Source organism: Mchenga conophoros, linkage group LG3 (genome assembly GCF_057382185.1).
Source record: "Mchenga conophoros isolate Kocher_MC1m ecotype Shallow Benthic linkage group LG3, M_conophoros_male_GT1.1, whole genome shotgun sequence".
In the NCBI taxonomy this organism is placed as follows: Eukaryota; Metazoa; Chordata; class Actinopteri; order Cichliformes; family Cichlidae; genus Mchenga; species Mchenga conophoros.
In genome coordinates this window covers 18502640-18561655 of record NC_140528.1, presented here as the reverse complement: position 1 = coordinate 18561655, position 59016 = coordinate 18502640, and the positions used below count along the sequence as shown (strand labels likewise).

The window sequence follows — 59016 nt, the reverse complement described above, 5'->3', positions numbered from 1 at the left end:
CTCAGTGCTCCCACCAAACACCTTGGAGGACACATTACAGGGAGTGCAGAATTATTAGGCAAGTTGTATTTTTGAGGAATAATGTTATTATTGAACAACAACCATGTTCTCAATGAACCCAAAAAACTCATTAATGTCAAAGCTGAATGTTTTTGGAAGTAGTTTTTAGTTTGTTTTTAGTTTGAGCTATTTTAGGGGGATATCTGTGTGCAGGTGACTATTACTGTGCATAATTATTAGGCAACTTAACAAAAAACAAATATATACCCATTTCAATTATTTATTTTTACCAGTGAAACCAATATAACATCTCCACATTCACAAATATACATTTCTGACATTCAAAAACAAAACAAAAACAAATCAGCGACCAATATAGCCACCTTTCTTTGCAAGGACACTCAAAAGCCTGCCATCCATGGATTCTGTCAGTGTTTTGATCTGTTCACCATCAACATTGCGTGCAGCAGCAACCACAGCCTCCCAGACACTGTTCAGAGAGGTGTACTGTTTTCCCTCCTTGTAAATCTCACATTTGATGATGGACCACAGGTTCTCAATGGGGTTCAGATCAGGTGAACAAGGAGGCCATGTCATTAGTTTTTCTTCTTTTATACCCTTTCTTGCCAGCCACGCTGTGGAGTACTTGGACGCGTGTGATGGAGCATTGTCCTGCATGAAAATCATGTTTTTCTTGAAGGATGCAGACTTCTTCCTGTACCACTGCTTGAAGAAGGTGTCTTCCAGAAACTGGCAGTAGGACTGGGAGTTGAGCTTGACTCCATCCTCAACCCAAAAAGGCCCCACAAGCTCATCTTTGATGATACCAGCCCAAACCAGTACTCCACCTCCACCTTGCTGCCGTCTGAGTCGGACTGGAGCTCTCTGCCCTTTACCAATCCAGCCACGGGCCCATCCATCTGGCCCATCAAGACTCACTCTCATTTCATCAGTCCATAAAACCTTAGAAAAACCAGTCTTGAGATATTTCTTGGCCCAGTCTTGACGTTTCAGCTTGTGTGTCTTGTTCAGTGGTGGTCGTCTTTCAGCCTTTCTTACCTTGGCCATGTCTCTGAGTATTGCACACCTTGTGCTTTTGGGCACTCCAGTGATGTTGCAGCTCTGAAATATGGCCAAACTGGTGGCAAGTGGCATCTTGGCAGCTGCACGCTTGACTTTTCTCAGTTCATGGGCAGTTATTTTGCACCTTGGTTTTTCCACACGCTTCTTGCGACCCTGTTGACTATTTTGAATGAAACGCTTGATTGTTCGATGATCACACTTCAGAAGCTTTGCAATTTTGAGACTGCTGCATCCCTCTGCAAGATATCTCACTATTTTTGACTTTTCTGAGCCTGTCAAGTCCTTCTTTTGACCCATTTTGCCAAAGGAAAGGACGTTGCCTAATAATTATATATATAGGGTGTTGATGTCATTAGACCACACCCCTTCTCATTACAGAGATGCACATCGCCTAATATGCTTAATTGGTAGTAGGCTTTCGAGCCTATACAGCTTGGAATAAGACAACATGCATGAAGAGGATGATGTGGACAAAATACTCATTTGCCTAATAATTCTGCACTCCCTGTAGTGTGATTTAGATTTCATTGGTGTAAACACCAGTCACACAAGCTAACCCATGGAGGCAGCAGCAGGCTTTGTGTTTGGTCTGTTGGCTTAAACTAAGAGAGTTTAGTTTGTTAGCACAAAGAGCTGTCAGCTAAAGCCCCGAATGCACTTTGAATACAGACGAACTGAGAAAAAGACTTTAAATACAGCAAACAGTCAAACTGACCACATGTTTTTCTGCTGATCATCCACAGCAGTACGTTTAGCATTCATGCTAGCAGCAGGCTATGACTGTCCACTCAGCACCAACACAGGTAGGAGTGAGCAGTGATGAAGCAGGACTGTGGGCAAGTTTGAGCTACAATCCTATTGGCTTCTCAGTTTCTCCAAAGAAAAGGGGAAAAATTCTTGGTGTTGTGAAGATGTGAGTTGGTCTTGTTGTCGTGGGGCTGGAAGGATGCTGGCAGTGAGAGGCTTTTCATACAGTGTTCAGTAACAGAATGAGAAGAAAGCCACTGCACATGAAACAAGGTGCTCGTAGTGTTTGTTTACTGTGTTTGTGCCACAATGTCAGATCAGTTGTAGATTCACATGCAGACTTGTCCAGTGAAACCAGTGCAAGTACTGCAGTACAGAGCAAAGACTAAGCAAGCCAGGAGAGCTCTCCAACTTTCTGAAAGTATCAGGATATTTGAGTGATAAGAAAAAGTGGATCGTGCAACAATGTCCCTCAGCACACAAAACAATCAAAGCAGAATAAATATAATGTTTTAGATCAAACACTTACAGGGACCTGAAGACAGAGAACCAACAAAATGTCATGGCTAACAGAGGAACTCAAGCACAGACTGAGTTCTGACAAACAAAAAGGTGACAGGTTATTTACCAAAGGGGTGAACCACAGTGCTCTATATATGTACAGTGAGTTGGGGAGGGGGTCCAGGGCTCCAGGGAAAAGAGGGAAGGGAGTCCACACTCACTCCTCTTCAGTCACTCTTGTCCTGCTCTCCACTCACACAGCCACACACAGGAATCACAGGTAAGCGTCTGTAACCAGGTCCGGGGAAATATTTACTCAAAGTATACACAAAGTTAACCCAACTGGTGAATTAAAAGAGAGATTTCTTAGCAAGGAGCTGAGATCATGAACACAGGAGGGTCAATGTCCCAGCGACGAACTGCTCCATGCCGCAGCGTTAAATGGTTACCGGTAAGCCCAGGTGAATCAGCAACAGGTGGTGTAATCATCATAGCTGTGTGGACCAAGAGCGAGAGGCCATTACAAGCTCCACCCAGGCAGGCAAAACGCTAGCAGGAGAGAGCAAAACATAAAACCTGAAAAGCCATCATGAGCCAGAGACACAGAGTTTATACTAGAAGAGAAACCTGCTCATCTTCATCATGTTTGTTTAAATAGAGAAAATCAGAAGTCTCTGTGTGTCAGACCACGGCTCTACACGGACACTTCTAAGCTGCTTCAGAGTGAACTGACCCAGATAATCTGCACACAGCGGCTGTAAAACAGTGAAAGTCATAACTGTCTCTCTCTGATGGAAAGCTTTTATTGTGAAGTCAGGAAGTCTGCAGGAAGTGTTGAGTTTGTATTCATCACTCAGTGTTTAATGAGACAGGCAGACAGGAAGAGCAGCTCATTAGTGTTGATGAAATCAAAGGAACTGTGAGGAACTGCAGTTTGGTCACATCTGGATGTTTGTGTGTGTGTGTTGTTTTAAAGCCCAGAGCTGTGGGGCGTACCAGGCTCAGCTGGACATAACCCTGAAACTAATCCAGAGCCTGGACCTGAACCCAGCTGTGTTTCCTTAAAGAGCAACATGTCGAAGGGTGTTATTGTAAACTTTAACAAAAGACTGTTATGTGACAAAGAGTAAGTACATTATTTTTATGAGATTGTTCATCATGTCTTTAATTTAATATTTCCAGTTTTTCCTTCCTGTCTCATGAAGCTGTGACATTTATTGTTTTTCTTTTAGGATCAATAAGAGGCCAGAATCTCCTGGACCTGAACCCAGCTGTGTTTCCTTAAAGAGCAACGACTCGAAGGGTGTTGGTGTTTACTTTAAAGGATGTTCTTCTGCTGCTGAGAGGTAATGTGTGTCTAGATGTTGTTCCTGACTCTGTATTTTTGAATAAATCCTCATGTTTAATATCAGCTCAGCTCTTTTTCACACACATTTCTATGTTGGTGTGTGAAGCGGTGTGTGTTGGAGTGTTTCCACAAACACAGCAGTCAGAGTGGAAAGAGTGGATGTTGTAGGAGGTGTTTGTGTAGTGAAGAGGCTGAGTGTCTGTAGGACTCCAGCTGCTCCAGCAGGTGTCTCCTTTGTGCTTTGCTTCAAACACAGTGTAGGGAGGAGCTTCCACTCAGGTGTTTCAGGTGTTGCTGGATGGAGGAGGACAAATAGTTTGTCCCTTCAGTGACACTTCAGCAGCTCAATGTTCTGGGAGATGTTTGTCTTTATGAAGGTTTATGGATTCTTGTTCTTACTTTGGTTAAACTGAGCAATACATTTTCCATCTAACATTTAAAGTAAATTTCCAGGTGAATAAAAGATCTGCAGCTGCAGCCTCTGTGATGTTTCACAGTCTGAAAGTAACAAATTCAACCAGAGTTCAAACAAAGGCTTAATATACGTGTGTGTTTGATATAATGTCAACAAGTACAAACAGGTGTTCTTACAGGTCTTAATCACAGAGCTCTGATAAGTTTGGTGACTTTCACACTCAGCAATTTTGCTGCCTTTTATTTTATATTGGCCTTTTTAAAGCCCTTCAAAGTCTCCCACATTCATACAGAGCTTTTAACACCAAACTCCTTTACAGTCCTTCTCCTCTCACACACGATCACACGACTGATTTGTCTGCAGCAGCTGTGTTACTGCTAGTATTTTATTATGTGTGTAATCTCCTCATATTGTTCCTGTGGTTTAGTTTGACTTCCTTCTGCAAACTCAGCTGCTCTGTTGCTGATACACGTCTCCATGAATATGATTGATCAGATGCTGCCAACACCATGTGTTTCATGTGAGCGCTCAGCTGAAACCCTGGGTTGACTTATCGAGTTAATAACAAGCTTCACGTGACTGTGAATGCTAAAGTGAATCCAGATAAAGGAAAGAGACCCTGCTAATGTTGGACTCACTTCTTAGTGTAGATCCCAGGAGGAAGTTCAACATAGCCATTCTTTGTGCTAGCTCGACCAAACCTGAGAGCACAGTGCAGGATAATGATCATCATCTGTCTCTGTCAAGGACATTTAAAATCCACAAATAACAAACATAATTATATTTGATCATTAAAAATGATGATTAAACAAAGTGTCAAACATACTTAAGTAGAAGGACTGATGTTTGTGTTAAAATACCCTCTTAAAGCTGAAATACTGATTCAGCTTCTTTACTCAAGTAAAGGTAAAAGAGTCCAGGCTCTGAAATGTACTCACAGTATTAAAGTAAAAACTCCATCTTTGAAGGAAATTTCTGCCAGTTTTTGTGCAAAGTTCCCTGAATTTCTACCTCCAACATTAATATGAGAAAATTATCTGAACTTTTATTCTAATGAATTTAATCAGCTTGAACATTTTGTAGCACAAAAGTAGAAAAAACCCAAAGGGAATCAAAAATAGCTCTGTTTGCTGTTGCCTGCATTGTAGATGGGCGGCTTTGCCTCAACACCTAAACAGGAAAATGAGTTTAGTCAAGTATTAAAGTGGGATTGAAGAGGTGAGGAAACCAGAGATCAGGTGTTGTGGTGCAGCATTAAGATAAGATGGGGCCTGATTATTTAAGACCTTGTATGCAGTGTTGGGTAAGTTACTTTAAAATAGTAACTTAATTACATTACTAGTTACTTCTCTCAAAAGTAACTCAGCTACTTCAAGTTACTCGTTATTTTCAAAGTAACTAGTTACTAGGGAAAGTAACTTTGGTTTTACTCAGAATTCTCTTGTTAATGTGTTGCTTCCATAACTTTGCCAGTGTTCTAGCTTGCTTACTTGCCACAGTGCACTGTGCCACCTACCAATAGAAAGGAAAAGATAATGTGCATATTTCCACGAGAGAAATCCCACGCCTGGACCGTCATTGACTGCTGCCATGATTCTAGCCTACGTCACAGCGTCATGTGCGCCTTTTACATCCAACACAAAAACTGCAGTCGTGGTGCTTTGATTGTACTCAGAACTTGGAAATTCTGCCTTCTGAATAGGAAGATGTAGGTAACACCAGACTGCAGATGAGCTGCTTACAGGGCTGGACTGGGACAAAAAATTGGCCCGGGTATTTTAACTAGAGACCGGCCCACCATTATAGGAAAAACATAAAGCCTTTGAATGAAAACAAACGCTGTTGTGACAGTGATGTACACTGTTTTGATGGTATATATGCATCAATCTATCAATCGTTTGTTGTAAGATTCAGATAATTATTTTTAAAAGCTAGACATTTTAAATGAGAATAAGAAAGAAAAGTATTTCCTTGTGCCCACCTCTCCCTGTTAATGCCCTACATGCCCCCCTGGCAACACTTTGCTAGATCCGCACCTGCACAGTTACCAGCTGTCAGCTACCTAAAAAAGGATCCTGGTGTTATTTGTCTCTCAGAAACAGTTCATAACTTCCCTTCAACTCATTCATGTCACCTAAAAGGTAAACCTGTTTCTCCATCACCTGTTCAGCTCTGATGATCCAGTAAGGACGTCTCCTGGTTTCATCTTCATGTTTCCCTCTCACCAGATAACCAAACCATATCATGACCAGCAGCTTTACAGCTGTGGCTCCATCAAACATCAGCTGATACTAGAAATTAATATTAAATAAATTCTAACAACAGCTGATCAAGCTTAAAAGTGCTGCTGTTGTTTACCGCGACATCCGCTGGTTTCCTCTTTCTGGCGCAAAGTGAGCGATAAACAAACAAGAGAGCCGATCAGCTGATCATTGATCAGTTTTCATGATTGAAGTAGAAACGGGAGAGGGAGGGGGGAGAATGAGAGAAGAAGAGGCAGCTGTGCAGCAAAGACACAGAATAACTCCAGCTTTGTGCCTTTTTCATTGTAGCTGAATTACGGGACAAACTGATCCTTTTCACCTCAATAAGAAACGCGTAATATTTTCTCTGAATACCAGACGGGACGGTTGGCAACTCTAATAACTTATGAACAAAATAAAGTTCAACATCATTAACTTCATAGCACCACCCAGCTGTATAGAAACTCCGTCATGCTAGCTAGCACGCAGTACGGAAAAAGTCAGAATAACGAAAATAAACTCCACCTAAACTTGGTTCATATCTGACCCAGAGAGACTGCAGGTCATAACTTCTTACCTGAAGTTCAGTTCACACTTGGACCGGCGGCAGCCGCCTCGGGTCTCTTTTCCTTCTGCGTCCCCTTTCCTTCATCCACCTGCTGGCCTCCACCACTTGCTAATGTTACTGAATCTGTGGAAGCTCCGCGATAGCCACCACACGAAGTAACGAGTAACGACCCTATCTAAATCTCAGTAACGACTAACGCGTTCCTGATTTTGGCATAATAACTAGTTACCGTGCTCGTTACCACAATAATAACGTAGTTACTGTAACGCGTTACTTAACTCATTCACTGCCAGCCATTGGCAGTGAATGAGTTAAACCCATTGACTCATGCACTGCAATTGACGGCTATAGATGTCAATGGCAGTGAATGAGTTAATAACGCGTTAGTCCCAACACTGCTTGTATGTGAGGAGCAGGATTTTGAATTCTGGATTTAACAGGAAGTCAATGAAGGGAAGCCAAAACAGGAGAAATCTGCTCTCTCTTTCTAGTCCCTGTCAGGACTCTTGCTGCAGCATTTTGGATCAGCTGAAGGCTTTTCAGGGAGTTTTTAGGACATCCTGATAATAATGAATTACAGTCGTCCAGCCTGGAAGTAATAAATGCATGAACTAGTTTTTCAGCGTCACTCTTTTTAGCATTTTTTAACAACAAGCTTCTATCTATTAGGGCTCTTGTCTCGCCGACTGCTGCCTCAGATCAGAGTCTTTCTCCTGTGTGCTCAGCTGTCTTAGAGCAGTTTGATCCCGTCTCCCTTAATGACTTGACTGCAGTAGTTTGTAACCTAAGATCATCACACTGCCCCTCTGATTGTCTCCCCCCAACTACTCTTTCAAGGATTGTCAGGTTGGAGATTGGCCTATAATTAGCTAAGACAGCTGGGTCTAGGGATGCTTTTTAAGTAAAGGTTTAACTACAGCCAGCTAGCGATGGGTACCGTTTAGATTTGAAAACCTGCTAAATCAGAATCAGTTGCTGATGACGGCTTTTTTCTTTTACATTAATCACGTATAATCTTAACTCAAAGTGAACATAGACTTGATTGAAGTAACTCAGATCAGCCAATTCAAAATGCTAATTCAATCAACTCTGAGTTCATGGCTAGACTCAGTTTGTTGGCCCTGCACCTTAAAACTATTCCCTGTTTGTCTCTCGTGTTTTTTGGATATTGTTTTCACATCTTATGTCACAGCTAGCGGGGCGAGCCATGTTGAATTTAATAAAGGACCCAAGATGCCGACACTGCTGTGAAGTGAGTGAGCTTTATTGAAACGGTGAAGTGCAGTGGAGATGGCCTGTGCAGAAGCTAAGATAACCTCTACTGAAAAACTAAAAAACTAACCTGAAACCTTAAACGGAGACACGGGGAGACAACACAGACGAACCAGCAACAAGCAGGAGAAAACAAAGGGCTCATATACACAAAAGAGAAATCAGGGAATGAGAAAAGGGAGACACAGCAGGATTCATTGGACATAACCAGACAAGGGGAAGCAAAAGTAGACACACTAACATAGGACATGGCACTGTCAAAATAAAACAGGAAGTGAACACAGAGACACAATACTAACACAGTACAGAGGGAACACAGAAACCAAAACCTCAGAACTAGAAAATCTTAATCAGAATGAAATTGTAACAAAAGACAATAACAATCAAAACAAAACTACTGAGTCCACAGACTCGGGACATACATCGGCTCAAACTGTGGTCATAAATATTTTGTACTTGTAAATCAGACTGTGTAGTTGTGAACTGAGTTTTGTAACATTGTGAAACAAAATATCTGGAAAGTTCATGTTTTTGCGTTCATTGATTTGTGTGTGTAAAAATGTAAAAATGTAATAAATGTAAGAAACATTAGAACTACTTTTGCTGACACAAAGTTTGGCGAGCACTGCAAGTTGTCACTTTAAACCAGTCACTGATATAAAGAGAGCACCTTGTTCCAGGGCATCTGAGCATGGAGGGAAAGCTTTATGCAGGAGATGGTAAGAGCTGTTGGGACTAAAGAAACTGAGCAGAAAACTACAGACATCTGGAAACTGTGTTGTTAATTCTCAGTGGGATCACCAGGACTAGCAAAGCTCCACCATGACAGTCATCTGATTGACTGAACCCATCCAAACATCACTTCATGGACCTTTAGCTTGTGTCTGTGTGTGGACAGACATAACATGAGCTAATTATACATTACTCCTCCACAGAGTGGACCAGCAGAGAGCAGAGGTTTCCACTGGTCAGTCTGCACAGCAACATCAAACACACCTGGACTCTGTGGTTATGGTTTGTAGTACTACGTTTACATTTGTTCTTTTCAGTCACCTCTATGCTGCACTTTGTGGACCAGAGGATTGTCAGTGTGTCCAACATAAGTCAGAGTTTGGGCTCCATGATTTCAGTCAGATTGGGGTGACTGTAGCTCAGCAGGGGAGCAGGTCAGCTACTAGTCAGAAGGTTTGTGAATCAAACCCTGGCTGGCAAATGTACTGGGTAACGTACTAAACCCAAGCTGCCCTCTGATGCATCCATCAGAGTGTGAAAGAAAGTATTTAAGCATAGAACAATGTGCTTGGTTGAATGAGGCATGTTGTATAAAAAGCTTTGTGTGCACAGAGTATCAAAGAGAGCTATATAAGAACCAGTCCATTTACCACTGGGTAATTCATATAGTCTTCTTTTCCAGCGGCTGGAGGACAACATCACCATGTTTGTGAAGAACGAGCTGAAGAAGATCCAGAAGCTTCTGAGTCCAGATCACCCAGAAACTTTAAAGAGCCAGATGGAGGATGAGGAGATGTTTGAAGGTGAGGATGAAGATGAAAGAAAGAGCTGCAGAGAAGCATTTCTGAAGATCACACTCCACTTCTTGAGGAGACTTAAGCAGCATGAGATGGCTGACCATCTGCAGAGCAGTAAGAGAATTTCTCTAAAGACTGAATATTGATCTTTCCTAATAGCTCAAGAAATGGACCAATAGACATTCATCCTTTCAGGGTACTGAAAGGCTATGATATTTATTATATAATATTTGTTTCTGAATTTCTTACCTTCAGAAATATTTGCTCCACTCTGTAAACGAGAACTTAAAGCCCAACTGAAGAAGAAGTTCCAGTGTGTGTTTGAGGGCATCGCTAAAGCAGGAAGCCCAACCCTCCTGAATCAGATCTACACAGAGCTCTACATCACAGAGGGAGGGACTGCAGAGGTCAATGATGAACATGAGGTCAGACAGATTGAAACAGCATCCAGGAAACCAGACAGACCAGAAACAACAATCAGACAAGAAGACATCTTTAAAGCCTCACCAGGAAGAGACGAACCAATCAGAACAGTGCTGACAAAGGGAGTGGCTGGCATTGGGAAAACAGTCTTAACACAGAAATACAGCCTGGACTGGGCTGAAGACAAAGCCAACCAGGACATCCAGTTCATATTTCCATTCACTTTCAGAGAGCTGAATGTGCTGAAAGAGGAAAAGTTCAGCTTGGTGGAACTTGTTCATCACTTCTTTACTGAAACCAAAGGATCAGGAATCTGCAGGCTTGAAGACTTCCAGGTTGTGTTCATACTTGATGGTCTGGATGAGTGTCGACTTAATTTGGACTTCATCAAAACTAAAATCCTGACAGAAACCAGAAAGTCCACCTCATTGGATGAGCTGCTGACAAACCTCATCAGAGGGAACCTGCTCCCTTCTGCTCGCCTTTTGATAACAACACGACCTGCAGCAGCCAATCAGATCCCTCCTTGGTGTGTCGACATGGTGACAGAGGTCAGAGGGTTCACTGACCCACAGAAGGAGGAGTACTTCAGGAAGAGATTCAGAGATGAGGAGCAGGCCAGCAGGATCATCTCCCACATCAAGAAAGCTCGAAGCCTCCACATCATGTGTCACATCCCAGTCTTCTGCTGGATCACTGCTACAGTTCTGGAGGATGTGCTGGAAACCAGAGAGGGAGGAGAGCTGCCCAACACCCTGACTGAGATGTACATCCACTTCCTGGTGGTTCAGGCCAAAGTGAAGAGGATCAAATATGATGGAGGAGCTGAGACAGATCCACACTGGAGTCCAGAGAGCAGGAAGATGATTGAGTCACTGGGAAAACTGGCTTTTGATCAGCTGCAGAAAGGAAACCTGATCTTCTATGAACCAGACCTGACAGAGTGTGGCATCGATATCAGAGCAGCCTCAGTGTACTCAGGAGTGTTCACACAGATCTTTAAAGAGGAGAAACAACTGTACCAGAACAAGGTGTTCTGCTTTGTTCATCTCAGTGTTCAGGAGTTTCTGGCTGCTCTTCATGTCCACCTGACCTTCATCAACTCTGGACTCAATCTGCTGGAAGAGCAAGAAACAACTTGGAAGGTGTTTCAAACAAGAAAATCTTCAAAGAAATACTTCTACCAGTGTGCTGTGGACAAGGCCTTACAGAGCCCCAATGGACACCTGGACTTGTTCCTTCGTTTTCTCTTGGGTCTGAAGACTAATCAAACTCGTTTGCAAGGCCTGATGACACAAACAGGAAGTAGCTCAAAGACCAATCAAGAAGCAGTTCAGTACATCAAGAAGAAGCTCAGTGAGAATCTGTCTGCAGAGAAAAACATCAATCTGTTTCACTGTCTGAATGAACTGAATGATCGTTCTCTAGTGGAGGAGATCCAACAGTCCCTGAGTTCAGGACGTCTCTCCACAGATAAACTGTCTCCTGCTCAGTGGTCAGCTCTGGTCTTCATCTTACTGTCATCAGAAAAAGATCTGGATGTGTTTGACCTGAAGAAATACTCTGCTTCAGAGGAGGCTCTTCTGAGGCTGCTGCCAGTGGTCAAAGCCTCTAAAAAAGCTCTGTAAGTTATAAAGTTTTTATTATTTAATTTGGTTGGTATGTTATGGAAAACACACTGCCATGAACCTCTGTTTTGTTTTTGTCAAAATCACTGTAATATAATCACTGTACCTTTATATACATGTGACTTGTATTAATGCTGCTGCCCTCTTGTGGCTAAAGTGTAATTATGTTCTTGTTATTAGGGAGGATTTGAGAGTAAGGCTACGTTCACACTGCAGGCGAAAGCGCATCAAATCCGATTTTTCTGACCTTTATAAATCTGACTTTTTTGACCCTATGCGACCCATATCCGATCATGCTATGACAGTGTGAACGTCGCGAATCCGATATTTTCAAATCCGACCTGGGTCACTTTCGTATGTGGTACTGAATCCGATACATATCCGATGTTTTAGAAAGCCACTGCTGTTTGAACGGTCATGTCGCATTAAATCCGTCTTTTACGTCACCAACACAAGACAGACGCCAATTATCAGCGCCCGATAAGACATCGCGAACGCTTCCTGGCCATCCCGTGTAGATGTCAGTGAAACTGTTGGGAAGACAGCGTTGGAGAAACGTGAACATTTTATTTGTACTGTATAATCTACAGATTCTGACAGAAATCTGCAGCTATCCTTTGAAGCACCGCTCCTCTAAAACAGCAATAAGGATCATTATTAGGTTATCTACATTATTATGTAAATAACAAAATAACTTAAAGCAAAAATTGGGAAACGTAAAGTCCGAAGTCTTCATATTAAGGGTCATCTGTCAAACAATATTCTTTGCTCTGGGTCTAAACAGAGCGCGTTGTGTGTGAAGTCTTCTTTTGCGCATGCAAATGCACAAATGCGTCCTTCATTTCCCCGAATTTGAAGGATTCGTCGGGTGTGTCCTTCGTGGCCCACCATATCCCAGAATTCATAGCACGGCCCAGCCAAATTTCAGCTGCCAACAATGGCGGCTGCTACTAAGTTTTCAAATTACTCTTATTAATCTTTCTGGGTCACAAAATAAACTTTTAACATATTTTCAGGCGAGAAAGTAGCTGTGTAAACTTCAAATATCTGCTTGGTTTATCAAGACATCGCATATTTGCAAAAGTGTGCCGACGTTTTCGGAGACGTCTGTTCCCCACCCGCTCGCTAGCAAGCCGGGGGGTTCAATGGTCACTCCAGCCGGCGAGAGCAGCGGACGCCCGGCTTCATCGTTTTCAGACCCCGCTCTTTCGCTACTCAGGTGAAACATGATATATAAGTCACCCGGATAACTTAAAAATGTAATTGTTTGCCTTTTTTCTGTGTTTTATTTGTTCCGGAGTAAATCGGTTTGGCTGAGATCAAAGTTCCTCCGGGATTTTCACACTGCTGAATAAACGTTAAACAGGAAACTGATTAAACAGAAGTGTGAGACGGTCGAGAATTTACGCCAGTGTCCTGTTATATTTTAGATAGCAAGGAGCAGACGGCCGAGTTTATTAAACTCCACCGACACAGCGGTGACGCAAATCTGAAGGCTAGACCGTCCCATTTCACAGCCTCGCACTTCCAGCCTTTTCGATCTTTGAAGGACCCGGCCCACGTAGACCGCGAATACCGGGTCCTCCGAAGGATGCAGCCGACGTTTTGGGACACAGCTAGTGTGTGATGTTCTTTCAGTGTTGCACTTTGTAGACGCTCCCTGAGCACTGGTCTCACAGCCAGCTGCACATAGAGACCAGTGTTGTTAGTCCAGGTCAGAAGATGACTTGTTGGAATGAAAATGAGCTTGTAGTTTGTCTGCTTTAATAATGTGACTGGAAAAAGGTGTTGGACTTCAAATATGTCCATTTCTTTCACACTTCACCTTTAAAAGTGAAGCCTTGTGGTTCCTGGAACGGAAAAACACGACTTTTTCAAGTCTTTGTCCTGTTTTTATGATAAATGTACGACTTTAATGTGAAACATTCAGAGTTTTTTCTCTTGTTGTGTTTGTTTGAAGCTGCTTCCTGTTGGCTTCAGCTGTTTGGAGTTTCCATTTTCTAAACTTCTACATTCTGAACCTTCTTCAGCTCTGAACAGATGATGAAACACTGAATGATTTCAAGCTCACACTTTGTCTAATAAACTTACATCTTTCATTCTTTATACAGATTGAGGGACTGTGGTTTGTCAGAGATCAGCTGTGATCATCTGGCAGCAGCACTGAAGTCCAACCCCTCCCATCTGAGAGAGCTGGACCTGTACGACAACAACTTGCAGGATTCAGGAGTGAAGCATCTGTGTGGTTTCCTGGAGAGTCCAGGATGTGGACTTGAAACTCTGAGGTCAGTCAGCATGTTTTAGTTGTGCTGAGATGAATATGATGTGAAAGTTGTGCTGACACTAAACTGCAGACATCAGGCTGATATTATACTGATCCACACTGAGGATCTTCATGGTAAAGTCTGTTTTCTTCTTCTCTGGTTTAGTCCATTGACTGCAGCAGAACAATGTTCACATTTCAAACCTTCAAAGAAGAAGAAAAATCCTCCACTGGATAATTCACTGTGAAACTCTCCAACTCTTCATTCCACCTTAAAGTCTGTCTGACACTGAAATCCAAAGCAAAATGTGCGTTTGCTTTACAGACAGCAGTCCAACACAAACATACACACATCATCCAAAACACAGTCCAACATCCAAATCTCCTCCACTGCCAGCATGAATGATGGGAAAGAGAAGGAGGAACACTCTGACATTCAGGGTTAGAATGAGTTTCATGAAGCAGACTGTGAAGATCAAAGCTGCATTAGAAAGCTTACATGAATGAATGAGTGGACAGAAGTGGACAGAGATCATCTGAAGCACTTCAAAGGCTTTAAATCAGCACATTTCTCTTTATTCTTTATCAACTCTGTTAGTTTCTCTCAGTTTTCTGTGGAATGAAGCTAACAGCAGGCTAATAAGATGCTGACCAATAGGTTTCTATTAAAGGTTGTAATTTGTATATGAAAAAGTGCTTTGGCTCAGCAGGGATCAGCTTACAGGTAGAATACAGCTGCTGGATGGGATTAGCATGTCATAGCTATCTAGCAAACTGCTAACTGGGGGATTTCAGGCCATCTATGGATCATTTTTGCTAACTGTTTATTCAGCTTAGGCTCACAGGGCTGCAGCCTGTGCCCTAGCTGTCATAGGGCAAGAGGCGTGGTCCACCTGCACAGGTGAGCAGTCCATCACAGGGCCAACAGAGAGAGACAGAGAAGCACTCTCTCACATCCACACCTACAGCCAATTTAGAAGCACCAATGAACCTAAGCAGCATTTCATTGGACTGTGGGAGAACATCCAACCTCCACAGAAAGGCCAACAAGCTTCAACCTACAACCTTCTTGCTTTAAGGCACTAGTGCCAACCACTTTTCCCCATTTCAGCCCAAATCCTGCATCTTCCTGTTTCTGACTCCAGGCCAGCTCCACTAACACTTTCTCATCAGACACTGCCACCTAGTGGAGGAAGTCTTAGTTCCATTTGAAGCTTCAGATTACAGTTAGTTCCTTTACAAAGAGGTGGAGGTGGTGGGGCCACAGCACCATCATCACTGAGTGCCATAGGACACTTAACCTTTGTTTCCATATGCTGGGAACTTCCTGTTGTTCCAAGGAGGACTGGAAAATGTGTGAAAACCTCCCAGTCAGTTCCTCACAGCACACTTCAATCATTTCCCTCCCACAGCATCAGGACCAGGGCTTTTTCTCTCTTTGGTCCCACTAAGAGATTTCCACACAAACACTTCATCAGTGGGACTCTCGGAGCTACCAGCCCTTTGCTACAATCACAAAGCTCTTCATTGAAATCAATGATATCAAAGCTGGAATCAAATGAGTCCAAGTCTTCTGCTGATTCAGCATCACATTCATCTTTGCTCCTTGTCCTGCATCCCCACCATGGACTTCATTCCTTTCCAAGCCAGCCTTGAGTGTCCTTTATTCAGCTCATCCTCTGCTTTACTTTTACACCTGATTTTAGCTGCTTTATCTCTCTTTCAACAAGTTTCTGTGCCTCAATCTTTTTCTTCTCTCCCTCATAACAAGACAGCTTCTTCTGCCTGAGAACATGTTGGAGTGATTTACTAATCCAGGGCTGCTTATTGGGGAAAATGCTTCCTGTTTCCAAAGTAATCCCCATTTTTCCCAGAAAGAAATGCAAGTAGAAATCGATGATCTAAGTGAGAACATGAGCCTTTAACAATAGCAGCAAAATATCTCTCCAATCTCAATACTCCCTCTCTCGACCTCTGGAACACCAGAGGTCACAATACATTGTGTTGGGTCACTCCTCGGCCCACTCAGCTGCTTCCATGTCCATCCATGGCATCATGGACATCGGGGTCACCACTCCCGCTCTGACCCTCTCTAGCCGTCCTCTGGCTCAGCAAATCAGACAACCTCATGTCATCTAAGTGACCCAGTAATAAACACCAGCTCCCCCTCGAGAACACTCCATGCGTAAGATTAGGTTTTTTCTGCGTCCCTCTCTTGTGGTCCATCATGCCTCGGGCCTCCAGGATCCTCACCCCCCTGTGGTCGCCGAGATCTTGTGTAAAGCAAACCAAACACCTTTTCCTGCACCTCCCTAACTTATCATCTTTGGGACTCTTTAATCAAAAGCCTGATCCTAATTATCTTCTTGACTTATTGACTTGTATTTATATATATTCTTCAACGTTACTCATCATTTTAAAACTCTTAAAACGCTGCTTTCACGTCCCTGCATGCGTTTCCTGTCGCTTGCCTTATCTAATCATCAACATCCTGTACACAGAAGTCTCGCTGCTGCAAGGCCTCCACTCTGACCTAGAATCTCCTTTCACAAGAAAATCATTATAAGCGCCTATTCTACTAAAAGATCCAAAAAAAAAACAACCACTTTAATCAATTAAGTTTAAACATATAAGCAATTACTCCTGCATACATTTTATCACAGCTAAACGCTGCCTTGAAACAACTCCTGTGTGTTAACACTAACTTCATTTTAAAACTCACATTTCCTATGTTATAGCCTGTTTTTGGTACAGCCTTTTTATTTCATCTTGCTCCTTTGATGTAACAATACCTTCTCATTCTAGTTTATCAGACTTAACCAAAATATATGCTTTCCTTCCTTTGGTCCTTCTCTAAAGCAAGAAACTCCTATTCAGTTCCTCTTTTCTGTCACTTGTTACAGGGCCAGCTCAAGTTCAGTTAAACGCTAAATTAATTTGAGGCCTTTTGCCTGGAATCAATACTGTCATGTGTGTTTATGGACTCTATATGTCTGTAAGCGTGTGCAATCCTTCAATAACTCATATCATCCTCACAGTAGATTGGCTAATCATAGCGCTAGCCAAAGGCTCGTGACCCACAAGAGACGAATTGAGCCACAACTCCCTTAAAGGCACAAAATGCAATATGTATAAAAAGTCATTTCTACGTATAAGCTCTCCCCTTTATCCTAAAAATAAATCTATGTAATATCTGTATGTGTGTCTTCTATTCATTAATGTAATTGTCAGTTATTTTCTCTCTTTATTTTACCTTCTTTTTGTTTACCTCTTTGTTTGTGACATGGACATCCCTAAACCATCCTGAGTTCCGGCTTCAATTTCAACCCAATTGTACCCTCTATTCTCGCAGTCGAACTCGTCTGGGCTTCACCTTCCCACTGGCCCCTGTGCCCTTCTCTTAGTGTCCTTTGTTGTCTTGTGATCCCCAGCAAACACAGTCTGTTTCTTCTCTGTTTCTTCTCCGTTGCTCTTTTCAGTATTTTCCTTTTAGATTAAATCCCAGCCTGGCAAAATATCCCATTCAGTGTCTTTAAACAGTTATGTCACACTGTTCTTACCAGCCTGCAGTTCACCGTGCATTTTCCATCACGTGCTTTTCTTCCATGCTGCTGCTGGTATCGTCAGTGTAGTTTCAGTTGCACTGTCTTTTGCCTGCTGTTAATTCTTGAAGTCCACGATGTTCTGTCGGTCTTCATCAGGAGATTAACTGTCCTATGAGCTTCTTCTCAGGATCGGGACAAGTGGGAGGTCAAGCTGTAAAATTTTAAGCCAAAATCTGGCCTGTTTTCCTCCCAATTCTGTTAATCAATGGTTTTGTACTCAAGATTCTAGGTTGAAAGAAGTCCACCTGTATTGACACACTAAAGCATACAATTAATATCCTTTTCATTTCTTTTCTTAAAACCTCCATTTGCTTCATCTGCCTGGAGTTTAACTCGTATGTTTCTCTCTCTGTGTGCTCACTTGTCACAGTCAGTTCCTTTTATGGGCATGCAAAGTTCCTGTCACACACACCATTTCCTGTCAACCTTGCAGCTGCTCAGAACCATATTTTCTGTTTCTATCTCTCCTGTTTTGTTTTTTTTACAGGCTAATAAAACTCTTGTTTTACTAAGTCTTGATCTAAAACAATTCACCCTTATTTCACGCACACACTTCTAAATATACTAAATTCTTTGCGTTTGTCAGATCGTCTCACACACACACCGCCTTTTCTCTCACACTTCCACTTCTGCACTCACTCTACTATCAACTTTCATAGTGTTATTATTATTTATTATTTTGTACAAATCACACCCAATCACTCAAAACCTGCTACTCACAGCATTCACACACTTAAACTGTGACAAGAGTTGAGGAATATACTCACAACACGCTTTCCTAAGAGTATTTCAGACATGCCTTTCATAATCAGAAAGAGCAAGTCAAAGAAAACAATTGAAACCTCTATTAATTCTCACAGCACACACATAGAATAGAAAAAATAAAACACACCAGCATTTATTGCTGATGAGAGGTTACTCCTAAAAGTAATATGTTAGTCTTAAATATATACAGTGCACTCACTATATTTATATATCAAAACTCAGTCAATTACTATACATCCACTACGGCAACTCAAAACTTTATTTATAGCCCTCTAATGAACATAAATGGCGTCTTAAACACACACTCCACAATGTTTGCAGCAGTATTTGTAAAACCAACTGTGGTTTAAACAGTTCACTGCTGACTAATTTGCATTTTCACACTCACACACACACAGTCTAAAAATAGCTCCAGCACTGCCTCAGACTCCTTTCACACAGAGATCTCTTATTTTATATTACAAAGACGTCTTATATTTACAACCACTGTCACATCTGTCAGCTTTAGCGCCTAAACAATTTCGACAAATTTAAGTTAACGGTCCAACCGATAAAGTCCAACTTTTTTGTGATCAATTAACCAGTATCTGTCCAACAGTTTCTGGCCTCATCTCTAAAATCCCTAACTCAATTTAAAAGCGTCAACCAACCCAAACTTTGCCTGAAGCTCTATTTTTGGCATTTCACAGCCAAGGCTTACCCCGAAGTTTTAAGTTAAAGTTACACGCCCGAAGTCCAACTTCTGCTGGCCAAAAAAGCGCAGACTACCGTTCCAAACGGTAAGGAGACTCTAACTCCTAGTTATTCTGGAGTGCCCCAAGCTCCACAGTGACCAACTGACTATCCCTCTTCGAGGACAATGCCTAAGCGTCCTTGGCATTGGCAAGCGTTACCTCTGAGCACTGCGCTTCCTATCAGTCCAACTGACGTTCTTGAATAATTTATAATACTTTGGAACAACAGTAAAACAGCCAAAAAAGTGTAAGACTGAAGCAGGTCCAACCTTATAACCAATACGGGCTCCACCCCAAACAATAACCAAATTCCCTAATATACTAAAATCACTCAGCAGTCCAACTGCTTTCCACGGTCCAACCGTATTAAATCCTTTAGCGGTCCAACCGCATTCAATCATTTTTAGCAGTCCAACTGCATTAAATCCTCAGTACTGTCATGAGATTCTCATCAAAATCAAAGCAGACATTCCCCAGTAATTTCAGTGAGTAGACTTTAATTTGTAATGTCCAATTTGGCACACTTTGGAAATAATTCAACAGGTAGTGCCTTACCTTTGGATAAGCGGCTTAGAACAACAATGAGAAAAAGAGAGCTGATTATTAGCTCATCAAAACACAAAACAAAATCACAATGAATTATCGGTTAATTTCATTTAAAATAATTCATTAAGTATTTATGTACAATTCAAATTAGTTAATTACATATTTTGTTGGTTTGTTTTCTATTTTAATTATTTTACTGACACATTTAATGAATTATTTAATGATGTATTTATTTAATTCACGTTGCTACTCCTGGCCCTGCATCGCTGTTCATAAATACATTTTATTTGTCAGCTTCACCCAGCAAAGTCAGGGGGCGGGGTTAATGCTGATCAAGTCAACACCATTGCTTTGGACTGGTGGGCGTTCTTTTAGTGGGCTTTTCTCAATACTAAGTAGGCCTACACACCAGGGTTTGGACATGTGTGGACCCAAACTATACTTTTACCCTTTTTTGTGTGTCACCAAATACACTTTAATATTTTCTAGACAAGAATGTAGTGGCATAATCTTTAACCTCTTTTGGCTCCAAACAGAAGTGACAGACTTGAGCAGGGTTCATTTAAAGGCTGACAGAAGTGGAGTGGTGACGGGGAGATGTTTGACAGGACAGTGTTTCAGCCTCCACAGGTTCATGTTGTGCTCCATCAGTCAGTGAAGATGAAGTCAGTGCTGATGAGGCTGTAGAGTGTGTGAGGGATGTGAATGAGGATGATGAAGATCTGATGATAGCAGATAAAAACAGGCTGCAGAGACTTTGAGCCATACAGGGCACACAGTGTGTGTACAGAACAGCTGAAATCATTATGGAGGCCTCACTGGAATATGGAAGCATCACAGTACAGCTTCAGTGAAGCTTTAAAGTCTCTGATATGAGATGAGAAATGAAGCAGCCAGAGCTTTTTCATGAGTGGAAACCCACTGTGACTGTGAGCTGCTGCTACAGCCTCCAGATTAGCCAGCAGCTCATCCTGCTCAACATGGACCTGTGGTCAGAGTGTGTGCTGGATAATCCGGCCCAGGATGAGGCCAAACTGACATGGGATGAAATGTCTGTCACATAATTGAGCTTAGTGTAGTTTCATTTCTGCACAATTTAAAAACAACCAAAACTTTGTTCTGTCTTTTCTATGTTATACTGTAGACTTTCTTTGATACTGTGCAGCTTTTACTTTGAAGGGGAGCCGTCTCTGTTTCCTCTTCAGGTTGGATGATGGAAGCAAATTAGTAGCTGTGTCCCAAAACGTCGGCTGCATCCTCCAGAGGCTGCATTTGAAGGCCGATTACGTCACAGCCAGGCGAAGAAGGCTGTCCGTATTTGTCGACTCCTTCAAATGTGCCCGACAAATGCGTCCTTCATTTCCCCGAATTTGAAGGATTCGTCGGGTGTGTCCTTCGTGGCCCACCATATCCCAGAATTCATAGTGCGGCCCAGCCAAATTTCAGCTGCCAACAATGGCGGCTGCTACTAAGTTTTCAAATTACTCTTATTAATCTTTCTGGGTCACAAAATAAACTTTTAACATATTTTCAGGTGAGAAAGTAGCTGTGTAAACTTCAAATATCTGCTTGGTTTATCAAGACATCGCATATTTGCAAAAGTGCGCAGACGTTTTCGGAGACGTCTGTTACCCACCCGCTCGCTAGCAAGCCGGGGGGTTCAATGGTCACTCCAGCCGGCGAGAGCAGCGGACGCCCGGCTTCATCGTTTTCAGACCCCGCTCTTTCGCTACTCAGGTGAAACACGATATATAAGTCACTCGGATAACTTAAAAATGTAATTGTTTGCCTTTTTTCTGTGTTTTATTTGTTCCGGAGTAAATCGGTTTGGCTGAGATCAAAGTTCCTCCGGGATTTTCACACAGCTGAATAAACGTTAAACAGGAAACTGATTAAACAGAAGTGTGAGACGGTTGAGAATTTACGCCAGTGTCCTGTTATATTTTAGATAGCAAGGAGCAGACGGCCGAGTTTATTAAACTCCACCAACACAGCGGTGACGCAAATCTGAAGGCTAGACCGTCCCATTTCACAGCCTCGCACTTCCAGCCTTTTCGATCTTTGAAGGACCCGGCCCATGTAGACCGCGAATACCGGGTCCTCCGAAGGATGCAGCCGACGTTTTGGGACACAGCTAGTGTGTGATGTTCTTTCAGTGTTGCACTTTGTAGACGCTCCCTGAGCACTGGTCTCACAGCCAGCTGCACATAGAGACCAGTGTTGTTAGTCCAGGTCAGAAGATGACTTGTTGGAATGAAAATGAGCTTGTAGTTTGTCTGCTTTAATAATGTGACTGGAAAAAGGTGTTGGACTTCAAATATGTCCATTTCTTTCACACTTCACCTTTAAAAGTGAAGCCTTGTGGTTCCTGGAAGGAAAAACACGACTTTTTCAAGTCTTTGTCCTGTTTTTATGATAAATGTACGACTTTAATGTGAAACATTCAGAGTTTTTTCTCTTGTTGTGTTTGTTTGAAGCTGCTTCCTGTTGGCTTCAGCTGTTTGGAGTTTCCATTTTCTAAACTTCTACATTCTGAACCTTCTTCAGCTCTGAACAGATGATGAAACACTGAATGATTTCAAGCTCACACTTTGTCTAATAAACTTACATCTTTCATTCTTTATACAGATTGAGTTACTGTGGTTTGTCAGAGATCAGCTGTGATTATCTGGCAGCAGCACTGAAGTCCAACCCCTCCCATCTGAGACAGCTGGACTTGAGCTGGAACAACAAGCTGCAGGATTCAGGAGTGAAGCATCTGTGTGGTTTCCTGGAGAGTCCAGGATGTGGACTTGAAACTCTGAGGTCAGTCAGCATGTTTTAGTTGTGCTGAGATGAATATGATGTGAAAGTTGTGCTGACACTAAACTGCAGACATCAGGCTGATATTATACTGATCCACACTGAGGATCTTCATGGTAAAGTCTGTTTTCTTCTTCTCTGGTTTAGTCCATTGACTGCAGCAGAACAATGTTCACATTTCAAACAGTGAGACTCAACGTATGGCCCGCGGCCCACACGCGGCCTGCCCACCTTTCCTGATTCAGAGAGAGGGGACCCTGATTAACTGTGTAGTGTTCTTCCTCACAGTTCTAAGTATCAGACACAACAATGAATAATCCACAGCTGACTGTCTTTAGCAGGTCAAAGGTCACGGCACACAGCAGACAGTGGGAAATATTATAACTCTGATCATTTATCAGCACATATCCATATGTATAAAAACAAAGCTGACACTGTGAGACTTGATCAGAGGTGTGATCATCACAGCAGAGGCCTTTGTGTCAAAGTCACTGAGGATCAAACAGAAACACATGAAGCAGATTTTCCTGTTCTGGCTTTTTATAGCAGATAACCTTCAAAATATTCTGCAGTCCATCAAAAACTGAAGCAAACCATGAATCAACATGTGAACATGAGCTGATGCTGCTGAAGTGAAGCAAAGTTACAGAGGTTTGATTACAGACACAGCTGAGAGTTTGTAATCTGTCATCATTTTAAAAGGTTTACATTTCTTCAGTATATCCACATTTGCAGCTGGTACCTCAACCTCCACTTGTCCAACACAACTGCTGTCCACTGCCTCCATGACATTGTGATTTTGCTGTTGGTCTTCTGTCAGATCTTCATCAATCACTTCTGCACGGGGCACACCTTCAGACTCTGCAGCTGCATAACGAAAGCCTGTAAGATAAAATTAGACATAAGGTAAATGTACACCAATATTCCATTGACAGGTGTGTGATTCATCTGGAAGTTATGTGCGGATTAGTGTACAGTGATAGCAATTTAGTATGTTTTTAGAGGGGGGGGGGTTGTTTACCTCCGATGGGTGCTCTTTTTCGCTTCCGTTGCGTACGCCTTGAGTGCCGGTCCGAGTCTGATACAGGTATGTCGTCATGCCCCATGTGCAGTGTTGGTTCCCAGTCTGGATTTGTTACATCCATTTCATATGCTGGTTTGCCTGCAATAATGCCAAATCATAAGCTACTCAGTCGACATGATGTGGTTCTGCAGCATCACACATTAGCATGTTTTATCTCATTATCTATGACCTCAGCACGTTGAAAATCACACTAAAAGCCTTTCAAGAGTGATATGAATTAATTTAGAACTCACCGGAAAGAAAATGCCGTGAGCAAACCAACAAAAAGCTGGGGATTGCAGAGAACTCGATATCCCCTCGTCTCACCGCTGCAATCCAAGCCTGACGTCTTTGTTTAGTAATATCGGATACATGGGATCCCTCACGTTGCCTCCAGGATGGAAAACGATGAAAAGCGAGCCCGTTATCCAGCTTCTTGCCTTCACGATCGTGTGATCTAACGTTGCAACCGACAACACAACACGTACGATCCATAGCTGAAATGGTATCCTTTGGCTGGCCTACTGTCATGGCGGAAGGGGGCATGGCCCATCTCCCGTGACATCACGCTCCAAAGCCCTATAGGTGGGAAAATGTACCATGTCGACCAATCAAAAATGATATGGAAACATGACATTTGGTTGTTTAGCAAAAGGGGGAAGTTTTAGGAGTGACCGGCAAGAGAGAGCGAGTGAGCGAAAGAGAGAGAGAGTTTTGATATGTGAGAGATTTGTGACGTTTACCGTGTTTGGTCTCAAGTTAGTTTGTTGTCTTGTGTATTTAGTGTGTAGCTGTTGTTTTGTTTTGTGTGTCAGTTCTACTAGTGATCGTCACAGTTGCTGCCTTAAAGCCAACAAAGGCAGATTGCAGTGTAAACGCTGAGTGACACACCTGCTGTCAGACCTGCAGGTTTATCCCTGTGCTGTTCTCATATGTGTTAGAGTGACACAAACTATTGTTTGACACCTGATTGTTCTGTAAATAGTTTGAAATGATTATATGAAAAACGTCTGAGCCTTGGCTGCATTTTTTGGTAAATAGTACCATATAACTTTGTTGTTTGCAAAACGTGTGCGTATTTTTAAAAGTGTACAATCTCTATTTGCATTTCAAGTTATGAAGATGATTCGTTAAACATGTGTGTGGTTTTTACAGTCAAAATATCACTTTCTACTTGTATTTTAAATTTTGTCTGAATTTAGATAAATTGTGCTGATACAGTTGGTCAAAATGAGAAAATAACAGATTGGCAAGATAAACTGTTTTTAAAGGTAAAATATAGAGGCCACATCAAAAGTAGTCAAGAAGGGTTAAAGGCTAAAAGCAAAGTTGTCACCAAGTACTGTTTATATTTGTGTGTATTGCTGCAGCTTTTTTGAGTATTAATTTGGTGCCTTTGTGTGAAATAATGGTATTGTGAGTGATCCATATAGTCACAAAGAATAGCCACTTGTTTCTGTGCTACCAAAGTTCCCCGGCTTTCATTCAAAATGTGTTTATCGTCAGCACCTGCACATTAAACTACTTAAACATTATAAATGTCTTCAAGCTCACACTGAGGCCTGTGGGGTACTATCAGCCACTGAGACAGTACACACATTTATATGTGTTTGTATATGAATATTTCATACTTTAAGACTGCCTGTTTATTTAAGGGAGATGAACAAAATACATTGGAATTGTACAAAATAATATCATGGATGATAAATTAAATAGATTTTAAGTAGATGCTTGTGCATTCTTAAAGTCTTATATGTTGAACTGAACTATGTGATCTGTTCAAAGCCTTAATCTTAATTTGAAGTGAAATGTGCATTTTGAGTTTATACACTATGTATATAAGGCGACCGTTTCCTTTTGCAGTATTTTTGTGTGGTGTACTTTTCTATGTCTTAACAAAAGGGGAACAAAGGTGTTTAAGTTCACCTAGGATGATGTGTTTTAATTTTCACATGGTCTTGCTTGAATTTGACCCTGACAAAGGCGTATGAACTCTGTCAGCTGTTTGGAGTTTCCATTTTCTAAACTTCTACATTCTGAACCTTCTTCAGCTCTGAACAGATGATGAAACACTGAATGATTTCAAGCTCACACTTTGTCTAATAAACTTACATCTTTCATTCTTTATACAGATTGAGTCTCTGTGGTTTGTCAGAGATCAGCTGTGATTATCTGGCAGCAGCACTGAAGTCCAACCCCTCCCATCTGAGACAGCTGGACCTGAGCTCCAACAACAAGCTGCAGGATTCAGGAGTGAAGCATCTGTGTGGTTTCCTGGAGAGTCCAGGATGTGGACTTGAAACTCTGAGGTCAGTCAGCATGTTTTAGTTGTGCTGAGATGAATATGATGTGAAAGTTGTGCTGACACTAAACTGCAGACATCAGGCTGATATTATACTGATCCACACTGAGGATCTTCATGGTAAAGTCTGTTTTCTTCTTCTCTGGTTTAGTCCATTGACTGCAGCAGAACAATGTTCACATTTCAAACCTTCAAAGAAGAAGAAAAATCCTCCACTGGATAATTCACTGTGAAACTCTCCAACTCTTCATTCCACCTTAAAGTCTGTCTGACACTGAAATCCAAAGCAAAATGTGCGTTTGCTTTACAGACAGCAGTCCAACACAAACATACACACATCATCCAAAACACAGTCCAACATCCAAATCTCCTCCACTGCCAGCATGAATGATGGGAAAGAGAAGGAGGAACACTCTGACATTCAGGGTTAGAATGAGTTTCATGAAGCAGACTGTGAAGATCAAAGCTGCATTAGAAAGCTTACATGAATGAATGAGTGGACAGAAGTGGACAGAGATCATCTGAAGCACTTCAAAGGCTTTAAATCAGCACATTTCTCTTTATTCTTTATCAACTTTGTTAGTTTCTCTCAGTTTTCTGTGGAATGAAGCTAACAGCAGGCTAATAAGATGCTGACCAATAGGTTTCTATTAAAGGTTGTAATTTGTATATGAAAAAGTGCTTTGGCTCAGCAGGGATCAGCTAACAGGTAGAATACAGCTGCTGGATGGGATTAGCATGTCATAGCTATCTACCAAACTGCTAACTGGGGGATTTCAGGCCATCTATGGATAATTTTTGCTAACTGTTTATTCAGCTTAGGCTCACAGGGCTGCAGCCTGTGCCCTAGCTGTCATAGGGCAAGAGGCGTGGTCCACCTGCACAGGTGAGCAGTCCATCACAGGGCCAACAGAGAGAGACAGAGAAGCACTCTCTCACATCCACACCTACAGCCAATTTAGAAGCACCAATGAACCTAAGCAGCATTTCATTGGACTGTGGGAGAACATCCAACCTCCACAGAAAGGCCAACAAGCTTCAACCTACAACCTTCTTGCTTTAAGGCACTAGTGCCAACCACTTTTCCCCATTTCAGCCCAAATCCTGCATCTTCCTGTTTCTGACTCCAGGCCAGCTCCACTAACACTTTCTCATCAGACACTGCCACCTAGTGGAGGAAGTCTTAGTTCCATTTGAAGCTTCAGATTACAGTTAGTTCCTTTACAAAGAGGTGGAGGTGGTGGGGCCACAGCACCATCATCACTGAGTGCCATAGGACACTTAACCTTTGTTTCCATATGCTGGGAACTTCCTGTTGTTCCAAGGAGGACTGGAAAATGTGTGAAAATCTCCCAGTCAGTTCCTCACAGCACACTTCAATCATTTCCCTCCCACAGCATCAGGACCAGGGCTTTTTCTCTCTTTGGTCCCACTAAGAGATTTCCACACAAACACCTCATCAGTGGGACTCTCAGAGCTACCAGCCCTTTGCTACAATCACAAAGCTCTTCATTGAAATCAATGATATCAAAGCTGGAATCCAATGAGTCCAAGTCTTCTGCTGATTCAGCATCACATTCATCTTTGCTCCTTGTTCTGCATCCCCACCATGGACTTCATTCCTTTCCAAGCCAGCCTTGAGTGTCCTTTATTCAGCTCATCCTCTGCTTTACTTTTACACCTGATTTTAGCTGCTTTATCTCTCTTTCAACGAGTTTCTGTGCCTCAATCTTTTTCTTCTCTCCCTCATAACAAGACAGCTTCTTCTGCCTGAGAACATGTTGGAGTGATTTACTAATCCAGGGCTGCTTATTGGGGAAAATACTTCCTGTTTCCAAAGTAATCCCCATTTTTCCCAGAAAGAAATGTAAGTAGAAATCGATGATCTAAGTGAGAACATGAGCCTTTAAAAAGTCCCAGTGGGTGCAGTCAAAGCAGTCCCTCAGTCCCAGTATAGAGTCTTTGGTCCAGACTGGAACAACTGTGTGCCCAGTTTGAGCTCTCTTCAGTGCTGTGACCTGACAGACCCAGAGGGGCCATCACATCACATTTAGAAGCTCCCCTAATGGAGCCACAACACATGTCCAACACTTAGTCTGTCTTGTTGGACCAACTGGAAGAAATGATTCAAGGACTTAGTCACAGAACAGAGATTCAAATCTCCAAAATCCAACTGGCTGCATCAGGACATATAGTCTGAAACTCTGCACAGTTTCCTGTTTGAAGCTGCTTCCTGTTGGCTTCAGCTGTTTGGAGTTTCCATTTTCTAAACTTCTACATTCTGAACCTTCTTCAGCTCTGAACAGATGATGAAACACTGAATGATTTCAAGCTCACACTTTGTCTAATAAACTTACATCTTTCATTCTTTATACAGATTGAGTTACTGTGGTTTGTCAGAGATCAGCTGTGATTATCTGGCAGCAGCACTGAAGTCCAACCCCTCCCATCTGAGACAGCTTGACCTGTGGGGAAACAACCTGAAGGATCCAGATGTGAAGCAGCTGTCTGATCTTCAGCAGAGTCCAGACTACAGACTGGAGACTCTGGAGTAAGTAGAGTGATGGAGTGAGTGGGTGGTGCTGTCAGCAGTATTGTACTAAACACAGTCAGTATGAAACAAAGATCCAGTGTTTCCTGTAAAGCTGCAGCTTCTCAGTGAAGCTGTGAGAGGAGAATGGTGACAGGCTTCAGGATTGGACACAAACACTTCCTGTTTCTGACCTTTATGGTCACCATAGTAACGGCTGACACGCTCAGATCAAACACTGTCAACAGCCAATCAGCTCTCTGAACAAAGCAGCACGCAGACCAATGACTGCATTCATTTCCAAGTTTAAAGCAGTGAAGAACACAGTCTGTAGGTGAGGAAGAATTTAGTGAGAGCAGATGTTTGGATGGAATTCCTCCAGTTAACAGCTGGAACCGTCCATCTGGATTGTTGGGCTTGTTGTTGGGGTTCCTACAGAGCTCAGAGTGGACACACCAAGGTTCTTCTAATGAATGAAAGTCCAAACTCAAACTAGGAGGGAAAAACATTTTCATCAACTTCAATAAAAATCCAAAGATTAGAAAAAGTGAAGCAACAATGAGTCCTAGTACAGTCCCAGCACTGAAGTCCCTGCTGCTCTTTATACTGGATGTGCTGCATCACTGACTGACAGCTGATGAAGAGTCTCTGGAAACACTCGTTTATCTCCTCTGCTCTTCCTTCTTCTCTCTGCAGGTGGAGGATATGATGGTAAACAGGACGGTGTGTGTGCTGAGAGAGGAGGAGCTGTGTCCTGATGATCCAGAGAGGTTGAAGCAGCAGCAGCTTGTGTGTAGAGACGCTCTGACTGGGCCATGTTACTGGGAGGTGGAGAGGAGAGCTTCATCCAGCACTGACTGACAGAGGAATGAGAAGAAGTGCAGATGACTGTCAGTGCTGCAGAGTGAACTGCTCTGAGAACAGCTTCACTGTCAGACACAATGTAGAGTCCAGCATCATCCCTGTGTGTCCCTCTGGATCTGACAGAGGATCATCAGTGTATCTGGACTGCTCTGCTGCTGCTCTGTCCTTCTACAGTCTCTGCACAGTCTCTGTCTGACTCTGGCTTCAGACCCTCCTGGATCAAACTCACCTGGAAAGACTTTCAAACATCACTCAATAGATTTGAATACAGAATATATTTGATGTATATACTGTAGATGTACTGTAGAGTTGCAGTTTGTCACTTGTAAATACAGTCTGTGAGCAGCTGTGAGCTGAAAGATCTTTCTAGAAACACGAAATGTTTTCACTCTTCTGTTGCTTTTTCATATATTTCCACAACATTAATATTGATCCCACCTGTCTCACCTGTTTCATGCTTTTATACATAATAACAGGACACGTGTGATCTGAGTGCTGCTGTGGTTGCTGTGCTGCACGTCTTCATTTAGATAACAGAGACATCTAGTGGTTCAGAGGGAGAACTGCAGGAGGTGGAGCTGTGTTTTAGCATGGAAAACTTTTTATCTTTTAGGCGCAGATACAAATATGACAAGTATCAGTGTGAGATACAAAAGGTCACATCAGTCAGCAGAGGGAACAGTGATCACACAGCAATGTAAGAATAGAAACATAACAGTGAATCTGGACATGTATACAGAGGGAAGCAAACAAACAGGATGTAACACTACATTAAAGCCACAAATGTGAAGAAAACAAAGCCAAAGGAAAATATATTTGATCTCAGGAATCCAAATCAGATGCTTTAGAGCAGGGGTCGGCAACCCAGGGCACGCATGTCACAGCTGCCACGTGAAGGGTTAACTGATGGCACGACCATAGCTGGACTGGCCATCGGGCATACTGATGGTGCTTTTTCATTTTTATGGGCTGATGATGTTTTTTTATTTTTTTCTAACGGTATAAACGATGGAAGGTGGTGGATTGTCCGGATGCTGGTCGATATGTAAAAATAAGTCAGTTGTTTGGTGGTGGCTATGGTGGAGCTTCCACAGAGGCAGCAGGTGGATGAGGGAAAGGGGAGGCCGGAGGAGCAGAGACCTGAGGCGGCCGCCGGTCCGAGTGTCAGGTGAACTGAACTTCAGGTAAGAAGTTATGACCTGCAGTCTGTCTGGGTCAGATATAAACCAAGTTTAGGTGGAGTTTATTTTCCTTGTGCTGACTTTTTACAGTCAGTTACAATAACTCATACTGTGTACTAGCTAGCATGACGGAGTTTCTATACAGCTGGGTGGTGCTATGATGTTACTGATAGTGAACTTTACAGTGGCTTGCAAAAGTATTCGGCCCCCTTGAACTTTCCCACATTTTGTCACATTACAGCACAAACATGAATCAGTTTTATTGGAATTCCACGTGAAAGACCAACACAAAGTGGAACGAAAATCATACATGATTCCAAACATTTTTTACAATAAATAACTGCAAAGTGGGGTGTGCGTAATTATTCTGTCATGGAAAAACACACTGCCATCAACTGTTTTGTTTTTGTCAAAATCACTGTAATATAATCACTGTACCTTTATATACACGTGACTTATATTAATGCTGCTGCCCTCTTGTGGCTAAAGTGTAATTATGTTCTTGTTATTAGGGAAAACATTTGAGAGTAACATGACAAATGAGTCAGCACTTTGGCTTTAGCTTAAGAAATCCTCATTTTTATGTCATCAGTTATAGTTGCATGTATTCATTATCATAATTTAACCTTTAATATTGATGTTTTAAATAGATTTTGAGTAAATTAGCAATTTTATGGTATTTTATGGTTGTATTAAATTAATACATCACTAATGAATTAATTATTTCAGTAATTAATTTAAAAATGTACATAGTCAATTAAAGAAATATATTAATAATGAATTATCCATTAATTTCATTTAAAATGTTTCATTATTTGTTCATGTACAATTCAAATGAGTTAATTACATATTTAATCAATTATTGGTTTGTTTTCTATTTTGATTATTTTACTGACACATTTAATGAATTATTTAATGATGTATTTATTTAATTCACGTTGCTACTCCTGGCCCTGCATCGCTGTTCATAAATACATTTTATTTGTCAGCTTCACCCATCAAAGTCAGGGGGCGGGGTTAATGCTGATCAAGTCAAAACCATTGCTTTGGTCTGGTGGGCGTTCTTTTAGTGGGCTTTTCTGTCACGGCCTGCGTGGCAGACTATGATGAGGGGAAGGACGACCCAAATGCTGGACTCTTTGATGAGGTCAGTGCGTTTATTTACAGTGATGCTAAATAATCCAAACAACAATAAATCCCCAGTGCGTTCCCGACTCTGACATGTCCTCTTGCCAGTGTTAGTGTTCTTTGTCTCCGCTCCTCAGTGTCTGAGCACCCCGTGCTCGCTGCCCTCTCGTCTCCACACTCCTCCTGGGGAATAACAAAGAGGCAGCCGTCAGCAACACCACAATGCGGCAGACTAACCTTAACTAACTCGCCAAGAGACTAACGTGAAGTTACGCAATGATCCAGCATCGGAGACAGCTCCACCACACTCCTAAGTAGCTCCTCTGACGAGGCTTGATCAGCTGCAGGTGTGAGTAATTCTCCTCCGCAGGTGTGGCCAGGCTCCTGGCTGACACACCCACACACACACCTAGATACACAAACATGGAAACAGGAGACAGCAGCACCAAAAACACACATGTCCATAACTTCTTACAGGCCCTGGGTCACCCAGACCCCGGTCCCATGACAATTCCTCAAAACTAAGTAGGCCTACACACCAGGGTTTGGACATGTGTGGACCCAAACTATACTTTAACTTTACCCTTTTGTGTGTCACCAAATACACTTTAATATCTTCTAGACAAGAATGTAGTGGCATAATCTTTAACCTCCTAAGACCCAAACTCCTCCGTGGCATTCATTTTTAGTTTCTCTTTGATATTTGGGCTGATTGGGACCTGATGAATGTAAAAACAAAGAATTACCACATTTTTTGTTTCTGAGAAAAATGAGAGCCACATATGAGGATATTTGTCTAAAATTTCGATAGCACAGTGGCAGTGTAACATCCTCGTAAGTGGATATCAGGCCCTTGTAGAGCAAAATGTAGTATTTTGGTCTAAACAACCCAAAATGTGATGTCCACATATGTGGACGCCAGGTCCTAGGAGGTTAAATATCTGCTCACTTTGTCAAAATGAACCTAATCATCTCTGATGAATTCAGTGATGTCTGCCAGCTCACCTTGCAAGTGGTCGAGCTTATACCGCCGACAACGAGGCCACAAATTGTAAACCCCCTGCTGACTATCAGCTCTGGAGTTATTTATTTATGTTAGTTTCAACTGTTCCTGCAGAAAGTGAGCACGTGTTACTGATAAAAAGTCCAATAGAAGCAAAGTCTAAACTTTGAAAACAGAAACCTGTCTGATTAAGATCTGATCTTTGGGGGGTTTCAATAAGCAGTGTGACCCGTGTATATGCATCAGGGGTGGTTTTGATTATCGATTTATCGATTAAAATCGATTCTGGCTTGGATAACGTGATATCGATTCATTAAAATCCTGAATCGATTTTTAATATAAATTTATTTTGGCCAAAACGCCAGAATCTCAGGTTAAACCTCCCAAAATTTCAACAACCACCAAACAGCTAAAACAGTAAATGAGAGCAGGAACACGGATTCTGCACAAAGACGTAAACACAAAGCGCGGAGCCGCCGACGCATCAGAATCAGTGAGATGTGACTTTCTCACCTGACGGCACGGACACGAGCTGAAAGCCGACTGCTCGCTGATTCTGATGTTTCGGCGGCTCCACGCTTTGTGTTTACGCCCTTTTTGCGTTGATTCTGAAGCTGCAGGTTTGATCTCTCCAAACAATATTGAGTAAACCAGCATCAAAAGAAGCTCCAAACTACGCTTCACATAAACATCGTCATGAATTCCCTCTGATTGTTTTGCTGCCACCAGGATAAAATCACACTTCATGCACAGCTCTCTCTCTCTCTCTCTCTCTCTCTGTACTTCAAGAACAGTTTCCTGTTTTCTGCATTATTCGCTTGCTTGTTATGCACAAGTCTACCGTTCTTACAGCCTGTCGGCCGCTGTTTTTTTTTCTTTTACTTACTTCTGAAAACAAAGCCTCGTTTCTGCCGTTCAATACTGAACAAATTTAAACTTTTTAAAATGATGCAAAATTGCAAAACGCTCAGCTGTGTCTGTAATCAAACCTCTGTAACTTTGCTCTGCTTCACGTCAGCAGCATCAGGTCATGTTCATATGTTCATTAATGGTTTTCTTTTGTTTTTGATGTACTGCAGAATATTTGTATAAAATCCCAGGCCAGGAAAACCTTCATGTTTTTCTGTTTGATCCTCAGCTACTTTGACACAAAGGCATCTGCTGTGACGCTCACACCTTTGATAAAGTCTGGCAAGTGTCAGATTTCTTTTTATAGATATAAAAATATAGAAATGTACTGATGCATGTAGTAACTGTTAGCTTTAACTGTACAAGGCTTGTTAGACATAATGAAACACATCGTGCAGATTTCTGGATGTTAGACTATAATTTTTATAATGATTATTAATCTTGAGTCTAAAAAGTCAGTCGAGTATATCCAGGATGTCTTTCTGTTAACTGGATTCACTGACCCTAACACTGGGACCAGGATAAGCGGTCGCATGAAGCTGGTTATCAGCTGACAATCTTATGATTTAATTAATTTAATTAAGTTATTTAATTTTTCTAATTTTTCCTCTACATTTCCCCTGAAATGAAGGGATTGTGTTAAACATGCTTTAGTTCCTCACATTTTTCTGCATCTCTTTGTTCAACCCCCTGAATTAAAGCTGAAAGTCTGCACTTCAAACACATCTGAGTTGTTTCATTTAAAATTGATTTTAGTGTATGTACAGAACCAAAATCAGAAACTAAGTTCTCTCTGTCCAGATATTTATGGACCTAACTGTATAATCTATACAGCACGTAAAAAATGCTGTAAATAAAGAAGTCTGTGAAAATGTGGCGCTTAAGGTCAATTTAAACTGAAGTGATATAATCTTCTCCCCACAGTTTGAGTTTGTATTGTCTCAGCTGCAGACAGACTATGATATTAATATTATTAGTTATTAATATTATTAGTTATAAAGGACACCTTCCTGCCTTTAGTCTTATTCATGATGATTATTAGTCGTCTTCTAATGTCCACAAGTCTGAATGATGTGTTTCATAGTTTCTAACAAGCCTTTTAAACTTAAGTTACTGCATTGCTGAAACGCCAACATCTGCTTATTGAACAAAAAAACAACCAAAAGACCACACATCTGATTTCATTTTTATTTTAATAGACTTCCAAAGATTATACCAGATAACTGGCCTCAGAATATAATTGAATAAACATTTTTGAAAACGATAACCTAATCCTGTCTTGACAGGCTGAGCTCTTCAGTATCCACCAACAGCATCGTCATGCTGAGTCAGACGTTTCTGCTCCTGCTGGAAATACTCTTCCTCTTTCCACATTGTACCAAATGTTTTTAAATGTTAGTTTCAATTTAAAATTAAAGATTAAAAAAGTGTAACACATATAAACATCAGATAATTAAGACAAGCGAATGGTTCAGTTCCACATGTGCTCCGCTGACACATTAAACTTCAGTAAAATGATGCAGTTATGAAACAACTTTAATCTAAAACAAACTGATTTGCTCAGGAGCAAAAACAGTGAAGTCAGTGACTGTAAGTGAGTGAGCTGTGCTGGTGACTGGATATCAGATTTCCAGTCATTAGAGCAGATAAGTGGCAGAACTATATTACTGATTTAATTTAAATACAAATAGCCCAAATCCTGATTAAAGCATCAGGTTCACTTATAAAGTATTCTGTAGTTATCTTAGTGTCCATCGCCCTTCCCAACATGGGAATAAAGCAGCTGTGAGAGAATTAAACATGAATGAATCAATGGTACGGAAGTGGAGGAAGCAAGAAGAATGAGCTGAGTAAAGTTTGACTCATGCGACATTTTTGTTTCGCTTAATGCGCCTTATAATCCAGTGAGCCTCATGGTCTGTAAAATATGGTGCATTTGCAAATTATGTGCACAATATTGGAACTAAACTATTTTATATTGACAAACAGCGGCCCGCATTAAACTGTGACTGTCACCAGGTAATGTGGGCGTGTTTGCTGAATAAGCAGCAGGTGTTAAACAGCTGACAGGTGAACAGGATGCATGCAGGTAAACTCGAGGGCCCTTCGAGCTGATCGGTGGTGTCGTGAGGAGAATTTCAGCTCATTATTCATGTTACAGAAACACAGAGGTACGAGACCAGGCAGAAGACTTTCTGATTATTTGTTTTTAGTTAAAATAATTCCATTGTTGTCTAGTGATGGTGTGGTAAAGCTCTGTGAATGTGTCCAATTTTTCCGGCTTTGTTGCTTCACCCAAAGGCAGATCACACAAAGTTTAACTGCTTATTATGAAGAACTGACATCTGCTGGTCATTTAATGTTCAGCAGCACTGCTGTGAGAATACCTGTAGGACACATACCAGTGGATATGTGAGCACATGCACAGCTGCAGGGCTAGAAGGGCCCAAATGAATTAAATAAATAGATTCTTAAATAATTAATTAAATGTGTTATTAATTGATTAATTACATTTATTTAAGAATCATTAAATTTTTAATTAATTTATTGTAAATGTTGGAAATGAAATTATTTGGCATTAAATCAATGATGTATGTATTTAATAAGTATTTTGAACTTAGATTCCTGTCAACTCACAATCGACACAAACACAGTGAACACAAAGCTCCAGCTGTCTGACAACAACAGGAAGGTGACACATGTGGAGGAGCTTCAGTCACATCCTGATCATCCAGACAGATTTGATGTTTGTGAACAGCTGCTGTGTAGAGATGGTCTGACTGGTCGCTGTTACTGGGAGGTCGAGTGGACGAGGAGGGCTCGGATATCTGTGAGTTACAGAGGAATCAAAAGGAAAGGAAGGAGTGATGAGTGTGTGTTTGGTGGAAATGATCAGTCCTGGAGTCTTTGCTGCTCTGATCATTATTCCTCTGTGTGGCACAATAACAGACAAACACCCATCTCCTCCTCCTCCTCCTCCTCCTCCTCCTCCTCTGTCTCTAACAGAGTAGCAGTGTGTGTGGACTGTCCTGCTGGCACTCTGTCCTTCTACAGAGTCTCCTCTGACTCTCTGATCCACCTCCACACCTTCCACACCACATTCACTGAACCTCTTTATCCTGGATTTGGGTTCTGGGATCCATCGACTGGTTTCATGAAGGGTATTTCAGACTTTTTTGGCACACTTAGGTATGAATTGACTCTTTGTAGTTAGTCTTACCTGTTAGAGAAACAGTTCAGTCTGTTCATGTCTGTGTCTTTCACTCAGAAACACATGATGAGATTCATGGATTCAGTCAGTTGATGTTTTAAACTAAATGATTCACAAATTATTATTCAACACAAGTTTGGTGAGCAGCAGGGCTCATCCTGCTTTTTGTTTTTGTGCATTATAATGATGAAATAACTTTGTCATGTCTGTGGTGGCCTTTGGAGAATTAAACCATCCTGTAGAAACTAGATATAAATGTCATATTTTCCAACATTGATATTTTTCTGTGTTTCAGACGACAATGAAAAGATAAAGAACAGTCTGTAAATCACAAGTTATCAATTCAAATGATTATTAAAGCCACAAGAGAAGCTTCCTGTTATTTGTACCACTCACCTGGTCATGTGATCCAGCTGTGCAGCCAATCATAACTGCCATCACTTTCTACTTTGATATTTCCATGGTGAATGGACTGATTCTTGTTTAACACGTTCATACTCTGATGGATGCATCGGAGAGGGTTAGTGTCTTGCTCAAGGATACTTTGTGTGCCAGCTGGAGCAGTCAGGGATTGAACCACCAACCTTCTGATCATTAGATGCCTTGCTCTGTCTCCTGAGCTACAGCCATCATCAAAGCTCTTTCTTAAATCCTCTCTGAGAGGAGCTCAAACACGAGGAAGAGACGAAAGTGAGGGAAGAGAGTGGACTCATTAGTAAAATGAAAAACAGCCAGCGTTGATGTTTAAGACAAGTGAGGTAACAGAAACACTATATATAGCAGCGGTCACCATGGCAACATCAATGTCGGTTGCTACGTATTGTACTGATCCTGATCTGTGAGCCTCATATCAGGATATGCTGTTGTTTGTATTTGTTTGCATTGTTACCATTTTTGTGTCTTTTTTAACAAACTACTTTTATCTTGCCATCGTTTGTCAGAGAGTCAAACTACATTTGGTTCATCTTTCTACAATAAAAACATTTCTTCATCTTAATTATTGTATGTGCAGAGTTGTAGTTACTCACAGTGACCACTGGAGGCGTGTGATCCTGATAGTTTCCCTGGAACCGTCCAGTTCATCCACATGAATGAAGCTGTTGGTGATTAACGCTCATCTGTACAACTTTAACAACAATATCAAACATTTAATCGCTCTGCAAACAGCTTGTCTGATGTATAAACTGTGTCTTAAAGGATCAAAGTAAATGTCACATTGAAAGCAGATTTCACTGTAATGTCCTCTGTTTGAAATATTCCAAATATAATCTGGCTTGGTAATGATTTACTCATATATTGTCCACGCAGACTAAAGCAGTAGGAGATGAGATGAAAACAATTAGAAGAATCTTTACTCTTTAATGTCACAAATTCCTCTTTGTATGTAACATAACAACATACATGATACAGCTGCAGCAACTGAGGCGAGGAGAGAGGCAGCAACAAGAAAACTGGAAGAAGGAGACCAACAACACCACCTGTGGAAATCTTTCCCCAATCAAGCGTCATCATATCAGCATTTCATCAAAAGCACACATGCTCCGACCTGACAATGCAGAGCTGTGGCAAAATCATTGAATCATTTATGAAACAAATGAGTGCATCAAAAATAAGAGTGGAGCTGCAAAGAAAGAGAAGTGAACTTTCTTCAGTCAACACAAAGTTTTCCCTGACAGGTGACATTTAATTAAAGTGACTTTATCACCACACACACATTCAGAGGCAGTCTACAGGAGCAGAGCTGCAGCTATTCAGCAAATGTCTCCCTGCAATCCTCACTGCAACACCTACATGTGAAAATGAAACCACCTCTACTGTTCACACATGAAACGTCGTGTGAAGAACCAGTTTTCCTCAGATCTCTGTTTTAGTAACTCTGAAGTCTGAACTTTTGATTTTTGCATCCTGTTTGTACTGATAACTGTCAGTGGATGATTTTGATCCCAAAGAAATCTTTAACACACATGTAGTGATGGGACGTGTTACTGAAACAATGGTTAGGAAACAGAAATCGCCTGAGAATCTGCTCATGTTTAAGATTTCTTCTTTACAAACATTTTCTATGGCTGTTCCCAGTATGACCAGTGATACAAAGCATGGGAAATGGGGATTAGTTCATTCAGACAAATACACTTTTTAAAATGTAAAAATAAAGAAATGAATCAATAAAATAAAAAGTCAAAGAAATAAAAAATAAGGGTCTGAGGCGTCTGTCTCACTGTATCCATGGCAACAATTTACTTCCTGTTCCTTCATATCAGAACCACATCTTTGAAATCAAAACATTTAAGATTCAAATTCAACCACAGATGTGTTCAATTAGATATTAAATGAAGCAGTGCAATGTTTTTATCACTATCCAAGTTTGAACTCTAAGTAGAAGATTTAAAAAAGCAACACACACACACACACACACACACACACACACACACACACACACACACACACACACACAGTATGCAGACATGATTTAGCTGATGATAACATAACGACTGCACAGACCCGTGGGATGATTCATGTCCTTTTTCTTACTCTATGCAATGATGAACTTCTTGCTTCAGGACCTTCTTGATGAATTTGTTTTCTAATCCACAGTTTTCTACCTGATCTGTGTGTTTGAAGTAAAATGTGTTACTTCAAATGTAAAAGTTAAACAGACAGAAAGCATCAACGTGGACTTCAATCAGTGTTTTGTGTTCATACAGGTCAGCTGTTGCACACAGAGGTCCTGGATTTACACTGTGCCCTGGTTCCTGTGTTTCTGTATGTAGTTTAGTCTAAAGTGGATCCTCCTCATGCACAGACTGAATTATCTGTTCAACAATCAGCATTTCTGATTCATGGATTTCATTTGTTTTTGCTAGTTTTGACTGAGATTTCAACATATCTGTGGTGGCATCTGTTCAGTGTTGTGGAAGTTTTACAGCACTAATCTCACTTCACTCTGTAACATAACAGTGAACAATATTACTATTAGAAAGATTATTAGAGAAGCCACAATCAGATGATCCCCTATGAGGTGTCCTTGGTTATAGTGTGAAGTCATCTGAGGGGAGAGAGAAGAAAGAAACACTTCAGTGTTAATGAAAAAGTCATCAGTCTTCTTATGGGAAGAGACCTCCACCAGACCAAGACAGGTAACCATCCAACACGTTCTCATCCCAAAACCTAACAGACCGATGCCATGTGACAAACCGATGCCATGTGACAAATCGATGCCATGTGACAAACCGATGCCATGTGACAAATCGATGCCATGTGACAAATCGATGCCATGTGACAAACCGATGCCATGTGACAAATCGATGCCATGTGACAAACCGATGCCATGTGACAAATCGATGCCATGTGACAAACCGATGCCATGTGACAAACCGATGCCATGTGACAAATCGATACCTTTCGGTCTCCCTCTCTCTCTTGTGCTCCTGCTCCTGCCAAAAGCAAAGCATCCACCCTTTTCTTACCGGCGTTGTGAATTGCTTGTCAACATCTACTCATCCTAACGTTGGTCCAGTCTTTGTCTCAGTGTCAAGTCAGTCAACACTTTAGTCCACATGGTCAGTCCAGTCACAGTCCAGTCACACACATCATGCACACACATTCACACTAGATCTTGCTGATAGTGGAGCCTCACGCACAAAGCATCAGAGTCTCCACCCTCATCAATATGAGCTCATTTATTTGTTCTTTCTTTTGTTTTTAGAAAAAGAGTTCTTTATGATCTTGGACTGGATTGACTCGCTGCAATCCTTTAGACAGGAACTGGCAGGTTCCCACAGGTGACCTTTTCCTCAGCCCATTGTAATCTGGAAAAGCTCACCTTATATTTGCTCTCACAACAATGTTTTACAGCGCTGTTAATTCAATCTTGCAGGCCTGCTTAGAACAAAGAAGGAGGAAAAGAGAGCTGATTATTAGCTCATCAGAGCACAAAACATCATCACCAAAGGGGGCGACACCTGACAGTTTTCTCTAAGTGCACTGTTACAGAAATAATGAGCCGCTCCTCGACATGTCCATGTTTAGTAAAACTCCCTCTATTGAAATAAGAAAACAAGCCAAAGCTAACTGACAGAATGAACCCATCACTAAAAAAACAACCCCAAAAATCTTCATCACAGAAAAGTTTTGCTTACTAATCCAACAATATGTTGTGGGAATTAGAACTTTCCGGGCCATAAAGCTTTTGCCCGACTCTTGGCTTAACTAATACTGACATAGTCTGAAATCAGACTTAAAGTCACTCCCTCTGTTCATTTAGGATAAATGTATCTATATCTGATTTAGGCTAAGTGCCTTTTGTTTAGATGAACTGCTGGACTTCCAGACCAGCAGGTTTAGGGAAGTCTTTATGGGGTCACACTCTGACCCCCCCCCCACCACACACACACACACACACACACACACACACACACACACGCACACACGCACGCACGCACGCACAGGCAACGTACTCTTTGTTTGTATGTAGACGTCATATGTTAATGAACGTCATATGTATATTCATGTAACCTCAATAAAAGAGCAGTGTTACGGGGGAGCGGACGAGAGCAACTGGGGTGAAGCGAAGGAACGGCGTTTGTCCGGTTCTCTCCCGTGCACGGGAAACATGAAGAACTTTGCCTACTCGTGTCTTGCTTTGCTTTGCTACGACACTGTTAGCTGAAAGATGATCGGCTCATCCTCTGTCCTGTATTTAAGGCTGAGAGTCTTTGTCCAGTCTCTTTTCCACAGCTACTGTCCACAGCACTGATCCACCTGCAGCACAGCCCCACTCAGTTGTTTTATGATTTACATTGTGCACGTTTCCCTTCCACTGAGCTTACAAAACCTCTGACAGGAGAAGTCAGGCATGTGTTTCCCCCACCTCCCCTTTTAGGCAGTAATAAAATAGAAAACAAACAATCAAACAGGCTAAAGCTAGAGCACAAGCAAAGACAGCACCGGTGACTAAGTTCTCCCATACTGGACGTACGCTACCACGTGGGCTCAAACAGCAGCACATCAGCTCAGTTTACATACTGTTGACATCTTCATCAGAGGGTCAGCAGGGAGCGCTGCTGAGCTGCAGTGGTCTCCACCAGAGTGACGGAGCAGGAATCACAAACAGCACAAACCCACCGTGTTGTTTCCACCCTGTTCAGGAGATCTGAGCCCCCATCCCTTTTTTTCATGTTGCAGCTCTGCACTGCAGGCCCTGAACGCCTCCCGGTTACCCTCAGTGTGCTTAGAGTTTAATTTACAACCGACGAGCTCACAGATCATCTGCAGGCAGGTGAACGAACCCTTAATGTGAGGATAATAGCAGAGCTGAGCTGAGGTCAGAAATAGTCAGGAACGGTGTCGACACAGTGAAGTCAGCTGTTTGGGAATTTGTCTGATTATCAGTTTGGGGGGGTCGGTGTTAAATAACAAAGGCGGTGTAGGATGGAGAGAGGAGGAGGGAGGGAGCAGTGATGATATGAAGTCAGAATACACATGTGGCAGACATAAGCGGGTCAGACAGGAGCAGCATCAGTCTCTGCTCTGTTTTGTTAATAACGTAGAAAAATAATTTTGTACAATCAAGCTACATCGACGGACGCTTTACCTCACGTACCCTAAAATGAAAAAGTAGTGACAGTAAGATGGAGGCTGCACATGACACCATGACTGAGTTCACAGCTGTTGCTTTGATTCTAACGTTTAAGACTTTTGGCATCGACTCCGTTTTAATAAATGAGTGCTGGGAGGCGTCGTTTGACTTCAGGAGCTCCTGCAATGCTCCTGCGATGCTCCTGCGATGCTCCTGCGATGCTCTTACTCTGCGGGAGAAAACCAAAAACCAAAAGTAGCAAACATGGAGCGATATGACTCGTTTAGATTTTGGGAAACGTGCATCGACAGGTACAGTGTCCTTTTCCCCGCGTCTTTAAAAATAATTCATGCATAGATCCCCCACTGAGAAAACCCTTTTATATACTTTCTCCTTTGTACACATTTTATATAGAACTATATATAATATCATTTCTCTATATCTATATTTTCAGAAAAATTCTTTCCACACAATAAAAAACAACAATTTAACAAATGCTTCAAACAAAACAACAAAAAGAGAGAAGATGGAAGAAAGAAAATCACGACTGAGGCCAGTTTGGCACTTTGTCATGAGAACATGACAGAACTCTGTTAGTTGACGGTAAATAGCGAAACTCTATTTTTCTTTGGTTTTTCTTCTCCCTCGATGAGAAATGAAACACAGCAGTACTTACTTGGCACCTAAAAATGCTGGTCGAATGAAAGATATCAGTGTTTTCATAGTTATATGTTTAGTGTACGCCTCCCGCCTCCAGACTGCTCAGCAGATCAGGAATTTTTAGAGAAGAGCAGGAGGGAGGCGTGTCAAATGAGAGGAAGAGAGCAGTAATAAAACACGGATGTAGAAAAGAGAAGCATAATGTGCACATAACACACAGGAGATGGAAAAAGAGATGACGCCAACGTAAAAAAGAGAAAACAGCGAGGAGCGAGAGAGCATTCGTCCCTTTGACAAATGTTGGAGGTCTTGAGCCTGGAAACAGCAGACCGTCTTTGAAAACAGTATCTTTGAAAGATCTGAGTCACCCACCCCAAACTGCTCATCTGCTGCTGGACACTTCAGTTGCACCTCCACATGCCACCAGTGGAGGGAGCTGCCAAGTTTCACAGCACATGACGCAGCAGGTGTAGTTGCTTTTGGAGAAAGAAGAGAATAAGAGGACAGAACGAAGGCCCACATCTAGAGGCCTCCCTTCCAGAGCGGAAGCAGAGCCAGTGTTCCTGGTCCCTAGGTGGCGCTGTGTCGGGCCTGTCCCTACTATACCCTGGTGGTGGAGTGGGGGTGGGGCAGGGTGTTGTTGTGGCCGGTGGAGGGGAATGTGTTGAAGGCGTGAAGAGGCTGCATGCTGGTGATGGTGCTGGGGATCACGGTGATGGTGTTTGGCTTCATCAGCGGCACGTTGTCGGGGGCGCGGCGCAGCGCCAGGGTGTAGTCGGGAGGGCAGGCGGGCCGCAGGATGTCGTGGGGTCGCAGGGGCTCCATGTCGTGGTGAGCGTCGTGCTCCCAGTCCTTCATCTGCAGGGACATGATCTCCTCCTCCTGCCTGTGAGCCAGGTCGTTGGCGGGGCCGCCCCGCTGAGGGGACAGCCGGTGCCGGCGCATCTCGTGCCGCTTGTCACGCTTGTAGTAAAGGGCGGCGAAGGCCAGGATGTTGAGGAAGAAGAGCGACGCTCCAACTGCAACTGTCACGCTCAGTTCGGTGGAGTAGTCGCGGGTGTGTCTGGGAAAGAGGTCCTGGGGCGGGCGCTCTGAGCCCTCGGGCTCAGGATCTGATGGGAAGGTAGGGTAAGGATGACGAGTGGTTCGAGGAACGTTGTTTCTGGGCCTCATGGTGCCGGGGTCACGGCCTGCGGGGGAGCGCGTAGTGGTGGGAAAGAGCACGTCGTGCAGGCTGTGAAGATGAGGGACTAATTCCAGCCAAAAGGCCACTTTGTTAGCTCTGTAGTTGTCTCTGACACGAGGTTTCAAACCGATGTGAAGGTACTGCTTGTCCTTCCAGTTGAACTTGGTCCAGATGACCTCCTCGAAGCGATTGGGCTTGGTATGAATGAACTCGGTGTCCTGAGGGACGGGCAGGTTGGGGTCCCTGGTGGAGCATAAAGGTTAAACGTTTCAGTTCAAAGTTATATTCAGTCTCCATTATAAGTAACATGTGGAATCAATACACTGAATACAGACAGGAGGCCCATTCTCTGTGCAACCTTTAAACTATCTAAGACCAACCGGCTGCTCTGGGATCTGGATGCTTTTGGTGAACCAGTATGTTCAATTCTTCAAAGCCACACGGGAATTAAACTAGCAACCCAGATTCAAGTATTCAAGATGACTAGAAGGCTATCAGTGAACATACAGTAACGTGTACAGTTTACACTACTGTGACATGAGGCCTACCCAGTCTTTGCGAAGTTAGTCCAGTAAGTCATGACCACAGCGCTCAGCATCACATCGTTCTTGGAGAAGTTGCACGGGAACAGGTCCGTGGCACCGATCATCGGTACGCCGAACACGTAAGGTATCTCGTCTCCGTGCGCGGCGTCGGCCCACTCGGGCCGCGTCTCGGTTTGGCAGTGGTGGTAGAACGTGTAAAAGTAAACTGGGGACTGAAACTCAGCATGGAGTTTGGCAGTGGCCACAGCTGGTGCCACCCACTGGTGGTCCGTAAACAGGAAGCGAGTGAGAAATCTAGAGAGGAAAAAAAACCTCTTTCTGATAACAGAAGGAGTGACAGGCAGCAGAGAGGAAGCATGACTGCATTATCCAAACATGTCTGTACTGTGACTGTGGTCCGGCTGTGAGGGGTTCGCAGGCCGATCTGTCAGAAACACCGACACTGAGATTGGGAGCTGACTACCTGGGGGATGATAGCATTACTGCCCACAGAGCCTCAAAGGTTAAGGCGCAGACACGCCGTGATGTGGATGAGTGGCTCTCTTTAGCACGCTTGTCTTGTTTGATGCACTTCACTGGGCTCACATGTTACTGATTCCATTCTTTACTCGCATGTTTTAAACGCTTAAAGCACTTTCACAGCTTTTTATATTCTTTTGAAAATTCATGTGAACTCAAGCTGTCAGAATTGTAATGTAAGCTTTGATAATTGTCCACATTTGTCATTTTGACGATTATCCGTTTATTTTAATGAATACAGCAAACAGAAAAAAAGGAACAAATCAACAAACGCGGCTCCTAATGAGACAAAACCTGATGATGCTGCAAAATGCAGTTAAGTGAGAGGAGGCTGTAAAATGGAATAACTGAAAAAGTGGCAGTGTACAGAGGTGGCGTCCTCACCCTCTGGGTAGCCGTAGAGGTTGTCAACAAAGCTGGAGATGGTGTAGTCGAACGCCGCAGCTGAGATGCCGTCGTTGTCCTCACTGTCGTCCACAAACTTCAGCCCCTCTCCCTGGTTCACTCCTATCAAGATGTCATAGTTTAGGAGCTCCCCCTGGTGGAGCAAATAAGGAAGAACATGCTGAGTGCTGGAACAGAGCCTGTGTGCATCACAAGTCTACAACAGGAAGTGCAGCTGAAGCACAGCTTTGTGAATTGGCAGCATTTCATTTCCCAGTAAACAAAATAAAGATTAGCTGTTGCCATGAAATTCCTACTATAAACTGTAAATACTGCAATATATGCAGGGTTCATACACATTTTTAGGGTCAAATTCAAGCACTTTTTAAGCACATTCAAGGTCAATTTTCAAGCTTTTCCAGCACATTACCAAAAAAGAAGCATGTTTCACTTTGCATCACCTCAGTAAGACCTTGTAAAAATTTAAACAAATCATCTGAGGTCGATTTAAATGTCTTTTGTTCCCCTTTTGTTAAAAGAGCAGCACACAAAAATACAGAAAAAGGAAACGGTTGCCTTACATGCATATAGTGTACAAACTCAAAAAACACATTCCTCTTAAAAATTAAGATGTGCAAATGTGAACAAATCAACTTGTTAGAGATCTTCATCTCCACTGTAAATAAACAACAAGCCAGAGAACAAGAAAACTGCACCAAACACCACAAACACCAACAAATTAATGTCTTCTCATCAGACATTGAAGCTTCTTTCCTGTGTGACATAAAAAATAAGAGACAGATGTTTGTTTGTTTTTTTAACTAGTTAAGCACCCACGTTCAGTCATCCACCCATTCACGCACACATTCACACACTGGTGATGTAGCTACAGCCACCCTGGGGCGCCACCAGGCCCTCTGACCACCACCAGTAGGCAACGGGTGAAGTGTCTTGCCGGGTGAAGTGTCTTGCCCAAGGACACAACGACCGAGACTGTCCAAGCCGGGGCTCGATTACAAGGCGAACTCCTAACTCTTGAGCCACGATCGCCCAGTGGGGACATGGGGACATTTCAATTTCCAGCAGGAAGCTCCCCCTTTTTGTTAAACCCTTTAGATCAGGGGTCGGCAACCTGCGGCTCTTTAGTCCTTATAGTGCGGCTCCGCGTGGTTTGTGAAAATAAATTAGCTGAAGTGTATTTTATTTATGTTAGTTCTTTTTTTAACTTGTAGTTCTAAATTGGAAGATTATTGTGATTTTGCAATATACAAATAAAATTATATTTTGTTATTTTTTCATCGCTCAAAATAAGCGTCACACTCGCGGAAGCCGGTGTACCCGGCGAAACGCCGTGCATTTATCGAGCCTTTCAACCCCAGATAGGCCAATTATGGCTCTTTGGCTCTTTGGGTCTTAAAGGTTGCTGACCCCTGCTTTAGATGAACAGAGTTTTTTAATTAAATACATAATCTTTAATAAATGTTCTCTTTTATAAAAAGTAGGATAATTAAAAAAACTTTTATTATACCTCTATTGAGTAGAAAAAAAAACTCGTGTTTTCTGTCGTCTGTTATATAATATTAGGGATGTTTGTGACAATTAATTTCTTAATCGGCTGGACTAACCAATAGTCCACAACCAGGAAACACTGAAATTTTAAGTTAAGTTTGAAAACAGTTTAAAAAAAAATACCCCATTCCAAAATGTCTTGTGACAATCTCATTGGCTTAGGGAGTGATGATGTCATAGATCTTAAGAATCTTAAGTCCTTTGATGTTTTTCCTTAAGTAGGGGTGAGAAACAGCAAGTTTTAGTTCGTTTCAGCAGCATCTGTGTTTGCAGCCTACAAAACGTTCACCACAAGCTCTTCAAAGTCATCGTATAGAAACTCCAACATGTTTCCAAGAAAAAAACAACCAATTCAAAAAGATTACGCCGCCTCTCCTTCCTGGCGTGGCCGGCCAATTTCCCCAAATGGCTCCTCATCCTTCCAAAGGGCGTTAGAGGAGAGTAGGAAGGAAAACTACCTTCTCCAGAAAAAAATGCAACAAATTGAAGAAGAGAAACTTCAACTGGAGGACAAATGTAGACGAATGGAAGCCCAAAATAAAGAGCTGGAAGAAAGACAACAGCGCCAGCCGGACATAAAAATTATTAATGAGGGCTGGGGAATCAAGTTTGCTCAGAGCCGAGAGCAGATTGTGCACCTCATTAAAGAAAACAGGCAAAAGAGTGCAGAACTAAAAGAAATGACCAACCAGCTCCAAGACAAGAAAACGATGACTGATAAGATACAACGGGATCTCCAATACATGGACCGAAAAAATCGGCTCCTCCAAAGACAGCTCCATGAAGCTGTGGAAGAAAAGAAAGAATTCCTCCAACAGAAGGAAGAGCAGGACAAAAAGCAACGAGACATGCAGCACGAACTGAAGAGCATGCAGGAAAAATACCGCATGCTGAAAGAAAGCCTGGATGAAACACTGCGCCAAAATAAAGACCTTCTTCAACAGAAAGAGCAACAGCAAGAAAGACTGAAAGAAGGAAAACGTATCGTCCAGGACTTTGAGTCTAAAAATCTAAAACTGCAAGAGTTTTGTAATCAGCTGGAGGACAAAGCAACTAAAGTGGAAGAAGAAAAGGACAAACTGGAGAAACGCTGCTCACAGATGCAGAGAAGGATCGATCAGATAGCGAGAAACAACTCCGAGCTCGTTAAGGGGATTTTGGTGGAATTCAATAACTTGAAGCGTGAAAACACTCAAATGCAGGCGCAAAAACAACAAGAAGACAAAATACATGAAGACCTGCAGCTCACGCTCCAAGAAATCCAGAAAAGAAACGAGCAGTTAGAAGACAAGCACAAAGAGGTCCAACAGAGAAATGCAGACATGCACAAGGACAAGCTGATACAGGAGGCAACATCCAAACAACTCAAAGACAAGCTTGAAGAACAACAAGCAACATTGGAAGAGGTGGAACAAAGATGTGAGAAACTTGAAGAACAAAACGCAGAAACCATCGATGAGCTGAGAAATCTCATCCTGGAGAAAAAAGCGCTCGTGGAAAAGTGCATGAAAAAAAAGAAAAAATGGTTCCACTTGTTCCGGAGGAGAGACGCTACTGCTTCCTCACCTGATGTAGCCTCGTCTTGCTCCACCTCTGTTAACCCCCCCAACCAGTCCCGGCCGTTGACTGTCCCCTCCTGAGCCTGGTTCTGCCGGAGGTTCCTGCCCGTTTAAAGGCAGTTTTTCCTCCCCACTGTCGCCAACTGCTTGCTCAGAGGGGATTGTTGGGCTTTTCTCTCCTCTGCCTTGTTTCTTCATTTACTTGTTTAACTTTTTTCATTATTACTTCATTTTACCTTGTTTCTTCATTTACTTGCTTGTTTAACTTTTTTCAACTTATCTAAATAATAAACCAATTAAATTTATCCTTTGAGTATTTTTCATCTCATCTTTACAGAATCTTTCCAAAACATTTTCAAACATTCAGATCTGTCTTTTATTTTCTTCTTGAAGCCTCATAAATGGTGAACTAAAAACCCGGAACATGGTTTGAAACATAGTTTCAGCTGAAACTGGCATAACATGCTGTGTTATTTTAAAACAGTGTCATTTCATACACATTTTCAATTCACTTCAATCGCACAAATGCAGAAATAATTATTTGCAGTATCTTATTTATTATGAGAATGTCATGCCTGATCATTTGTACCTACACCACCAAAAATGGGGGCAAAAGGGAGGAGATCATGTTTAATCGGTTATAAGAAAAGGTCAGAAATATAAGTGCCGACATGAGCAGTGTCCACAGAAACCTCTGACTCTCAGCTCAAAGCTCATATAAACCATTTCTACAACCAGCAAACAAACAAAGACACCGAACAGTTAAAAGAGCAGTGACGTCACCACGAATCTGTGGTCAGGTAATATCCATGTTTTGATTGATGATTTTCTGGAGTTAAATGTGAACCGAAGCATATTTTGGGTGTTATACGCTATTAAATACTTTTTAATTTATTTAAAAGTATTTAATAGCATATAACACCCAAAACATGCTGGGTGTGGAAAGAAAAAAATCAGAATTTCCTCTGTTTGAGTCACAGTAACTTTGACATAGTAACATTTGCAGTAAGTCCTAAATGTTCACCTTTAAAATCCCTCCCTCTGTTCATTTTGCCCACATCATGTTTCAGTGGTTGGCCTCAGGTTCTTCAGCTTCCTGACAGTCTGAAGTCAGCTGACAGAGTTTCACCTGCTAAATACACAGAAAATCTTGTTAAAGCCGCACAGTTTGCCCAACAGTAATATTCCCATTAAGCCCTTTCTAAACACTTTATAACAATGTGTCATCACTAAATTATAAACTTCTTCTCCAAATCTGCACGACTGCACTTAGTCACAGACTTTATTTAATTGTCCTGCGGCTGCTATCATATATTTGACCAAACAGTTCTTCTCACACAGTCACAGATATATTTCTCTCAATGCAAACTTCACTCATGTCTCAGACAGGAAACTTGAGTTTTTCTTTTTTTTCTGTCCCCACTCATTCAACTAATTTGCATATTGAGTCACATCTCGAGAAGTTGCCCTGACAACAGAAATGCATATTCAAAACATTGCTGCATAATTCAATTATTATTCTTTTATTTTTATTTCTACAGTTGTCACTTCTTTTGCTCAATCAGCTGGAAACCACTTCTAATTCACTATTTTAAACCTGCTTTAAGCTTCTAATCCCTGGTTGGTCCTCCCAGTCTCTTTTTCCTTGTCACAAAAGTCGCTCTATTGTCCTGCAACTTCCTGAGTTATTCCTCAGCTTCAGCCTTTAAGTGTGTTAAATCTACACCATTCAGCATTTATGTCATGTATTCACATTCATGAGTGTAAGCATGTCTTCATTGCGTGTATGTTGTGTGTTCATATTAATATTGAGTGTAAGCTGGTCTTCGTTGCCTCGATGTGTTTTTATAATCAGATTTAATTCCTGCATCTTTGCGCTGAACTGTGGATTCAAACTGTCTCACTTCTGATTCTCTCCAAAAACAATTTCACATGTGACAATTTCTACATGTGTGTTTTCTATTTTTCTATTCATTTATGTATTATTAGTTCATTTATTTCTTTATCTCTCTCTCTCTCTTACTTTTTTTATTTACCTTTCTGTTGCGATGCTCTGGATGTTTCTAAACCCCACAAATGCAGTCTCACTGTTCAACCCAATTTTCCTATGCTGGCATCCTGGCAGCTGCACGCTTGACTTTTCTCAGTTCATGGGCAGTTATTTTGCGCCTTGGTTTTTCCACACGCTTCTTGCGACCCTGTTGACTATTTTGAATGAAACGCTTGATTGTTCGATGATCACGCTTCAGAAGCTTTGCAATTTTGAGACTGCTGCATCCCTCTGCAAGATATCTCACTATTTTTGACTTTTCTGAGCCTGTCAAGTCCTTCTTTTGACCCATTTTGCCAAAGGAAAGGACGTTGCCTAATAATTATGCACACCTGATATAGGGTGTTGATGTCATTAGACCACACCCCTTCTCATTACAGAGATGCACATCACCTAATATGCTTAATTGGTAGTAGGCTTTCGAGCCTATACAGCTTGGAGTAAGACAACATGCATGAAGAGGATGATGTGGACAAAATACTCATTTGCCTAATAATTCTGCTCTCCCTGTAGACTTTTGTCTTATCGCCTTAACCTCCATGGTCTCAAATTCTTTAAGGATATAATTTCTTTTAACCGGATTAGGGCAAATTTCATTTATCAAAATATTCCTGATCACTTTGTTTGTAAACCTGCTGTCACCAAATTCAACTCCAGCTATGCAGAGCTGCCTCAGTCCAGGAGAAATTTTAGAGTGCACAATATCTTCTTTTATCATTGATCTCAAAGGGACTGGGATGGCTTTCACTGGGGATTTATATCTCTTAGCAGTACATCTTACATCAAATTTCTCACAAAACGTCTCATGTTTTAGTAAGACCCCATTATCATCCATAAAATGAGCTACAGCCCAAATCCCTTTAGATCTCCATTCATCCACGTACACAGATTTCCTACACAAACGGATATACCTGTTGTTCCATATAGGGGTGTTGTGAGGAGTAAAGCTATGTTTATAGATTAATTTCCAGTAGAGACGGACCTGCTGATGGAAAGCTGAGAGTTTAACAGGTAACGAACTGCAATCAGTCACAACGTAACAAAAAGTCTATTCCACCCATTTTGCCAAAAATCACATTGGGAATAATGTTCCAAAAGGAATTTTTGTTCCTAATGAAAGATCTTAACCATTTCAATTTTAGTACACCATTCATAACATCAAAGTCAGTGGCATTAGCCCCACCCTCTTCATAATTCTTAATCACATCATTTTTCTTTATATAATGACATTTGTTCCTCCATATGAACCTAAAATTAAGAGTATTTATAGATTTAATTAGTTTTGGAGGTATGGGCAGAGAAAAGGCTGGATAGATGAGTCTGGACAGACTGTCCATGTTGGTTAGCAAGCTTCTCCCAAACAGAGTTATGTCCCTTTGCAGCCACATGTTTAAAATTGACTTACACTTTTCTATATTGGTACAGATATTCTTATTTTCTGTTGATGTCTTATCCTTGCAAATTACAATGCCCAGATACTTCACCTCTTTTTTGATCTGCATATTATTTATTGCTTGCAGGGGACACTCATGCAGAGCTAGAATTTTGCATTTATTAATATTCAGCTGTAGGCCAGAAGCTTTGGAGAAATGGTTGATCGCCTGCAAGGCTAAAGGAATCTGGTCCTCATTTTTTAGAAACAGGGTGGTATCATCTGCCAGCTGACTGATTATTATCTGTTCACCCATCACAGTTAACCCCTTAATGTGACTGTTTTTAATCAAAATAATTCCTCTGACACAGAAGACCTACATTCCTGGTTTAATTCTTGCTGTCAAAAAATCATGGACTCTGTGGCTCCTTTAAAAACCAGGCAGCTTAAGGCTAAACCTGAGCCTTGGTTTAATGAGAGCAGTCGTGCTGTTAAGAGGGAATGTCGTCGAGCAGAACGGAGGTGGAAAAAGGATAAACTGCATGTATCATTTCAAATTCTCAAAGACTGCTGGCATCGCTACCAGAACACTGTTAAAGAGGCAAAAAGGGAATATTTTGCAAATATTATTTCTTCCAACTGTCATAACCCACGTGTGTTATTTAGGACCATTGACACTGTTCTTAATACTCCTTTGAATGTCTGTTTGGAAGTTTCTCCTGAGATTTGCAATGATTTTCTGAACTTTTTTATTGAAAAGGTTGTCACCATCAGGGCTCTTATCACAGCTCCTGACTCTGACCCCTCTGTCTCTGTCCCTTGCGCTGCTGTTTTCACTCAGTTTGAGCTTGTGACGCTCTCCTCTTTAGAGGATGTGGTTCGCCATATTAAGCCCACAGGTTCCCCACGGGATCCTGTCCCTCCACAATTCTTTAAAGAAATTTTTCCTAGTATACAACAGTATGTCCTTGACATTATTAACAGCAGTCTGTCTTCTGGTGTGGTTCCTGCAAATTTCAAACATGCAGTAGTACAGCCACTGCTTAAGAAACCTGGCCTTGATCACACAGTTTTAGCGAACTATAGGCCTATTTCCAAGCTGCCTTTAGTCTCCAAGGTTTTAGAGAAAATTGTTTTTAGTCAACTGAAAGATTTTCTAGATGAAAATGGAATCTTTGAGGTTTTTCAGTCAGGTTTTAAAACCCTTCACAGCACAGAATCTGCATTACTAAGGGTTTTTAATGACATCCTTCTGGCATGTGATTCTGGTAACCATGTTGTTCTTGTCTTGCTTGACCTAACTGCTGCCTTTGACACAGTAGACCACAATATTTTAATTTCTCGATTACATGATGTAGTGGGTATTGGTGGCACTGCACTCAATTGGTTTAGGTCTTATTTGTCAGATAGAACTTTCTCTGTCAGCCTTCTCGGTTACGAATCGTCTTCTGCTCCTCTGTCATGTGGTGTCCCACAGGGCTCAATTTTAGGGCCACTGCTCTTTTCTCTGTATCTACTGCCTCTGGGTTCTATCCTTAGAAGGCATGGGATCTCATTTCACTCTTATGCCGATGACTGCCAAATTTATTTGACACTAAAACGCAAGGATGCCATCTCCATAAAACCTCTCTTGACATGTCTAGATGACATTAAAGCTTGGTTGGCTCGAAACTTTTTAAATTTTAATAAAAAGAAAACAGAAGTGTTGGTGTTTGGACCCAGTGGTCCCTGTGAGTCCTCCTCTGTTGTTTTAGGATCCCTGGAAGTCTATTTTAAATCTGTTGTTACTGACCTTGGTTTTAAGTTGGACAGTGATTTTAAATTGGACAACCAAATCAGAGCAGTGGTGAAGTCCAGTTTTTATCATTTAAGGCGACTGGCAAGACTAAAATCTTTTCTTTCGAGGCAGCACCTTGAAACAGTGATCCATGCTTTTATTTCTTCCCGCCTGGACTACTGTAACTCACTTTATGTGGGGGTCAGTCAGTCATTGCTCTCACGTCTGCAGCTGGTTCAAAATGCGGCTGCACGACTCCTAACAGGAACTCGAAAAAGAGAGCATATAACCCCCGTGCTGGCCTCTCTGCACTGGCTGCCTGTGTCTTTTAGAGTTAATTTTAAAATTCTTATGTTTGTTTTTAAATGTCTACACAGTCTTGCCCCGCCTTACCTCTCTGAGCTTCTTCATCCCCACATACCCTGTCGGTCTCTCAGGTCAGCTGACCAGCTGCTCCTGGAGGTACCGAGATCCAGGAGGAAGCTCAGAGGGGACAGGGCCTTCTCTATTGTGGCTCCAAAATTATGGAATAATTTGCCCATGCATGTTAGAGAGGCCCCTTCACTGTCCACTTTTAAATCACGTCTTAAAACCCACTTTTATTCCTTGGCTTTTAACCTCAGTGAGACTTAGTTTCTTTTTTAATGCAGTAGTTATTTAATTAATGATTTCACTCTTCTTTTATTTGTTTTTTATTTATATCTCATGTAATTTTATTTTACAGTTCCAATGTACAGCACTTTGTGTCAGCTGTGGTTGTTTTAAAGTGCTTTATAAATAAAGTTGATGATGATGATGATGAAAATAGACAACAGCTCAGCAACCATGATGAACAGAAGTGGTGAGCTGCTACATCCCTGCCTTATCCCTCTATTAACCTCAAACCTTGAACATGTACCATGTTCTAGCAAAACAGAGCTGTTAATGTCATTATATAGCATCTCTATAACATTGATAAATTCCTCTCCAAAACCAAAAGACTGCAGAGTTTTTAATATGAACGTATGTTCAACTGAGTCAAATGCTTTGTAAAAATCCAAGAACAGGATGTACCCTCTCTCTTGGATTAATTCACTGTATTCAAGGAGATCCAAAACCAGCCTAATATTGTTATGAATTAGTCTTCCTTTCAAAAAACCTGATTGTGTTTCACTGATAATGTTTGAGATGCCTTTCTTTAGCCTCTCAGCTACAGCTCCAGACAGGATCTTATAGTCAGTGTTTAGTAAGGTGATGGGTCTTAAATTGTCTAAAATTATTTTATCCTTACCCGATTTAGGGATCAGGGTTATCAGCCCTTGTTTCATGCTCGGCATCACTTCTTTTTTCTCTATCGATTCCTTTAATGCATCAAACAATAAAGTTCTTAGGTCCTTCCAGAAGAATTGATAAAAATTAGTAGTGAGTCCATCTGTCCCTGGGGACTTGTTTAATGCCATTTTCATGACCACCAAATCCAGTTCCTCAATTTTAAGCTCTGAATCACACAGATCTTTGAACGGCTTGTCAATACATGGGATGAGATTATGAATCTTATCAAAGAAACTATCAGAATCAGCTGCTGAATATTCTGAGGAGCACAATTTGGAATAAAAAGTGAAGACTTCCTTTTCAATCTTTCTGAAATCTTTACATTCAGTCCCATTTATCAACAAGCTTGAGATTAGATTTCTCTGCTGTCTGCACTTTTCCAGCTTACTAAAATATGATGAGTTCTTTTCACCTGCCTCAATCCACTTGGCTCTCGATCTTATAAAGGCACACTGGGCTTTCTCTAGGTAAAGATCGTCTAATTTAGTTTGTAACTCCATCAATTTATTCTTTTCTTGCACGTTTAGTTTTTCTTTACTACAGCACTGAGTTATTTCACGAAGTAAATTACTTTCATATTCCCGTTTTTCCCTGTTCAGTTCTTTGCAGAATTTTATAGTGAATTCTCTGATTTTGAATTTAATAAGTTCCCATTTCTGTATATTACCCACTACTGAGTCATCATTTTTTATATCTGTAATTTTATGTCTAATTTTATCACAATACTTGTCCTTATTTAAAAGGCTGGCATTAAATTTCCAATATCCCCTGCTACTACGTTTCATCCTTGTTGGTTCTAAGACAAGATCAATGAAACAGTGATCAGATAGGGGTGCTTTGGAGATTTTAGATGGTGAAGTACACCTCAAAATGTCATCGCTCACTAACCAATAATCAATTCTTGACCTGCTTTCTCCATTAGGTTTAAACCATGAATAATTCTTAACTCCAGGATTCAAACTTCTCCAAATGTCTGTAAAATTATTATCACTAGAAAAGTTCTCAATAATGTTATTCTGTTGCCTCCTTCCTAAGCGAGGAGGCCATCTGTCCATCCATTCATCTGAGGTCATGTTCCAGTCTCCTCCTACTAGGATGTAATCTGTGGGGTACATAACTTTAAACTCTGAAATAACATTTGTTAGATTTTCCAATAGATGTTTATTTTGACCTTCGTTATTATGTCCATAAAGATTTGTAACAATTAGAAATATACCTTCGCTCTTCAAGCTGCAGTTGACCAATGACCCTCACTATCAGCTTTATATGTTATAATCTCCCCTGGGAACTTATTAAAACAAATCGCCACACCTCCAGATCTGTTAGATCCACGACTGAAAAGAATCTTGTCTCCCCACTGATTAGCCCAAAAGGTAACATCGGCATCCACAGAGTGAGTCTCTTGTAAAAACAGACAGTGACATTTTTGCCCCTTGCAAAATAAAAAAATTGCCTTTCTCTTAACAATTTCCTTCAAACCCCGAACGTTTAATGAACCAAAAGAAATTTTTGAGTGAACCATAATAAGAGTATGCTAAGAAAATAACTTTTTTTTTAAAAAAAGAAAAGAAAAATATATAAACATGAGTTTAAATTGTAACACTTGTCACCAACTCAGTGACTAATAACCTTTAACTTTAAGTAGAACTCTTTTGTCCCATTAATAATATTCCACTGTATACAGTCTTACATCAAGTCTTTCATTCAACGTCGATGATCCTCCGTCCTTCGATGTATCCATGAGGACCCCGGAAAAAGGCCCGTTTCCCAGCCCGTCTGGCTTGTTCAATTTGCGGCCACAGCCGCCTCCTCTCTTCCCAGTCCTCCCGCGGCAGTACCTCAGCGAAGTGGAAACCGCCGTTCTTACAGACAGCCGAATCTTTGGTGCGACGCCAAATCTCCTCTTTCACGTGTCTCAGAGCAAACAGAATGATGATATGTCGGACCTTGTTCTCAATCTTCTTCCCAACTCTATGCACCACATCCACAGATTCTTCAAGCTTTGATATCATATCAGGTGCGATCTTGCCAAGAATTCCAATAACCAGCGATCTGACACCTTCATCTCTTTTCTCTTCTAATCCTTTAATCCGGAGGCACCACCTCATTTTGTACCTTTCTTGCTCTCACACTCTCTCCTTGAGATCGTAGTTATCTTTGGTCAACTGCTCGTTTCGTCTCTCCAACTCTTTAACCTTTTGTTTACATTCTTTCACCTCCTCCGAGTTGAACTGAACCGCTTTGGCTAGGCTGGCTAGCATCGTACTAGCTTGCTTGCATTGCACACTCAGGTCAGCTAGCTGCTCGTCCACTCTTTTTTCAAGGTTTTTTCTACGTAGTCATGATCCGTTCCTTCTCTGCTGTCTTCCTTTCCATCACATGTTGTTTCTTGTTTTTTGAGGTCGAGTTTGAATTTAGCAGGTTTAACTATACTTGGGGCAGTCATTTTACTACTTTCGAGTGGAAACAATAACGAACACAAAGTAAATTCTGGGACAAGTTCAACGAGCTCCTAATTCGTGCGACTGCTCAACTCGCCATCTTGCGCCACCGTCTCACTACTAGATGAACTTGTGACACACATCTGCAGCAGAGGCTGAGTGGCTGCTCTCACACCTGGAGCATCCAAATCGACCCACAAACACGTTGAAAGATGCAATGCCATCAATGTGGATTGTCAAGACTGAGAGACCTCTTCCCTCTGACCCCTCCCCAAACCCTCAAACCCTCCTACCCACCTCGACATACAAACTCTGTGTGGCTTCACGTGTTCTGTTGATGTTTACATGATCGAAATAACTTGAACACAAACACAAACAAACAAAGAGGAAGACCGCACCGGAAGGAAACAACTACAAGTCCCAGCATCCTCTGTGTTTAGGGAGCAGCAGTGAAAGTGAAAGCAGGAGGAGGAAGGTGGAGCTGAGGCAGGTGAGTGTTAACATGAATATGTTTCTTCTTATGACATAAAATAATTCCACGCTGTTCGTGTCTGTGGGTGAAATGTGAGGCCGGTCGGCTCCTCTGAGCGCTGGTTTCCTGTAAGTAGAGAGGAAGTGAGTTTAGCTGAGCCTCCGTTTAGTGTGAGAGAGCAGGAGGAGAGTGAGAGCTGTGCTGAGGCAGGGTGAGTGTTAACACCGCTCTGACATTACTGTGTCTCTGTGGCGGGAACAACAGGCTCCGTCAGTGGAGGCAAAAATAATCAGACTTTGGTTTTTCAAAGGAAACAACTTTATGTCGGAAGTTCCCGCACGCTCATTGGATAACGATGTGTCAATCTCGACCTATTAGCCAATGAGCGTGCGGATTCACAGAAAGACCCGCCTTTATCACGGGACTTTAAAAACTACAATGGCGACAGAAACTCCGTGAGTGGAGTTCAGGGTGACGTTATGAAACTGTGACGTTTGAGCCACTTCCCGTTGAACGTGAAACTGATGGTTTCTGGTGTTTGGGTCTGTTTTTCTGTATTTATGCAGATAAAGTGTAAACTCAGATGAATTATACCATCAAATGTTAAAGGAAAATATCAGGATGAGTGTCTGTGAGCTGAGAAGGACGTGAAGCGAGCAGTTTATCCCAGAGCTGAAGCTGCTCTGTGTGCAGAGATGAGCTCAGATTCCTGCTGTGATTGATCAACAGTCACAGAAATGTAGACTTGTAGTTATTACTGCAGTATGGTCACAGCAGATACTGATAAACATGTATTATGAGGATGGATGATCAAGTTTCTCACTCTCTCCTTTAAATCTCAGTTTTTTCTTCTTCACAGTTTATCTGTTAATTTATTAATGAATAACACTGAAAGAGTTTCTGTTATATTTCCCCTTGAACATCAGCTTA

The 59016-nt window shown here is 41.7% G+C and overlaps 3 protein-coding genes and 1 pseudogene across 3 annotated transcripts; 3 read left to right on the top strand and 1 right to left on the bottom strand.

Annotated features, from left to right (window-relative positions):
- Window positions 1-9179: 9179 nt before the first annotated feature.
- Window positions 9180-14061, top strand: LOC146577533 (protein NLRC3-like). The gene is made up of 4 exons (XM_085268285.1): window positions 9180-9191; window positions 9592-9820; window positions 9962-11753; window positions 13869-14061. The coding sequence occupies exons 1-4, from the start codon at window positions 9189-9191 to the stop codon at window positions 14059-14061; spliced, it is 2217 nt and encodes a 738-aa protein (XP_085124411.1). The 5' UTR covers window positions 9180-9188.
- A 21984-nt stretch (window positions 14062-36045) lies between these two features.
- On the top strand, window positions 36046-36666 carry LOC146577532 (stonustoxin subunit beta-like). The gene has a single exon (XM_085268389.1). The coding sequence runs from the start codon at window positions 36046-36048 to the stop codon at window positions 36664-36666; it is 621 nt and encodes a 206-aa protein (XP_085124515.1).
- Window positions 36667-43501: 6835 nt separating this feature from the next.
- Window positions 43502-47432, bottom strand: LOC146577531 (neuroligin-2-like). Its single transcript, XM_085267668.1, has 4 exons — window positions 47394-47432; window positions 45519-45752; window positions 44636-44946; window positions 43502-44330 (listed from the first exon to the last, which is right to left on the bottom strand). Exons 1-4 carry the CDS (start codon window positions 47430-47432, stop codon window positions 43502-43504), a joined length of 1413 nt encoding a protein of 470 aa, XP_085123794.1.
- LOC146577530 (uncharacterized) lies at window positions 47431-48568 on the top strand (annotated as a pseudogene).
- The last annotated feature ends 10448 nt before the right edge of the window (window positions 48569-59016 follow it).

Bases quoted from the DNA above. Each gene is read 5' to 3' on its own strand.
- LOC146577533 (XM_085268285.1), top strand. The intron at 9,821-9,961 runs GTAAGAGAATTT...TCTTACCTTCAG, and splicing joins GGCTGACCATCTGCAGAGCA to AAATATTTGCTCCACTCTGT. The intron at 11,754-13,868 runs GTAAGTTATAAA...TTCTTTATACAG, and splicing joins AAAGCCTCTAAAAAAGCTCT to ATTGAGGGACTGTGGTTTGT.
- LOC146577532 (XM_085268389.1), top strand. From the start codon at position 36,046: ATGTATTTAATAAGTATTTTGAACTTAGATTCCTGTCAACTCACAATC.
- LOC146577531 (XM_085267668.1), bottom strand. From the start codon at position 47,432: ATGTTGGAGTTTCTATACGATGACTTTGAAGAGCTTGTG. The intron at 45,753-47,393 runs GTGAACGTTTTG...TTCCTGTTGTAG, and splicing joins ATGACTTTGAAGAGCTTGTG to ACTTGTGATGCACACAGGCT. The intron at 44,947-45,518 runs GTACACTGCCAC...GTTATCAGAAAG, and splicing joins AGGGTGAGGACGCCACCTCT to AGGTTTTTTTTCCTCTCTAG.